At 40.5% G+C, this 72,089-nt stretch overlaps 4 protein-coding genes across 5 annotated transcripts in view; all 4 read left to right on the top strand.

The window, feature by feature from the left end:
• The window catches only part of hmgb1a (high mobility group box 1a), a 4,049-nt gene extending 2,803 nt beyond the window's left edge, over window positions 1-1,246 (top strand). The window contains exons 3-5 of the mRNA XM_086226310.1: window positions 1-125; window positions 270-444; window positions 546-1,246. The exon at window positions 1-125 is cut by the window's left edge and continues 21 nt beyond it. Of these exons, the coding sequence (XP_086082436.1) occupies window positions 1-125; window positions 270-444; window positions 546-698 (453 nt within the window). The 3' untranslated portion in view covers window positions 699-1,246. The remainder of the gene's footprint in view (window positions 126-269; window positions 445-545) is intronic.
• Window positions 1,247-19,081: 17,835 nt separating this feature from the next.
• On the top strand, window positions 19,082-55,557 carry ubl3a (ubiquitin-like 3a). Of its 2 annotated transcripts, XM_086226941.1 has the most exons (5): window positions 19,086-19,767; window positions 47,019-47,127; window positions 50,669-50,755; window positions 52,370-52,447; window positions 53,731-55,557. In XM_086226941.1, the coding sequence occupies exons 1-5, from the start codon at window positions 19,741-19,743 to the stop codon at window positions 53,781-53,783; spliced, it is 354 nt and encodes a 117-aa protein (XP_086083067.1). In that variant the 5' UTR covers window positions 19,086-19,740; the 3' UTR covers window positions 53,784-55,557. The 2 variants fall into 2 exon arrangements, with proteins under 2 accessions (XP_086083066.1, XP_086083067.1); XM_086226940.1 differs by lacking the exons at window positions 50,669-50,755; window positions 52,370-52,447; window positions 53,731-55,557 and adding an exon at window positions 49,775-50,651 and having other exon boundaries at window positions 19,082-19,767.
• A 10,966-nt stretch (window positions 55,558-66,523) lies between these two features.
• On the top strand, window positions 66,524-67,522 carry LOC147248634 (olfactory receptor 1-like). Its single transcript, XM_086179100.1, has one exon. It carries the CDS (start codon window positions 66,524-66,526, stop codon window positions 67,520-67,522), a length of 999 nt encoding a protein of 332 aa, XP_086035226.1.
• Window positions 67,523-69,135: 1,613 nt separating this feature from the next.
• On the top strand, window positions 69,136-70,101 carry LOC147248633 (olfactory receptor 6C4-like). The gene has a single exon (XM_086179099.1). It carries the CDS (start codon window positions 69,136-69,138, stop codon window positions 70,099-70,101), a length of 966 nt encoding a protein of 321 aa, XP_086035225.1.
• The last annotated feature ends 1,988 nt before the right edge of the window (window positions 70,102-72,089 follow it).

Raw genomic sequence — 72,089 nt, 5'->3', positions numbered from 1 at the left:
GGTAAGTTTGAGGACTTGGCAAGACAGGACAAGGCTCGCTACGAAAGGGAGATGATGAGCTACGTCCCAGCCAGGGGGGGAAAGAAGAAGAGGTTCAAGGACCCCAATGCCCCCAAGAGACCCCCGTAAGTTAGCTTCATATGGTTTCATGGCTTTTGGTAAGAAGAGTCTTTCTGAAAAACAAAAGTGGTAATTTGTTGCAGAATTTTGAAAACTCACCATGTAGCACATCCATGTTGCTTAAATGATGAGCTGATTCCTTTTTCCAGATCTGCCTTCTTCATCTTCTGCGGAGAGTACCGCCCGAAGGTCAAAGGTGAGAGCCCTGGTCTGTCCATTGGTGATGTTGCCAAGAGGCTGGGCGAAATGTGGAATAGCACCTCCGCAGAGGACAAGCAGCCCTATGAGAAGAAAGCTGCTAAACTGAAGGAGAAGTACGAGAAGGTAAAGAGAATCTACTAAAGAGGAAACATTTCCATGTCATTGATGTACAGCCGTGAAATGTACTTTATTATTGACAGTAATCCTTCATTCCTTCATCACAGGACGTTGCAGCATATCGTGCTAAGGGAAAAACCGGCGGCAGTGCACCAGCCAAAGCCCCCGCCAAGGTAGAGAAGAAGGATGATGATGATGACGATGATGATGATGACGACGAGGAGGAGGAGGAAGACGACGATGAGGATGATGACGAGTAGTTGGCGATAGACATGGCGGTCATTTTCTTGTTTATAAAGCATTTAACCCCCTTGTACACACTTCACTTACTGAAAGAAAATACATTAGTATCCAAGGGGTAAAAAAAACAACAAAAAGGCTGTGTATATCAGTTGTTTTTATGCTGTACAGTTTTTTTCTCCTTTTTGTATAGTTAACACTACACAAGTATCGTGTCTGTGTCTTTCTGCCAGTCTTATTTTTCCAGTGGTAGTTCCTAGACCACTATCCTGCCTGGTACAGTGTAAAGGGGTGGGCTTACAGTATTTACCCTAGCTAGAGGTGCACAGCACATAAAAAAAAAAACCCTTCTGAGTTAGATCTGAGTGTCCTTTTTTTCCTTTTTTTTTTTTGGTGTGTTTTTTTTATTATTATTATTATTTTGAAGTACATGTTATCAAAATTGACGTATCACAGTTGTTTTACTGATCTTCATGTACCACTGTAATAGCAAAAATAAGAAAAAAATGCCTTGTTTATTGTTGAAATTTAAATTGCTTCTGATGTCAATAAACATTTTTTTTTTTAATGCATGTGTTTTGTATTGCGTATAGAAGAAGTTCCACTAACAATGTTAAATGGAGCACACATGTTTTTGGGTAAGACCATAGAACAGGATACCTGATCATCCGAGCTATATAAGAGGACTCTATGGAAGAGCAGTTGAGAGACATGACGTATGACAACTGGCTGTCCTGTCTGGAAATAATCTGCTCTGAATTAATGTTAAAATCAGTGTCAAGACAATAGATGAATAAATGCAGCAGTGCTTGGAAACAAACATCTGGGACTGAGACTTGCAGAGTAAATGTTAAAAACCTAAGAGTCATTAAGTTTTATCTCTTGAGGTGAGTTGTGTATGCTGGGTTGCATCGTTGTCTACTCCTTAAAGTAAATTAGAGCTGACATTATAGGCCCTGCACACAATTTGAGCAGAAAATGCATCTAACGGCTATGCATCAATAAGCTGCTTCTGTGTGGAATGACTCATCACCACAACTGTTTATGTGTCCCGTGTTTTTCTTGGCCCACTGTGGTTGTATGCAAACACGCTGTGTATCAAGGCTTTGCCCTAGTGGAGGTGAGGTATACTAAAAGTTGCAGCATTACTGTCTGCTCTGCATGCCAACATGCATCACTGACTCTTCCTGTTTTATTTAGATACAGCTGCTTCATCTCTCACGTACTCTCTTGGTCCCATCTAGGATCAAAAAAATAAAAACAACAACAACAACACACATTTATATAAGAAGGATTACGTGCTTTGCAGTGACATAAGAATATGGCTGGTGTGTACAAATCACTACGGTCTGACTCTAAAAGGCACACACACACACATACTGTACATTGTGGTCTTCATGACACAGTTTCCCATGGGAGTAAGCTTATTCCATCCGGGGTCATCATCACTCGGCCACAGCTTACAGCCAGTATTCATAGAAATGAGCAGAGCAGCACAAACATGTCCGTGATTTGTGGTGTAAATTACAAGGATCTTGCTGTTCCTGTAGACATATCTTCTCCGTACGTGCACTAACATCAGCCTTGGCCTCTTGAATGAGCCTTGATATCAAGCATGTTAGAGGACAGGCAGACACGAGGGCAGCAGGTGACCCCTGCACTACAATGATAAAGCCAGCCTGTCCCCGGAGGTGACATAGCAAATGCCTAAACCTTGAGTCAAATCATCCTTGTGGCATCCACTTCTGTCATTATTGTGTAGAGCTAACCATTATCATGTACCCTGCGTGCAATAGCTCTTGCTTGCATATTTTGAAGCGGTGGAAATGGTGAGTGTTTAATCTGTCTTGTCCAACAAGACAGTCCAACTGCAGTGGATCATGCTGAAACAGTTGCAGTGCCTGGTGGCTGCAGTCAGCTGTTGATCAGTGTCTGTATGGGCCTGTACAGGCCAGAAGTGCGCATACAGTGTAGCAGGTTTAGCTACACAGCGCCACTGACGGCTCTAAAGCCTGTTAATCCCAACCACCTGGTGTCCGCTGTGCACGCTCAGCTCAATCAGTGGTCTCCGGGCGACACCTAGTGGCTTTAATTGCGACTGCATCAAAAGGTGCATCAGCAGTTGCTGGTCCTTTGGCTTTCAATGCATATTACCTTAATAATTCAGTTAGGTATGGTCAGTGGCGGAAGTGGTATTGACATTTCATTTAAAGACCACTCAGTGGTTCGTTTTCTTCTTCAGGTGATATTCTGTGTCACACTGTGAGCAGACCGATGTACTGAATGCGCAGAGTTTGATAATGAGGACTCGTGTCAAGTATGAATTGTTGACATTGTTGTGATTCCTTTTTTTTAAAACTTAATTTGAATTAATCCTCCAAAATTAAAGAAAAACTTACCAAAAAAAGAGACAAATGAATGAAAGAAAGAAAAGGCTGCCAAATATATATTCAGAATATCACAATTTTAGATATAATTTGGGATGTAGAATAGTTCTGATTTCTGAAAGAACTGAATTATTTGTGTTGTGTTAATGTATCAGCAGCCTTTATGTACACTCCTGGCTACTACAATATAAGGTATGCTTCTCATTAAGAAAATCTTCATATTAATTAGTGAGTCCGGCTATTAAAGAGTTAACAGAAATGGAGTAATAGAAGATTGTCAAGTTTGTATCCTATGATACAAATACTCATACGAGTGTGAGTAAATGCGATTGACAAAATCTGTTTAATTGATATAAACGGGCATATTTAAATCACTAACACTGAGAAAATTGAGCATAGCTATGTCACAGATCATAACTGGGAGCACTTATGATGCATCTGTGCATTATATTTTGTTTTTGTTTTTTTGTCACCATCTGGAGGTCAATATGAACAATTGATGCAAAGCGGTTGAGCAGATTCTGTCCTTAATCTCCTCATATCCTCATGTTACCTTCTCATCCACCAGCAACAACATTACCCACCACCAGATTAAAAGATTCGACTGTTTGAATCAGCAATAATGCAAATGATGTTGTGGTTCAGTACAGATGAAACTACAGTTTGATAAAGAAAATGTTGTGAGGCATTCAATATTTTTTTTAATTTACTGAAAATTAGTGCTACACTTACGTTTGATGTATTTTCCACAATGCTCTCAACTAGTCTGGTCTTCATCAGAAATCACGAGTGAGCTGTTCATTCTGTTATGAATTGTCATCTGGTGATTGGAGCTTCCAGAAAAATATCGTATATTACAACCAACAATTAGAGATGAATCATTTTTCCATATCCTACAAATCAACATGGATTTAAAAGTAGGAAATCATTTAGAGACCAGACATCAGGTATCCACAGTTGAGTATGTACCAGGTAATGGGTGTAACAGTGGCTCTTGCTCCCAGGGAATTACATCAGCACATATGGCAGATTGGAAAAATGATACTGCAGATCTATTATAGTGCTGCTGTAAATCCTGGAGCTTCCAGAGATTGTAATCTTTGGTAATTTCAGCAGATGTGTATCCCTCGGTTTGAGAGGTTGTCCCCTGAAAGAGTAAACTACAATTTTGGAACATTGGAAAGTGCTTGTTCCTGGTGTGATTGCTCACAAAGTTTGAATATGAATCTTGTCTTTATTCAAAAACTAATTTGTCCTCCAGGGCGGCGCCAGACTGGAAAAGAATTTGTTTCATAAAAAGAATGCAAGAAATTCAACAAAGGAGGAGAAAAAAGTCCTAAATTATTCAAAATTTCACCTGCACAGGTAGACATTCCCAGATGAATCTGGACTATAATGATGCAATTTATCTTGATGCCCGACTGGTGGTAACATTTATGTGATAAACCTTCCTACAGTACTTCATTTTGTCCCAGACAACATTGATTACGAATGTTTGGAGGACTCAGAGCTTCCACTAACATATATTTATAGCTATGACATATTACGATTTCATTTAAATGCATGAGACATAACCTTTACACCAATCCATCCATCCATCCATCCATCCATCCATCCATCCATTTTCTAGCCCTGGAGCCTATCCCAGCTGACATTAGGTGAGAGGCGGGGTTCACCCTGGACAGGTTGCCAGTCCATCGCAAGGCCACCTTTACACCAAAGAAGTGTATAATGTATTTATAATGTAGTTTAGTTTAACAGCCAAGGACTGCCATGCTTGTAAATGTATTTTTTTCAATGGATTATCTCAAGATAATTGTATGATTTGGATAACGCAACTAATTTTCTCATGATAATGAGTTAAATTATTTTGTTGTCCTGAAAGCAGAGATAACAAGCTAATGAACTTGTTATCTTTGGCGTTTGTTTCCTCAAAATAACGAGATAAATGGACATCTTATTATGCGAAAACAAGCTTAGTTATCTTGAGATAACACAATAAGTAATTTGCCTTGATATATTGGGATAATATGAAAATAATTAGAAGCATGGCAGTTTCTGCTTCCTCGAGGTTAGTGAGTTTATTAAAGTTTTTTATTTTGCCTCTGTCATTAGAGGATGTTAGGTATCTTAAAGAAAGCTGGGGGGGGGGGGGTCTGATAATAACAATTATTATTGACTCTTTAAAAACCTTTGGGTGTTGGTCCTCAAATATTGAACCAAAAAGTAATATTCATTTTGACTTATTAATATAAATGTGTTGTAAAAATCTAGAGTTTTACCCTTTGGTGGCTCTCAGGTTCTTCCTTCTCACCAAAAAATCTGTCTGTGGGACTGACATCAATACTGGGGTCTGATTTTTGTAAATAAAAACAACCAAAACATAGGTGGAATAAACACACATGTAGATAATAAAAGAATGGGTTCATCGCATTTTAATTTAATTCTGTTGAACAAAGCAGAACTAAAAAAAAGTTATCGAGCGCCACTGATCACATATGCAAAGTCATGCACTTTGCTTCTGATGGACCAATCAGGTGCATCATCTCAGTCTCAGCCCACCTCTGAACCAATCATGTGAGAGCAAGCAGAGAGATACTGTTACTGTAATTTGTCGTAGCCATGCAGCTCTTCATGAGACATACATGCTGAGATGCTCTGAGGACCTTTTTTTTGTTTTTTTTGTTTTTGTTGTTTCTCATCTAAATTCAGAAACTTTGATTCCCACTAGGTGGCGCTACTGTGACGCACAAGGTCATTCTTACTTGACAACTCAGGGATTTGTCCTCCTTCTGTTTGAGGAAAGAGGAGAGATTATTGTCTCTCACATTTTCCCCCAAAATTACATGAAAAATATGTTATGACAAAAACAAGACAAGAGCCAGCAAATAGCAGCAGGTGAAGGGAAAGTAAAAGTAACCGAAAGAGAACCTAAATACTTTCATTTCAATTCTGCTTGGTACCAAGTTATGTCTGTGTTACTGGTTAGTTTTCACTCAATATTCATGATTAAACAAAGATCCGTTCTATAGTTTTCAGTGGAGGAAATATCCACCATTACAGTTGTATCCATGATTTAGAAAGAGTGTATTTCCATGGGACTGTGTTATTTCATTAAAACTGCCTGAACAGGAACCTTTAATAAACAACTGTGGATGCTCTGTATGGGAATGTCAGGAACAGAATGTGTTTTTGCATGCGATCGTGTTTTTAACAGTTGCAACTGCCTGAGTAGGCAGCAGCACAAATGTTGAGTTCTTGTGAAAGATTTGTCATCGTGCAGGCACAGTTGTATCTCATGAGTCATCTTCTGCCTCTTTATGTCATATTAGTGTAAGGAAGTACTGGAGTTTTGAATTGAGATACGCTTATGTGCTATTCATGTGACTTGAATACCTTACAGTACATCAGAGGTGGCCGTGCAGGAACTGTCCATGCTGGTTTAAAATGCGCTCATCATATGGTAAATGGACTCAATTTTATATAGCACTTTTCTACCTTAGCGGCACTCAAAGCGCTTTACAGTGTCATCTCATTCACCCATTCACACACTGAGGCTGCCATGCAAGGTGCCAACCTACTCATCAGGAGCAATTATGGGTTCAGTATCTTGCTCAAGGACACTTCGACATGGTCACTGGGATCGAGGATCGAACCAGCGACCCTTTGGTTGCTAGACGGCCACTCTACCCCTGAGCCCCCTCTGCTCATTATACAGTAGTTCAGAGTGAATCCAACCCAAAACAGAGCAGAAACATAATGAAAAATGATGTCAATACCTTATCAAAGATACTGCATTTAATATCAGGCCAGGCTGACAGAACTTCCCAGTGTTAATAAATCAGATTGAAGTTGAGAAGTTCCCACCCAGTGACTCTTAGTTTGATGTGAACAGACCCTTTGAATAACCCTTTCAGTACACAAGACAGCAAGAATTAGAGAAAGAAAATAAATATCCTTTTCTGCAAATGTAAAGCAGTTAAAAAATTGTCCTCTCCTTTGAAGAGCCTTTCATTTTGAGAATGAGCAGTGATATGGAGTGATTTGAGAACGTGACGGGACAGTTTGTTGATTTTGGAAGCGTTGGCTAAAGATTAATGACAGGGAAGTTCTTTTCAGTTAAAGGTACAATCTGGAAGCGGAAAACAATGTCCTCGCTACATTTTCATACCATTGTTTTTTTCCCTCTATAGGTGACAGTGCACCTTTAAGAGTACACAACACAGCTTCAGTTTCTCTGGAGCCCACCCAGCTGGGATGTCATGGTTTTGGAGAGGCTATGGCAGCACCTGTCACTCTCCAAAGCTCCTTAGCAGGCAGCAGAAGAAGGATTGAGACTATAAACCAGGAAGCGCGAGGAGGAAACTAATTTTTTTAGTCAATAAACAAAGCTTGTGATCATCAGCTGGCGGAGAGTTTACCTGAAGCTAATGCTAAATGAATTAGCATTTCCTTGTTTCTAACCAGAGAGGTGGATGCCATAACTTTCTAGTCACGTGCTGCCCCCTGCTGTTTTCTGAGAGTGTGGATATGAAGTACTATCTTAAAGGGATAGTTTACCATTGTCATCTACTCACCGTCGTGCCAGAAGAATGTCAAGTGAAATTTTGTGTCCACAATACACCGTTGGAAGAGTTGCAGTAAACAAACAACAAAAGTAAATGGTGGCCAACTTTTGAACATGACAAAAAACCCAAACATAATAAAGGCATAAAATTCCTTCATGTTGCTCATCTGAAGTAATCCAAGTGTCCTGAAATTTTGACAAGCCAAGAAAAAAACCTCATCGTCAGTGTGTTTTTAGTAAGGCTAAATACATCACAAACTCCAAACAACGACAGGAGGATTGTAACAGGGTTAAACATGGATTCACTGATCTGAATTGACCAAATAAATGTGTGCTATTCCATTGATAGTAGGTCTGTAGGTGAATTTAAAGGTAATGCTGAATATTGAGAGAAAACCAATGAAAACTGACTTTAACAGAACTACATCCATCCATCCATCCATCCATCCATCCATTCATCAATTTTCTGTGCCGCTTATCTGTTAAGGGACGCAGGAGGCTGGAGTCCGTCCCAGCTGACACTGGGCGAGAGGTGGGGTTCACTCTGGATGGGTCACCAGTCCGTCGCAGGGCCATCAGGAGCAATTAGGGGTTCAGTTTCTTGCTCAAGGACACTTCGACATGGTCACGGGGGAATTGAGGATTGAACCAGCAACCCTTTGGTAGCGACAGCCACTCTACCTCTGAGCCATGCCGCCTTCAGAACTCCATCAAAGGAGAAAGTTATTCGGCAGGACATAAAAAAACATGCATGAATGAGGTACATGAGACATAGTTTAAATGAGCAAGCTTTTGAACGCTCTACACACATTTACTGGGCTGTCAGCAGCGTAGTATAGAACCAACAGGGTCCATAAGAAGATACTGTAAAGCTCTGCATAATTAAAATCTTTATACGAACACTAAATTACAACCAACATATGACATGAAAGGATTTGATGCTGTAATGAACCCACAAAGAATCATCCCCCAACTTGCAGCTTAACAAAGTTCTCTTGGACTTTTAGCTCATTATATTGCAGCCCACACTTTTCCTCCCAGACATGTAGTTCATATACCACAAATTAGAAACAGCAACAACAGTATGAAGGAATGCCACCCAGAATGCATGTATTGTCCATAAAATAATGAGGAGACATTGTTAATGTATAAAAATATACAAACATAATTTCATCCCCCCCCCCCCCCACTCTTGCTAAATAATATGTACTTCTAATAACTGAAGCAAGAGGTTTTTGTTTTTTTTTTGCTTGTGTTTTCGCTCACACAGCTTGTCGGAAAATCACAATGAGTCAAAAATGCAAACACTGGCAAAAAAGAAAAATTAAAAACCTCAGCTTCTTATGACAAGAAAGGCAGCACCTCTGTCACTGGGTGAATCTTGCACGTGTGCATAATGCGGGTGGCAATTACATGTCCCATCAAAATTTGACCAGGAAAATAATTGGCAGTGTATGAATGTAGTTATAAGACACTGAGCTGTTTACTGTACAATTCAGCTCATCATTAAATCTGCGCTGATAAACCCGTAGCATGATAATCGCTCCAAACCTGCCAAACAGCTGGCTGATAAAACTGGGGAGAAGCTGATGAAGAAAAATTTAACGCAAGAAGGCGAAAGACACCAAGCTACAGCTGCAAAATGAATGAATGCTTCTCCCTCATTAAGTATTCAGAGGCCATAAATGAATGCTGCTAGATGAGGGATCTTTTCACATTAGCGTTAACAACTTAATAGGCAAGTATTACGAGGTGGCTGTGCATCTATCAGCATCTTTTAAAGGACATTAATCAGTTAATGCTTAACTTCATATCTGTTACGCTGATAAACATGCCGAGCATCACATCTGCATTGCAATAAGACAAAAGGAAGGAAGTCAGCCGGTAAAACTAAGAGTTGAGAGTTTGGTCTCATGATAGAGGATTAGGTCCTTCAGTCGTCCCACAGGGTTGCATTATCAGAATCTCATAGATTAAATTCTTCTGTGTAGGATTATGGGAAACACATTTGGCACATTCATTAATGGAATGGTTCTCAGCTAAAATCATCAAACTGATTAGAATTTACAACCTGACTGAATATTAGCAAAAAGCCACCGTTTCAGCACAGCCGTATTAAAGATGCAGCAGCAATAGTTTCACTGGAGGAGACTCGTTCAGTAACGTGAGTTCTATCATGACGCTATCGCATCTAACAGCATGAGAACTTACTCTTAGAGTTAATGTTTTCTTGCTGGACTTTAATTGCATGGATACAAACAGTCATGTACAATTGCTTGACTGTTCAGGCCAAATTCTGGTCTTTTATGAGTCTTTGTGGTTCCGCCGAGGGCCAAAAGCATTGTGTTTTCTAAGTATCGCCCAGAGGGACATTCCTCATATTTGGCAAAAACATCTGCTTTGACTCAAGGATGAAATAAAACGATTTCGGTGAAAGGTGAAAGGTCATGGTCACGGTCTTCTCATATAAATACGATATCTTGGGAATTCCTTGAGGGAATATCTTCAGATTATGTACATGTGTCCTCTTGGACTCATGGATGAAGTAAAAGAAATTGTGGTGGTCACAGGTCAAGGTCACTGTGACCTCACATCCATCCCATGTTCATGAATGTTGTAATTAAGGAAGGCAGTTTCACCACATCAGACACAAACAACTACTACACATGTCATCATTTCATTCATGGCAGGCACAAATTGTATCAGGTCATGTGAGGTTTTAAAACAAAAATTAAACTGTTGAACACACAATTTAGTATGTTTGAATCACAGTAATGCAACTGTCATAAGGCAAGGGCACACAACCACTATACAGAGTTTAATGTTTAGAGTTCATTTAGTTTATCACGAGGAAGTGTAATTTGGAGCTTGTTCACTAATTTCATTGTGTTGTGTTCTGACAAAAAAACGAAACCACACCAAGTCCTTCTGATACACTCTAAATCACGTGTGTATTTGTGCACATGACAACACATCCTCCCTTGGGCCAGTGGTATTCAGCTGATGGAAAGCCAAGCAGGAAGTGAGGCGCCGACAGCAGAGCGACACCCAACCCCTCCCCCTGGATAATAAGAGTGTATGTGTAAGAGTGTAAAAATGCACTGAAAACAATTTGACGCACTATTATTTCTATCTGGGACTTTCAGATGCATTTTAGACTGCTTCATTCAGTAGTGGTCGACAGGCAAACTGAAAATAAGGCTGAAGAAATACGAATGAATTCAATAAATCAAATGTCTGACATTAATCTGTGTGTGCGTGCGTGCGTGTGTGTGTGTGTGTGTGTGTGTGTGTGTGTGTGTGCGTGTGTGTGTGCGTGTGCGTGTGTGTGTGTGTGTGTGCGAGCTGTCCTGAACTAGGTGTTTGTTGACATACTGGGCTTACCTCGAACAGCCCCACACGTTACACTCTGCTGGTGAGTCAGGCTCAAATATGTTTTAGCACTTGTTTCTTTTTCTTTTCTTTTTTTTTTTTCCCAGTCTGTGTTTTTCTTTTCAGCTCTGCAAACACTTGCTGTTGACGCATCGGTTGACTCAAAGGGACGTCCTGGAACAAACACCAATGAAGTGACCACCTAAAAACAAAGGCCACTTGAAGATTTAATCCAGAAAAAAACTAACGTTCATCAGATGACCTAATTAAACTGAGAAAGTAACATCACTCAGTAGTTTCTAGCAGGTTTCTCAGGTTTGTTTCCACCTCAGAAAGGAAAATACAGCTCATCTAATCACAGATATTCCTCACTGACTGTTCAACATTCCCATAGTAGCAACATTTCTCACTACCCAACCTCATCTTCTACTTTCCACCTGCTCCGTCACCACGGGTGAGGGGAGGGACGGAAAGAAGAAAGGATGAGGGAGAATGGAACAAAGTTAAGGCTGACTCAGGTATGCGGAGGGTGCTGCTGCCTGTGGTTTACTCGAACAACACAGCTGTGTGTCCACACCCTGGAAGAACATTACAGTGGGTGCGCGCCCATGTGTGTGCTTGAGTGTGTGCCAATAAAATGTGACTCCAGCTACTGGGGTGAAAAGCCAGGGAAGGTTTTTGTGAGAGTTAATGATGAGCAGTGTTTTAAATTGCATAGTTCACTTAAAACTGAATTCTAGACTGTATAAAAGAAACAAAAATGAAGCCAGTGCAGATGTGGTTGTGTTTTTTAATGGCCAGCAGACGGCGAGTCCACAGGCTGCAAAACAGACTTTTGTATGGAAGTCTATGAGAAAATGGCTGTATTTCTTGATTTATAATCTCTGTGAACATTTTATAGACTTTATAGTTCATAGTCTTGATAACTGGTGTCTTCTTCAACACAGTTTGATTTTAAATGATGGCCCTGTTTGGAGTAACTTGTAAGCTCTGGAGGTCTCAGCTTTCTGCCTTTTCATACTCGGAGCAGGTCAGTGTTGATTTTGGTTAAATCCTTCATTTCATTGATCCAACAGGAGTAAAGTGTTTTGTTTCATTTCAGTCTGGTAAGTTTTTAGGCCTCATTTGAGAGCACCGTTACACCCACACGCCAGGTGTCCTCACCTCATTAGCAAAACCATATTCAGTGTAATCTGGATTATATTTATGTACAACGTTTATATTTTACAGTGAAATAGTGACGCTACGGCCTAATATTACCAGCTAGTTTACCAAATTGAGTTTCAAGTCGTTCCACCATGGCTTCAACCTCTTGTTGAAAAAAGTTGTCAAAAGCTGAAATATCAAACTTACGGCTTCAAAACAGGAATCCGCAAACCAAAGGGTGCATGACACAAGTTAACTCCACTCTTTTGGTGTGCCGTGAACCAAAAATACCAACATGTAGGTAGGGACGGATCATCACAGTGTTAGGAGTTACCGATCCAGCCAGAGGCCCGTGTATTTCACCGGACTGGTAAAATTGTGACTTGCTGGTGGCACCAGAGGGAACATCAAGGAATCAACAGTGAAACAAAAATCATTCCAGTAGCTGCTGAGAATATCACAGCCTTCCCTTGTTACACATTATTCTTGTTGCCGGTTGAAGAACTTACTGAAAAAATGGTGTCATGACCAAATACCCGGCCCAAATCATCAGACATTCAACAAATGTCGTTCAGTGAGATATACAAGTGAGTGAATCACCTCTCTGTCAGCTCATTCCATACGCGTTCTAGTCCTGATACGTATCAGGTATTTTAAACCTGTTGAACTGCTGCATGACCTGACGTGCTTCTAGGGAGACGAACAGCACTGTGCTGCTGGATGCTGTGGACAAGCACGATTGACAGGTTGAACAAAACCTCTCTGGACATGCTGTTCCTGTACAAACAGAGAGAGGACTAATAAAATGCAAAATAACTCCCACTCACAGGTAACAGAGAGAGAACTGAACATCTACACTCCCAGAGTCAGATGTACACAGAGCACCGAGCACGCATTTCAGTCCCCGTCTGTGGCAGACAGATGGCAGAATCGTGAAATGATGACAAATTGTTTTCACAGCCGATGGTAGGAGGCTTTTAATGATGAGTGTGTAATAACTGCCTCTTCTAGTATACCGGCTGACTGAAAACACCAGCACATAAACTCACAATCGCCGAGACAACTTGTGTCTCGCAGTTAGCCTCCAGCAACGGGTCTATCGGGGGGATCTCAGGATAAATCCTTGGGTATATTTACTGCTCAGCATGTTTGACAGGTGGGCAGATTAGAAAAGCCTCCGCCTTCTCCTGATCCTTACAACAACAGTTTGTTATAGATAAGCTCTCTGTGCTGGCTGAGCCAAATCCAACTCAGGTTTAGACGATGGCTTTTGTGAGAGATCTGATCCTGAGTAATGAAGGATTGGTAACATTATACCGGAGCTGTCAGTCAAACACAAGAAGGTCTAAAAACAGCCTCGTACATCAGTGAAGTAGATCCATCAAGTTTATCTTGTTCGCTTTCTTAGGGGAAGTTTAACAATTGTGATTAGAGGTTTGTCAAATGAGGGTGATCACTGGTTCATCCTCAGCCCAGCCCTCCTCACTCCTGACTGCACCTGACATTCATTACCACAAAGCTACAATACCACTCATCCCACAGAGAGGAGGTTCAACATCTGGCTGAGTCCTGAACGACGCCCCCAATAATGTCTACGCACTAGTTGCACAATAAAACCCCACAATATGGACAGAATGCTTCAGTCTTTGCACGTCAATGCCGATGCTACGCCCACGCCTCTGTGTTAACTCGTCATTTTTTTAACGTTAACCTGAGGATGAAGGATTGTTGATTCCTGATTTTATCTTTTGTTTGATTCGGTGTCATGCCATCATCCATGGGGTGAATTATTGCTGGAATGTCTGCACAACTCCAACCTGAATTCAAAGAAATGATCGTGAAAATGGCCTAGACCTCTCGACACCACGACCGTGGCATGTCACAGTCAACACATTAAATCCAGAAGTCTGGCTGCAGTTATGTTGTTTAATAGTTAAAAAGCTTAATTTATTGAATAGTACATTGAAAACTTATTGAAATTCCACTCACTGTGGAAAAAAAAAAAGTTTTACGATGGATTCATGAAAGTCTACTTAAGTTAAAGCACAAAAAGAAAACACCTGCCGAAGTTCAGGAAAAGATTGAAACCAAAGAAACCGACTAATGTGACCAAGACAAAAATAATCCTAATTGATTTTAAGGGATATTGTTTTTCATGACACTAGCATGTAATTCTAATTCATGGTCACCTGACCTTGATCCATCCTGTAGTTGGAACATTTCAGTGTGAAGATCAGGAGTGGGATCAGGGTTCATCATGTGGTTTCCATGGAAGAAGAAAAGCTAACACTGTTGGTAGATTTCTTCATTTTTCAGCTGATATGTCAAAACTTGCTGGATAAATAGTGAGGTGGTGACCGCATAGACCAGTCCTTCAGGGTCTGATGGGTGCGAGGCGACGACGGCGTGACGACAGCTGTGAAGGGGAAATAACTGCACCCTCCACCTCACTCAGCAGAATGGTGCTTTTAGTCAGGTGGTGTGAAGCATCCTACTGGGTTCCAGCACGCACCAGCATTTCCTCCAGCCTCGGCTTTTCAGAATAGCTGATGACACACGGTGTGTGTTAATAATCGGAGGAGAACATAGGGTAGTCAAGCCGTGGGATGTTTGATTCCTGCTGGGCAGAGTGTCAGTGTTTATATATGGAGCAGTAGCAACCACCAAGTGCGTGTGTGTGTGTGTGTGTGTGTGTGTGTGTGTGTGTGTGTCGCCCTTTGAAGCCAAAAAAACAACAACTGTTTAGTAGTGACACTAGAAACTAAAATAGATCAAAGTTGATCCTTGATTCTGATATTGTGCAAAGTATATAACTTATGCTGGTTAATAGACATTTAAATCACAAAAAGTAGTGTCTTTGGTATTATAACTGTGTGTGTGTGTGTGTGTGTGTGTGTGTGTGTGTGTGTGTGTGTGTGTGCGCGCGCGCGTGCGTACGTGTGTGTGTGTATCATGTGCCGTATGTGTTTGGTCTGGTCTGTGTGTGGTCTGAGCGGGACAGCAGGTGCTCAGCTGAAAATGAGAGCACGGTCAAGAGGCTTAGGGAATTACAGACGTGCGTTGTCTTTAGACAAAAATGAAGCATTTATATTTGATCAGCAGACCTTAGAGAGAGAAAGTCAGCGAGTGTAAAGGTGACCTGGAGCTTCACATTACACACGGTGTCCAACGAGCTCAGACAACTGCTGAGGATGAAAATACAAGTTAGGATTCACACACACACACACACACACACACACACACACACACACACACACACACACACACACACACACACACACACACACACACACACACATATTAAGGCTATCAGTTTTAATCCAGATATCATTCCGGAGGAAGATATAAAGATCAAATATTCACAAACATGAACTGCTGAATCACTGCATAGCAATTTCTTTTCCGTGCAGTTTTATGTGTGCAGAGGAAACATCACACTGGTGCTGGTAGTGGTAGAGCAGGTGGAGCTTAACTTCAGCCTTCTTAAACCTCCACCACATCACCCCAGTGTTAATTTAGTAGCCATTTTTAATTTAGTCTGGTCTTAGTCAGACAAAATCATAGCTATTTCAGTCTAGATTTAGTTGATGAGAAATTGACCTGAATTGGTTCATTGAGAGCTTTGACGTGTCTTCACGGGGTTTTTTTTTTTGGACAGCTGATCAAGATTATGGTTTAATCTCACCCTGCTGACTGAAATGCATAATAGTTTTACTCACATTTCAGTCATTTTGTCACTGTTTCTTTAGTCCAGTTTTGCTCTAGTCGATGAGGTCTCTACAATTGTAGGTCTCCTTTTAGTCAGTTTGACAACTGTTAGTTTTAATCGGCACAATCTGGAAAAAAAGCACATTCAATGGACCTTTTTAGTCGAGTTTTCCTCTGACAAAATTAACATTTTATCTGTCTTTTTTTTTCCTGAATTAAAACATATGCTTCTTTCTAGATAATGAGACCCTTGAGATGAAGTTAAGAATGAGGCTCTGACATTGTGGGATTGAGTTTTATAAAATAGTATACAAGTTTCAAAATCAGAAAAAAACTCTGAATCTCTGAGGGCCATAACAGTTCCACATTTGCCTAAATATATATTTACATAAATACATGAATTGTTTTCAATTGTTCTGCCATTTTTTTCTCATTCAGGGACCAAATAATCAAGATGAACTGTTAACAAATTGATTGAGAGTGAGTGACCCGCTTGACTCACGGCTAAAAACGTGCACTGACCTTAATTTTGAAAACACAGCCAACAAAAACATAGTCACACCTCTCTACAGGCATGCTTACGCTTTTGTGTGCGTGTGCATGCGTGTGTGTGTGTGTGTGTCAGACTCACTACCCCTTTTCACTCTCCCTTTATGATGAAGAGATTAGGTTGTTAATCCTGTAGATCTCAGAGAAAAAGCCACTCCTGATGCCTCAATGGATTTCAGTCACCAGTCCACTAAAGAGGGGGACAGACCCCTGACGTTAACACCCCCCCCCCCCCCACAAACACACTAAACAGACCACTTTGCCAAGGACAGGATATTGTATTACATATGTATTAGATGTAGCCTATAAATAACTGGACAGCAACTAGATTGAGCTGATATCATCAACCAGGAATATTCATGACAATATCTATCTATCTATCTATCTATCTATCTATCTATCTATCTATCTATCTATCTATCTATCTATCTATCTATCTGTCTATCTATCTATCTGTCTATCTATCTATCTGTCTGTCTATCTATCTATCTATCTATCTATCTATCTATCTATCTATCTATCTATCTATCTATCTATCTGTCTATCTATCTGTCTATCTATTTATCTGTCTGTCTATCTATCTATCTATCCATCCATCTATCTATCCATCCGTCTGTCTATCTATCTATCTATCTATCTATCTATCTATCTATCTATCTATCTATCTATCTATCCATCCGTCTGTCTGTCTATCTATCTATCTATCTATCTATCTATCTATCTGTCTGTCTGTCTGTCTATCTGTGTGTGTGTGTACAGCTTCAAAGGATTCTATGGTTTCAGACATGTTTCTCTCCTTGTGTCAGCAGGACTGAACGGCCCAGGACGCTGATTGGCAGTTAAATCAGTTCACTGGTTCAACACTTGTCTTCTCCTCTACGCCACAGGTCGTTCCTAATTTGACTAATACAAGATAAAATAGATAATAACAAGTTATCTATTAACAATCACCTTGATTGCCACAATCTAATCACTTTATAGTGAGGTGAAGAATATTCACATCTGTAAAAATGATTTATTGTTCACAAGAACCCCCCCCCCCCATTTAAAGGTAAATGTTCCTCCCTGCATCTCAGCAGGTGAGTGCAGTCTTTCCTCCGCCAAGCTGCAGACTCTCCCTATCAAGCTGCCACTACTTTCAGCACTCTCACCCCCCCCCCCCCACCTCCCCCAAATTGATGACTGCCGCCATGTTCTTAAAGGGGCTGAGTCAAGCTGCACACCGACAAACATCACACCCGGACATAGAGTAGTTTGACTTCAAAATAAAACACAGTTTTAAAGATTACAAAGACTATCTCAGCATAAGAACAATTTATTGTAACATTTGATATCTATAATTTTTGATTGCATTTTCAGGTTATCGCGTTTTTTTTTTTTTTTAAAAAAGATTGTATTCTCTTACAAACACAGTTTCTAACAAAAAAATCACCAGAAGAGAGACAAAGTAAAGTTTTAACATAAATATTAGCACCTCCACATTTACGACTGTCCTTAAATACATTCTAAAAGGAAAAAGTACAAAAAAAAAACCCAAACAAAATAATGTGCATTTTTTTCTAAAATAATTTCGGGCTAGAAATGATAACTTTTTTAGAACTTGCCAGTGAGCATTTAACTCAGATTAATGTGCCAGTATTCTTTACACAAACTAAAACTCCAGCAACATTTGTAGGAGACCAACCACACAGTGAGACTAACAATAACACAAAAAGAAAACTGAGGACAACCAGCTTGTGTCCAAACATAGTCGGTTCAAAGACCTTTTGCATGGAGGAAATCTTTGAAACACATCAGCCAGAAAAGTGTGATTGATAAAGATTCATGATAGTTGGACCTCACTTATCCATCCATCCATCCATCCATTTGGAGCCTATTCCAGCGGCTTTCGGGCGAGAGGCGGGGTTCACCCTGGACAGGTCACAAAAGGGTATAATGCATTAATAATGTAGTTTAGTTTAAGAGCCAAGAACTGCCATGCTTCTAAATGTATTTTTTCCAATGGATTATCTCAAGATAATTGTATGATTTGGATAACGAAGCTAATTTTCTCATGAAATATAGACAGACAACCATTCACACTCACAGTCATACCTACGTTCAATTTAGAGTTAATAATAGTTCGATACTTTAATAACAGTGCGTGAATATTTTGAATGGCGGGATTGTTCTTGAAATTAATATTAATTTTGAATTGGATATTCTTGCTATTTTGACTCAAGTAAAAGATCTGAACACTTATGTCTGGCTGGGTAGATGAAAGTAAAGTATTCCTTTTTAGCGTCTGGCAGACTCTTAATGTGTTAACAGGGTTTCATGATCTTATGACACTGGTGTTATGTGATGATTTCTGAGGGCTGGGTAGTCTCAAATATGTCCCTTTTAAGAATAAAAAAAACTTTTGAGAGAACATAGATCAATATTGTAATTTTCATTCTTTCTTAATGTTTGTATTTTTTCTTTTTTTTTACATCTGGCAGGCAAAATCCAAAATATGGTGGGCGACACTGCCATTAATATTTATGTTCTCATTTATTAAGGTTTTTCCTTTTGATTTGTTAATCAAATTTAAAAATAAATGAGACAAGAACAGTAATGTGGGTTTCTACGGGCCAGGTTGAGTTTATTTTGGAAAAAAAAAACCAAACCGGATGCGGTACGTTTTCTTCCTCGTGGGGCTTAACGTCAGTCTCGAGGAGGCAGTAGGATGACAGCTGAACTGGTCGTAAAAGCACTACGGCAGCGGCGTCCGCAACATTAACAACAATCATTACAAAGTCCCGTTTGAAAGAGAAGGACCGGCACATTTCACCGCGATACGCCCCTGGAACCGAGCGACACGAGTGTTTTGAGTTATCCGAGGACGGTAACCATTAACCTTGCGGATATTTTTTTTCTTGTTCGTCAAGAGAGAAAAAGAGCTGCGTGCGGATGTGCTAGCAGTGTTGGGGTTTTCTCGCATGGCGTAGGCACCTTTTCTAAAGCAGGATATTCTTCATGTGTAGGGGGTCGCAGGAGGCCCTCGGGTCGACAGCTTATCCCACTAACATTACCTTCACCGGCCAGTTGACCGATTTGACAGAGGAATGGTGGCGGTGCAGTAGAGAGCAGGACGCGGTGAATACATCCTGACTACCTCCGTGTCACCGGGAATAAATTGTGTTTTTTTTTGTTGAATTTTTGTTGTTGTTTCCGGCTGAAAACTCATCTACGTTCTTCACACCTTGTGTGAGTTGTTGCTAGAAAGAGAGTGAGAGTGAAGGAAGAGAAGTGGGAATATTTGTACCAGGTGTGTGTGTGTGAGTGTGTGAGGACCCCTGGAAAACCTCCACGATGACGGGCAGCACCCCAGCAGACATGGTGAGAAGATTTAATGTCACATTTCCACTCTTATTAAGCATGTACAATTAGTTTACGACAAACCACATTATGATTTCCACACTACTGTTAAAGAGCTCGGGTATGCCGAGGACAAGAGTGGCTACACTTCCCTGTAAAGTTCTACTTGATGGCAACAATGCGGAACAGTTAATCATCGGGAGCAGTGATACGGTCCGTGTCGGTGCTTCTGGTGATTTTTTTTTTCAGGTATTTTTAGTGCAGTTCTTTTCCTTTTTGTTCCAATTAACTTTTGTGTGGTATTAAATGTTCACATTCACTGGTTAAATTCTACGTCGTGTGTCAAAACAAGTTTGGAAGGTTGGAAACTACATGCAGACTTTGTTTCTACTTATTACTCAGTCAATTAAGGAGGTGCGTAATCTAATTAGCAGCGAGACCAACAGTTGTGTAAGGACTTGCTGCTGGTCTCAGTTTTAGGGCCATAGAACAGCTGCAGTAGGTATTTGCTGTTGACTCCTCAACCGTAGCAGCAAGAAAAGGGTTCAACTGAATCGATAGTTTAATTTAAATGAATTAAAAGCAAACTGCCATGAAAGCACAGAGCAAATTTAGGTTCGATCAGTGGTGAGACACACGTATGGTAGAGTTTGTTAAAAGTCTGACCGATAAAGTGGTTGAATTTAACTTTTTCCTCAGGAAGGATTTTTAAAAGGTCATTAAAATGATCTACAGTTGACGCTGAAAAAGAAATGTATTGCAATAGATTGATATATCTTTAAGTTTCTCTACCTTTTGATTTTTGGTTATTGGTTGCCTCATAAAAGACGTGTTAAATGTCCAAATGAGCCTTTAGAACTGGTAAGGATATTTTAAATAGAGGCTAAAATATATGATTAGCTGTGATGATGGGTAAAGGTGACATTGGGGAGCTAAAACAAGTATATGATCCTACCGCAAGAGATGAACATGATATTTTTACACTGACATCATCTTCATCTTAAGCTTCCTCCAAATCACATCGTTTGTCTTGACTGTATATTTGATGTTTGGCAGCAGGCAAGGAGGTGGGGCTTTTTTCCTGGGTTTGAGTGCAGAAGGAATGATAATTGCTTTGCCACTACAACCTCATTATGTCATAGGCGTTGCTGTAGAGGTACATTAAAGCGAGGTGAAACTATGACCTGTAGTCCGTGATCGTCATCAGGTGACCTTCTGCTTTCCTCCACCCACCCAAGACAATATTCTCTCAAATCATGGGATGTATATTCACTTGGTTAATGTTACACATCATATTCATATCATGAGTTATGCTTATGGCTCTCCTCTGTTGCCTTTTACCAGCAGAAACTAAAAGGCATATAAAATGCATCTAGTTGAATTTACGCCATCTTGGGCCAAGCATCTGTGCTGCAAGTGTGTGGAGTTGTTGTCTCTTACCTTTTCAGAAGGCCAGATATCGCCTTCATTTTGTCAGAATGAAACAATTATAGGAGTTAATTTATTTTTAGTCAAATCCTTCTTCCAAATTCTTGTTACAACTTTAAGAACTTCTGGTAAGTATAAAATGCACAGCAACCTTTTTTTAAGGATAAAGTTCACATTTGGCCATATCAAAGCCTTCTTTCGTTAATCAAATCCAAACTCCATTCAGAAAACAAGCATTTTAACATCGTTTGCTTGGTGCCTTGTGGACAGATGTAACAAAGCAGGAATTCACACTTTGCTTGAATTGGCATGATGATTTACTGAATTCAGTATTGTTTTGATCTTTCTACCACAGTTAAATCAAATTGCTGTACAAGATGGAAGTGTCAGTCAGACAGACGCCATCCCTGGATGGTGTCATTTTTTATGTCAAGTTCCATCGTCATCCCAGACATGACTGTGTCTAGTTTTCGGAAGGGAATTCCACTGGTACAGGGCAGCAACATGGTTATTTTGGTCATGTTTGACTGTAACAGCAGAGAGAAGAAACTACAGCACATGGTGGAGCTTTAGACTTGATGCACTTCTAGTTTTGAAGATCTACCAAAAGTATTTCAAAGATTGACCAGTCAATCGTGATAGAGAGGCTGGTGACCCCTGGCGCAGAGGCTCTAAGAATACTCCCAGCCCTATGTATAGAAGGATAAACTGTCTAATGCACCCCTCCATGCAGAGATCAGCTATCCCAGCTGTGCCTGCACATCCAAGTTCAGCTGATCCCCTGAACAGCAGCTCCATTATCATGTTAGAATTAGAAAATAGATTCAGAATGGTAGAATAACACTGTTGGGAATAGCGACGTGTGTGTATATATATATGTGTGTGTGTGTGTGTATATATATATATATATGTATATATATGGTGTCCGTTCCAAGCTCAGGCGTATAAATATAGCACATCAAAAGGAATTTGAAAGGATTATAGACATAATCATGAGCCGAATATTCCATTTTCTGACCAGCTGCAGCTAAATCCATCCGCAGTGGGAATCCTCATTGATGTTCATCGAAGATCTTGTCACTGTCTGTGAGGATGTGTGAGACTTCATGAACTCGGGTTGCGGTGGAGAATGTTTTCTTGTGCATTTGAGCAGTAGCGTATGATTATCTTTCAGCCAGTGAACTTTGGTTCAAGCTGTCAGCCGTGCTGCCGGAGTGTCCTTCAGCAACACCCTGAATCCCTGCCAGCTGGTTAGTAGCTCAGCCTGATTTGTGCTCATGAGAGTTTCACTCGGGGGAAGTGTCATGTTATTATTGCATCATTTATCGCAAGTGTCTGGAGTAAAGTTCTCCTCTCCAACAAAGTCATAATATTATTTTAGAAGGGTGTATGTGTGTGTGTGTTTGTGTGTGCGCGCTGCCAACTCTCAAACATCACTTTATTTAAATGGGTTTATTCATGCCAGGGCTTCTGTCTTCAGGCTCATGCTATTTCCTTGCCTGCAATGGAGACATAAAGGTCAAATTCTGCACATAAGGAAGTTGTTTTCAGATTTCTGCAACTTAAATTCATTAGAACAATTGATTCCCTTTGTGGCTAAGCCCTGACTAGCTCCTTGCTTTCCCCCCGAGGAAATAACTCTTCCTGTGTGGTTGAAATCAGCAGCAGATGCACATTCTCTGTCTTTTCCCCACCCTTTAGTACACCCCCCCCACCCCCACCCCCACCCCATCTCTCAGTCTATGGAAGGAGCTGGTGAGCATGTATGCACACACACTTATAAAGGCTGTATAGAGTGGGAGAGAGAGTAGGAGGGGAGGAGATTGTTTGCGCCAAACATTGTGGGTGAATGAATCTGAGAGCGAGAATAGGAGGAGGAATAGTCTTGCCTCTTGAGAATGGAGAGTTTTTCTTCTTCGTTTTCTTGGAAGGAGAAAAAGAGGACGGAAAGGAAGAGTGAAGCAAGGGGAGGTGTGTTCAGAGAGGGCAAACTGCCTCGCTCCAGGCAGACCTCAGATGTGCTGACAGGGTTGAAATGGTCTCCATGGCAACAGTGGGACGCTTGGATCCGAGATCTGAATGCCAGTGTGTGAGACTGTATGAGTGTGGAGAGGGGGTAGGGTGGGGTTGCAGGTGTGTGTTTTTGTCTTTTAAGAAGGAGCAGAGTTCAAGCAAAAATATAAAGGACCTGAATTCCGATACTTTATTTCAAATGACAAGATACCCCAGGACACCAGCCCCAGTTACTTACGAATAAAAGTTTTCGGGTTTATCAGTCATGCTTTTGTAAATTATTCCTCATACTTTATAGGTCATATAAAAGCCAACATTTGTCCTTGCTTTTGCCCCCATTTGCATTTTTCTTCCTGTGTCTCAGAACAGTCTCATGGTTATTTGGGAAATAAACAATCAGACATTTGACATTTCCTGGGAAGAAATATCCCAAAAATTGGCGAATATTTGGCAGTATGCAACTCTCTGAGGTGCATTTTTCTGTGATTACAATCATGGAGTTTACAGCAACCACTACTTCATCTGCGTTTATAAAAAAAAAAATTGCATAATTTGTTGTGATCCAAAAACCTAGTTACGCAGGAGTTGTTTTTTTTAACTGATCTTAATGTTCATAAAAAAATATTTGTCACAAATTATGAAAACAAAAAATGAAAGAGTAGTACCAACCTGACCTTCTGCCTGGTCAGATATGGTTAGTGAAAGCGCTGAGGAACATGTTCGATTCTGCGATGTTGTCAAGGCATTAACACTTTTCTCACACAGACGCACACACTCAGTCAGCAGTATTCAGACACTGTCATTTGTGCAGTGGCGAGTACATGCTAATTTGTGTTGGAGGTGGCGATCCACAGCTCTTATTCAGCCAGACCAGGAGGCTTTGTGGAACATGTCAACCCTTGAGGAACTAGGTGAAACTCCTCATCTGTTTTATAGGTCTATATTGGTTAAATTTCACTATATGTGCAAAAGTTTTGCAATTCACAAATCATTGGGAGAATCACAAACTTTAAATTTAAGACTCAGTGAATCTCAGACACTTGCCCTGTCTTAATCAGCAGTGTGTGGATTATTATACCTTCACCAGGTAAATGACTGATTTAGTCAAACAGCACCACATGAACCTTGAGCTCAATAATGAATCTGTGCTGACGTCTTTTGGAATTAAGGTCCACGCTGGAACATTCACACACTTAATGTCTCTAAATATATGTATCTATGAAAATGTTGTTCAGTATTTGCCTAAATGCTAGCAACTTCTGCTCCTGTGCGTGTGGCCGCTTGTACATTTTAGTGCTTTGAAAGCAGTTTATCGTTTATTCCCTCATTGTTGGATTCCCCTCAGGACACAGAAAAAATAGACACATACCCACAAAAACCCACACAAATGAGTCAAAGGTTGGGTTCAAAGGTCAGTGTCGCGTTGGTCGCGTATGAAAGGACAATGGGAGGGGAATCCTTGCTGCTGAAAACAGAGCTCCCTGTCCGTCTTCCCACCGGAGCTTAGCTCAGCACTTATTTCACCCAGCAGCCGGAGACGGGGCAAAATCCGCAGGCGTTCTTTAGCCTCAGGCATGAGCCACTAACAGAGCTTTGATTGACACGTTCAGAGGGAGAGAGAGAGAGAGAGAGAGAGAGAGACCACTGTTGAAGCCTGACTGTGCCAGTTAGATGAGGCATGTCTGTGAATATGTGTGTTTTACCAATGCCATGTGTTGCTCGTCTGAGTCACAGGCAGGATTACATCATCCTGCCTGGGTGCAGGACTTGATGTATTGACTGTGACATTGTCACATGTAGGCCTTGGAGCGCCATGGAATGTTCTGACAGCCGTTCTGTCAGTGCTGGAGCTGAGCTTGATTCACTTTAATTTCAAGCATTTTAAGAAAAATGATGAAACACTATTGAATAAGTTGATAAAAGATTCCATGGTGGTTCTATTGGTAACAGAGGAGTTGTTTTTTTTTCGTTTTATAAGTCAAAATTTTATTCTTCTTTTTTTTTGGATTGGAAATGGAACTGAAGATATCTGTGAATATTTGTGATGTTGCCAGATGGTGTGTGAGACTGCACTCCCTGTCTCTTTGAAAAATTGTGTTATCTTCTGTACGTGTATTGATAGTTGCTGGTATAAGCAGAGCTTCTGTCAATGGCTATGGCCATTGGTCTTCTGTGATTGTGTACAGTTAATTCAATTGTATTGACGTGCATCTCCAGCAACAACAGGAAGTGCGATTGAGAAGCTCTTGTCTATTGATCGCTTATGTAACTGTTGTTTTGCTCATGTTTGTCTGCGTTCTACCATGTAACGTGTCTGTCTGTGTGCTTCCTTGAATAATGACATCCTGCTGTACACACGACACAGATGTGGTCCTTCACACCTGTCAGCACTTCTGCTTTCCTTGACTTCTTCTTTCATATCCACACCAGTGCTTTTACATGTCCAAAACATAAAACATTCAGGAGCTATGTGTCGGCTATGAAATTTTAATTCGCTAAACCCTGAGTTGTATTTGCGGACAGCTTAACAGTGATTCCTGTTGTGTACGTGTAACAGAATGCTAGTTAAAAGTGAGGTTGGTAAAGAAAGAGTGGCATTGGTTCAAGTCGTTGCTGACAGACATCTCACTGCTGTCATATTACACATCATGCCCCAGATAGTTGCACATGCAGGTTTGAAAATACTGAATGCAAACACAAGTAAACAGGGGCACCTACGAAGTTTTCTACTTCTATAGATAGCTCAATCATATTGTCACTATAATTTGGATGCTGGGTGTGTGTATTCAGATTAAAACTACAGTTTAGGGATTTTTATTGATGCCAGTCTTCATGATGAGGTTGACTACAGAACAATTTCACCAAGCAAACTTGAATAACATTGATGAGTTAAAACCTCAGGACAGATTCACCCACCAAGATTGAAAATGTGGCCCCATCCGATTAACACATCTAGAAGACTGAACATTTCTGTGAGCAACCCAACCCTCTCTAAGAAACCTAAGACAAAAAGTCTGTGTGTGTGTGTGTGTGTGTGTGTGTGTGTGTGTGTGTGTGTGTGTGTGTGTGTGTTGGGAGGAAGGCTTATTCTTCTGGAAAATCCCTCTGTCAATGTTGGCAGGTATGGCTTTGCTCAGGAGAAAGAATGTGCAACTTCTTCCCCATTTTGGCGGTTCCCATGGTCCCAGTAATAGCGGAAACTTTTGGTTTTATTGATTCTGGTCCTGATCAATCTTGACAGTTAAGTCACTTGACGTGTGCGGCATGTCCATCTGTCCTTAAACATCAGTATGATAGGAGCAGTGATTTGGAGAGAGTTTACTCCAGTAGTCCCTTTTGTAAATGCTGGACAACAGCTTTTATACTTAAAGCACTGTAGAGACACGAATGAGTCGGTATGAACAGACCCACCAGGCCTGCTGGTTCACTCATGTATTTATACTGGCACAATTTGCATAAAGATACCAGCTGACGAGTGTGACGTGTTTGCTGTCAGCAGAGTAACACCCACTCCTGCTCATGTTTGCTACAGTGATCAGCAAAAACTACAGCAGCGTCTGAAGGCCACTGTTTGCACACTGTGGTGTGCCATTTGGTCTACTGTATTTAAGCGTTAGCATAAACAAATATTCAAAAATATCAAGCTGTAGGGCTGTCAGAGTTTGAATATACATTTGAATTGTGGTAAGAATCATACAGTCAGATGTGAGCAATTAATATTTGAGGGTTGGGGGAGGCACACAACTAATGTTTGACAGTGCCAGCCACCAAACAACTCTAATGAAGGAGAGGATGATTAATTGTAGGTCAAGGGATGGAGAGTTCCCAACTGAAGTTGCCAGACTTGTTTGTAGCAGCTGCAGAGGGCAGTATCTTTTGGAATACTTTTGATTTTAGCCTGCAAATGATACAAGGAAGTGTCAACAAGAGAGCAGTATCAGCTTATGAAACAGTTGTGTCCTTAGAATGCAGGTATTTGTGGTGTTTGAATGCTAAGTAGTGGTCCAAAGATAACATTTTAAGTGTGTAGAATATTAGTGTATTTTGTTGTGTGAAGGGTAAGATTGTGTATATAGGTACATATTCCTATGAAAGACATTATGTAAAATAAATCCTCCATCACGTCACCTAAAGGTTTGACATAATGTGCAAAAACAGGCATTAGTATAGGTTCAAACGTCAGTTAAAAATAGTGAAAATAGTGAGATGTAATTTTTCGAAGTTAAACGCCCTATAAAGTTGTGACCCCTGTATTATTAATGGTAGCAATGGTATAGACTGTAAAGTTGACATGTTGAACAGTTTTGTTCCAAAAAACAAAAACACCTACATGTTCCTGCAGGCTTGCTGAGTTGTGAAACTAAGAGGAGGAAGAGAGACTTGAGTTGAGAAAGTATCACAAATTGACACACAGTTTGACGAGCAGCCAGCTCATCTCACTAAAGTAGCTAGACTCCATCAATTTCTCTGATCAGCTGAAGTGGACATTTACTGTGACATTTTAGTCGTTTGTAATCAGTAATGTGAGGATATGTGAATCATTAATGTAAACAAGGAGGGGCTGCTTATATTCTCCTATGTCAAATACACAATCCATTTTAATGCTGTAGTCACTACGAGTGCTTTGTTTATATACTGCACTGATGTCACTTTAACACCAGCTATTAATTGCATTGATAGGAAAAGTAGTTTCTGTTTCTTGACATCATGATCAAAACTCTCCATGAAGCTGTAAATGTCAGACATGTTACGTAAATAGATGTAAAACAAAAGCACTCAAGTGAAAAACACTGATGTAAATGTTGAGTTGAAAGAAATGGGGCATGGGGGGCGGGGGTTTGACTGACTCAATTAAAGGAGCTTTCAGCTGCGACAGAAACAGTTTCCAGCTGAGGAGACATTTATATTAAAGCTCTGCCTGGCCAGCATGGACTGTATTGTATTGTATGTGTGTGTATGTTTGTGCGTGTGACAGTGTGTTTGTGTGTCATTGCAAGCGAGAAGCAACTGTCCATGAAACATTTTGGGATATGCTATTATTTTTAAATTTGTGTGCCAAATGAGGGAATTACAGAGTCACTGCAGAGACTCTGGATCCTAGAAAGGGCAGACATGAGCTATAGAGAAGTCATCCAGAGGTCATTCCTCATTGACTGGATGTTCCAACAGGATCAAGCTGGCCTCTAGTCTTCACAAAAAGGAACATCCAGACACACACACACACACACACACACAGACATGCATGCACGCGTGCACCTTTGGATTTGCTCTGGTGCAGATGCAAAGTAGTGAAATGGTCTTACCAAACTTTAATTAAACACAAGTTGGCAAGGACAGGGAGCATGTGTCTTCATGGTACCCTAGCGACAAAGTATGTTTGCTGCAGCTACCGATCATTACACTAATCATGTGTTTTTACATATTATTGCATGAATTAATCAAGTAAAAACACACTTTTGCCTGATCAATACAAAAAAAGTCTGGTCTCTTAAAATGTCTGAATAATGTTACCTTTGAAATACCGTATTTTCTGCACTATGAGGCGCATCGGATTATAAGGCGCACCCTCAATGAATGGCCTATTTTAAAACTTTTTTCATATATAGGGCGCACCACATTATAAGGCGCATAGAATCTAAACGACTGTAGTGGCTGGGGTTGCGTTATGCATCCACTAGATGGAGCTGCGCTAAAGGGAACGTCAACAAAACAGTCAGATAAGTCAGTCGGTCAAACTTTATTCGTAGAATACAAACCAACGTTCTGACAACTCCGTTCACTCCCAAAACAAGATAGTGCATTCACAAACGGGGGGGGGAACTTTTCCCTGATTCAGTAAACACGCAAAAGAAACAGTCAGTAAATCAAACGCTAGTGCAATCACAATATAGTAACCCTCGAAATAGTGCAAATAACAATATCTAAATAACTCGACGTTGTCCAAACATTAATGTCCATACTCACAATATCTCCCAAGCCTTGTTCAGTTGTAAACACGTGAAGGAAACACGTAAAGCTCACTCTTTCAGTTCATTCCTCATCCACGAATCCAGCGAATTCTTCCTCTTCAGTGTCCGAGTTGAACAGTTGGGCGAGTATGGCATCCAACGTGCCCGGTTCCGTCTCGTCAAAGTCGTCATTATCCGAGTCAGTGTTGCCGTTGTTGTCTGGCAGTTCAGTGACAATACTGTTTTTACCGCCGTTACTTCGGCGACGCCCCCTGACTACGGTAGCCATAATGAACCAATATTGATCCACACATAAGGCGCATCGGATTATAAGGCGCACTGTCGGTTTTTGAGAAAATTCAAGGTTTTTGGGTGCGCCTTATAGTGCGGAAAATACGGTATATTGCATTTATATTGCTTGAGTTGCAGATAATTATAATAATCAGTCACTTAAGCAATTTATTTTTTCATGTGTTTTTATTGAGTATAATAGCTAATTTTATACTCACTCAAACCTTCAGACATCTTGAGTTTGTCTTTAATGTGAAAGGCTGTCGTCAGCTTTCATTCACAGGAAAATGACTCTGCAGTAGTTGTGGATATTTATAGCTTCAGGTGTGACAAGCTGTAGTGGAAGGATGACAGACAAGTGGACCCCAGGGACGCACCAATTGCCCAGCCAGGGACCGGAATCGTTCATTTCTGAGAGTGACCAGCCTGACCTGTAACTGGCTGAGCAGATCAAGCCAGACAGGAAATCTTCACATGAGGGGCTGAGTATAGCTGGTAAATTTTCCCCATGTGTAGGGTCAGACAGAGACATGTTAAAACCACGTACTTTACGTGCCTGTGAAAGAAACACATAAAGTAAGACAACGACCAAATCAGCAGAATCTGAGCAAGTTATCGGCTATCTGCCAGCCATGAGCTGAGCTGAGCTTGTGGCTGTAGATTGTATTTGAACAGGGAAGCTGTGAAGCTGAGCTCAACAGCTGTTTGATGCTTGATTAACATCTGAAATGACACAACAAAATAATCAGAGTGTCTGTTGATTTACTTGTAAGTTAATTAACCACTCCTATAGCAGAGCAACCATTGCTAGGCAGCTATCTCAGACTTGATCCTCTGGAAACTTTTGTGTCATATTTACATTTTCCTGAGTAAACTAAAGTCTTAATCCACAGCTGATTAACTGAGACAACCTCAGTATTGAGGATTTTGTGGTTTACCACTGTGTGAACAGTCTGTGTAGTTATATAATCCTACTTATTTTTAGTATTGCTCTATTTGAACTTTTTTGTTTATAGTGTCTTATCCAGATCCCGTACCTCAGTGCAAATACACTACTTTGTGTGTCCTTGCAGCAAACCTACAAATTTGCAGCTGAAAAAAAAAAATCCATTTATGTTGAATGCTTCAGTGATAAAATGCTTCATTTATATAATGGCTTCTCTACCACTGTGCTACAGTGTTGCCTTGTTCACCTACTGAGACATATTCATACACTGATGCTTCCACACAAGCAATTAAGGGCATAGTGTGTTGCTCAAGGACACATGGGCACTGTCTATAGAGAGCCTGGGATCCTGCTGTTAAACAGGATTCAAAACTGTATTGTTTGTGAGATTATGGTGATGTTAGAAGAAGCAGAAATATGGAGTTATATGGGGGGGAAGAAGCAAGACTGTCTTCCCTGATTCCATGGATTCTTCCCACAGTCAGAGACAGAGAGAGAGGGAGAGAGAGAGAGAGAGAGAGAGAGAGCGATGTTGGTGGGAAACCATCGGTGAGAAATAAAGAGGCTGAGGTCACAGAGGAGTTAAAGATAGAGCTCAATTAGGAGACAGCCAGAGACTGGAGGGAGGAGTGTGTGTCTCAATGTGGGTTTGAATGTTAGAAAGAGGGCGCATGAAGGGAGGGTATATGTGGTCCTCATGCTTTCTTGCACATGTTTGTCAATGAATGTTAGATGCTATGGACCACTCTGAATGTCTTGTAATCCCAGCAGGGTGTGTGTGTGTGTGTGTGTGTGTGTGTGTGTGTGTGTGTGTGTGTGTGCGCGCACGCGCGCGCATTTCATGAGTGTATGTGTGCTTCTCTGTGATTGCTTATCTGAATGAGCTAGCAGCAAAGAAGCACTGGACCTTGGACTAGACCATCGAGGGCTTTTCATCTAGTTTTTGCTTGAAATGGAAATTGAGGAAGCATCGGGTTTATCTATGAGGAAGCAGCAGCAGAAGCTCAAATTATTCAGAGGACACCAGCTGCAGATACTGACCTACTGTTTAACTTAAATGCATATTTTTGTGAAGTGGCTCCTTTGTGCCACAAATCATTTCCTAAATGGCAAAGCAGCAGTGCTGACTGACTGCTAAATCTGTATTCTAGGCTAGTGGGTTGGAAGCCCAGATGTTTGTGGGTGAGTTAGGCTGGCGTGTTTTAGCTAAGTGTAGTTGACGTCCACTTTGCTCGGCACAGAGTGGCTCAGTCAGCTGATCCTGGTACAGCTACAGTTCAGTAGTACAGTTATAGTAGAGTGTGGTTTATGGCTGGGACAGTATTTCTGTTCAATTTTTAATTTGGAAGTGTTGAATCAGGCCAAAGTGTGTGCATTCTCAAAGTGGTCTAAACCTTTGCACTTCCTCTGCATTCACATATTTGTGTACTTCTCAGTTAAATATGCAAGAAGCAAAGTCATCACTATATTATATCATTTTAGAATGAGACATCTTAATTATGGTGATATAAAAAGAAATATAACCACAAAAATGCATCCCTTTAGTGCTTTTACCATTCGTGTCCCTATATTGTCTGCTTTGGCATGGAGCAGTGTTGATCTTGAATAGGTCCCTTAGTGGTCTATCGTGCAATCCCCCTGAAAGAATGTAGCATGTATCAGTGTTGCATATTGTATTATATAGACTAAATGCTCAGGACACTTACATTGTGAGGGACTGGCAACCAAATTTGGCAGCAAAAGTAATTTTTGGTGGCTCAAATGAAAGTCCAGGGAAAAGGAATGAGCTGGAATTTGATATATATAGAATAGTTTGCTACGTGGAATAAATCAATCATTTTCTCATGCATTCCATTTTCCATTTTGTCGATTTGTCTCTTTTCACGTGAAAAGTGTGCCACTTTGCACCACAAAAGTTGCTCACTTTTCCCATGAATTTTGATGTGATGCTTTCCTGAAGGCACAGTTTCTTGATGAAAAATGAGCTCAGTTAGTTGAGGAAAATGTTGGCACTCTCCATACTACATTACTTCCTTAGAAGTGTCATATTCTAGACACTTAATACCCTGCTTCCATTCACACCTAACATTCCACTGCTATTTTGCATTGTCATTCATTTTGTAGGTTTAGTTAACCAATTCAGGCAAAGCTACAGCAGGCTGTCAACAAGCGCCAACAGTGATATGTCATAGTGTTTACTCTTTGTATTGAACTCAAATAATTCAAGCTGTTTGTGGGAATATGGAGGCTGCAGGGGGCCACCTGCATGAATTATTTGGTGGGCACAGTTAAGCCTTTGGCAATGGTTAATGTTGAGCAAGGGAGTGGAATTTGAATCAGGCTAGAAGTGTAAATGTGTGTGTGGTAGTAATAGTCCTGGTTGTTTCTGTCCAGTGCCATCTGGTAAATTCCAACACAGGGTGTTGTAGCTTGCCAGCAGTCTGTGTGCCTTTCTTCCTCGCGCGCGCGCACACACACACACACACACACACACACACACACACACACACACACACACACACACACGTTCTCACTCACTCACATGTGACACACTCTCCTCTATGCACACATGGTATCACGTGAGCCGTGACTGCAGGGCAGTACTCTTCTGAGGGAGGAAAGAAAATGCAGTGTTGTGGATGTAACTACTGTCTTCCAGCCGTTCCTCCTCTCTACTCTGATGTTGTATCTTGCATCTCTCACATGTTACATGAGTTCCCCTGTGAATGTCTGCTAAATCTTTGTTCTGCCTGAGGAAATGGGCCATGATGGTAATAGAAAGGACCCAAATACATGGTACATTAATTAGGTTGACAACATCTACAAAAAACATCAACTTGGTAGCAATTGACAAGATAATTTGATTTTCCAGGCAGTGATGCCTGGATTTGTATACAACTGACATTAAAGTTATTAACAGACAATATTCACTGGGAGAGTACTAACGTCACATACTCACCAAAACATGTTTTTTGTTGTTCAGTTTTGAAGAACAGGATCAGTACAGATGATGTGATTGTGCCGTTATCCCACCTAGCTGTGCCATTTAAAATCATGAACACGGAATGGGTGCTGTTGCTCTGTCATTAAGCTGGAAAGAAATGGACACAGAGCCGATTGATGTGTGTTTAAAGGGAGAGCCGGCACACACTGGGGCAGCTTTGTGATGGCTTTTTTTGTTGTTGTTGTTAATTGTAAATGCGCAAAGCTGGTCGAACCCCCCCCCATGGGGGTCTACCTGGTGGCAGTATTTCAGGATTTGTCTGTCTTCGGCAAAACTTGTTCATACATGAATGTATTAACAAAGAGGCAACACATCGCTTATCAGTGTGTCTGATCAAATTAATATGACTGAAAACACGCATTCTGCCACAGTAGCTCATATTAGAGATTCAGGAACAAGTGAGGGAGCAGTTGTTCATAGCAACTATGAATTACCTGGACCGCCCCTGTCCTGACTGGGTACATCATATGGACTTAGGATCCCCTGACTTAGTGGCTGCTTGTGAAGCAGCTGCTTATTGTGATTGCGACGTCATGTGAGAAGCTATCTTGTCAGGCTGAGAGGAAGTGTGTTTGAACTGCAGTCGTATTTGATCCTTTGAGGAGATATGGCTGTGGTTTAGGTGTGAAAAGAGCTCAGCCTTGATGATTCTTTAGCATCAGTTATATCAGAACTGCTGAGTATTTGAGTGACACTGAAGGCTTTTCTTAATGGAAAAGACACTAAAATGAAGTCATGACAGAGGTTGATGGACAGATGGGTCCTTCAGTCCTCTGAGTGGTCACCCTTTTCCTAACAGTTTTTTTGGACAACTTCTTAGATGGAAACAAACCTGATTCGTATGGTTGATATCAATGGTACACATTGAAATAGCTTGACACTGAGGTGTTAAGTGCTAAATGTGGCTATTTCCATATAATACCATAATATATACCATATCTTTCTCAACATGTGTGTTAAGAAGAAGAGTATTTTATTATTAATAATCATGCACACGCTAACAAGCAGGTGAAAGCTTGTGCTTGGAAATGGCAGTTTAAAAGGTTACAGTCGAGCTAATAGTGACTGCAGGGCATCAACTCCAAGACTCACCGCTGCAGAGACCACCTAGGAAAGAAGAAGGGGGAGCGGGGTCGCAAAGAGCAGGGGGAATAAAGGGGGGGAGACAGGGAAAGGCAAAGGTCACCCCATAGAGTATGTTGCCCTCTTGGGAGTTTATGGGGGGGGGGGCAGCATGAGGATGCTTTACTTGACTGGAGGGCTGTCACATAGCAGGGGTCGGGAAAACACAGGGGAGGAAGTCACATTGGTTTGACACGCTGAGATGGAATTGAAGCATAGCGAGAGGATGAGTGAGGAGACGGGGCTGCTGCATGGGAAATGGTAGGATGAAGGAGGTTAAGGACAGGGGGTCCTCTCCTCAAAGCCGCTATTATCATCATCATCATCATCAGGGGTCATCAGCTGTCTGTGTGGTCCCCTCACACCAGCCGTCTGCTGGCATGTTGGCCTTTCAGCTGTTGGCTTTTTTTCCTTCATGTTCCTGAACTGATTACAACTTAGCAAAATCTGTCCATTTGAGGAAAATAGAACTGAAAAATGCACATCGCTGTTATTTATCAATAGACAGCAAACAACTTATTGAGATTCTACAGCTTTCAGTTCTTGAAAATATCATGTGTATTTATGTTTCCTTTGAAACACAAAGAAGTTGCTAGTACTGTACTTAATAGAACTACTATTAGTTTTACTAATAAATAAAGTGTAAAGCAAGAAGAAGAAATTAATATATAGCTCATGAGCTTGTGGTTTTAAATGTTCATATTTTTATCAGGTGTCTGTAACAACAAAGATGTTTTTAACCTTGATATCTTTTGGAGGGTTTGTGGGCCTTTAACTTGAAAACATATTGAGTGTTTTATAGGTCATTTGTCTTGGTTTTTTTAAAATACATTTTCCAATTTATTTCTGCTTGTTAACTAAAAGAGTCTAATTTAAGCTCTCTTTGTTTCATCCATGGAAACAAACAAGGTCAAACTTAGAGATGGACCAATTCTACATTTTAAAGTTTAGTACACAGGAGAAAAGCAACCAACAACCCAAAATGTTTGAGTGTATTTGTCTTTTCAGATATTTTGTGCTTCCTGTTACGTAAGTTGAATCCCATGTATTACCCAGTGTCCTATGGTGTCCCCTTTGGTAGCTGATACAGCCTCCAGGCTACTGAGCAAAATAACAGTGACCAGCCTTGCAGAATATCAATATTGAATTTATGATATTTTTAATATTTTAAACTAGTAAAACCCTAATTCACTGTATAGTAGCAGACATAGCAGAAAACAGACATGATACTTAAATCCCTGTGACATGATAATTAAAACCACCTCTGTTGAGAAGGAGGTGAGTGCTAATTCCCCAGTCTGAGTAAAAGTTCTGACTCTTTGGTACACTAGAAACAATCCTCATTATGTTGCTTCCTTTAGCTCGACTGCTCGTTTCCTAAAACGTAGAAGGAGGTTTCATTCAGTGTCTCATCTGCTGCCTTGTTTCTCTGGGAGAGAAGGACACTCAGTCTAGACGCTGACAGAGCGATGAGAGGAGAATCGATTGAAGCATACAAGAGCAATTTCATGTCCTGGCCCACAGCCTCAAATGCAGAGTCTGAGCAACCCCCACCAGTGGGCATTTTGAGTGGGCTTGCAAATGTTTGTGTGTACCTGTGTGTGCAAATGTGTATGAATTTATTCGATGATTTGACACCATAAGAATTTATGGACAGCGTAAAGAACTGAGTGTATTTTCTGTTCACCTTCATGCTCTCTCTGTTCTCTCTCACACATTTTCAATTTCTCTTTGGGTCTCTTGGGCTTGCCTCCAGAAACATCAGTGTTTCCTCTTTCCTTCTATAGCTTCAGATCTTGTCATCACTATCAAGGCATCTGTACAGTATCAGCACCTGTTGGTTGTGTCTGACACAGGGCTGCAGAGCACCCCTCTTTTTCTCTCCTGTATGTTACATCTCTCTTTTTGTGGCTTATTACAACAGTTTCAGTTTGCTTAATGACTTTGTTTTTTATTTGGTGTTGTCATCTGACTTCTTCCTCGCTGCAATTCTGTTGTCATGTCTCACCCTCCCAAACTATGCACTGGAGATTAGGAGAAGGGAGCCTCGCCCTGCTGAGGTAAATGATGAAGCGATGGAGTTGTCTTCAGTCTTAAACTGTAACAGATGCTTGCAGACCAGACAGAAACGTCTCTAGAACACCAATATCCCTTTCACAACAGATAAAACCCCCACTAACACGTGGCTTTAGTCTGCAGTGGGAAAGCGCAGGCTACAATTTTCTTTTATTCGCTGAACAAAAGATGCCGCAAGTTCAAACAGGTTTTTGTCGTAAACATGTCACTCGGGGAGACATGCTAACAGTGATCACCTGCAGCTGTTAACAAAAAACACTGAGATGACAACTTATTTTTAGGAATTCCACAAGCCACATGCATCACAGCGCGAGTGTGCTAACAATGCATGGTGGCAAGCCACTAGCAGGACTGAGAGGACAGGAATGGTGGGCTGCACTCAGGGATGCAGAACTGCCTTAAAATAAGTTTTGTAAATAGACGATTATCAACCAGTGTCAAAAGTAAAACTGCTGTCCCTTGGCGTCCTCTCTCTCACATGCTTCCACTTTCTCTCATTTATTCTGTTCATTTATAACAAGTCCTGACTCTCTGTGCTGCCTCTGTACATACAGCACAGATGTTCATCATATGGAAAAACTGCTGCAAAGGTGCTGACAGACTCTGGTCGTAATCTGTCTGACAGTCGGTGTTACACTGGTTTCCAAGAACAGGCCAATTCATGTATGTCCCATGAGTTCTTGGAGCAGGAAGCTAATAAGTCAAAGGAAATTAAATTTATTATGGTCAGAACGTGGCAGTTCTTTAGTAATGATACCTGGCAGCACGGATGTATATGTATGTGTGTTTTTTTTTTAAATGCTGAATTGTATCCTCACACTTGTGGATACTTCAAGTCTTTTCAGACATATTGTACCATTAACCAACTGCCCGCCTTTTTACACATACCTCCTTTAAAAAAGATTCAGAGACAATTACTGTGAAAACCTCATTCTATCACGAGGTTATGTGTCATATGTTGTCACTGCAAGGTTGAGTAGCAAACACACTGAACAATCATATTAGTAATAGTAATAATATAAATTCAGATGTAATCGTGTATAGATATTCATTCACTCTTCTGTCCTAGAGCAGTTACAAAAGCATGAAGATGGTGTAATGTGGGAAATGACCTCAAATGTCAGTGCAGTAAAATTAATCAGATGTTCATGCCTTCAGTCATCCATCCAAGTCTGTCCTCTTTGTCTGCTGGCTCCATTAGTCTCCCACCACTGACCTCAGACTTTAAATCCATAATTGGGGTAAATTAATTTACCCCTACAAACATTTATAACAATTAACATTCTGTTCTCCACAGTCAGTTGGAGATTTAGTTTGTGTGTTGGTTGAGCCACTGATACTGTTTGAGAAATCCATCTGTTTCATGTTAAATTATGTCATTTTGGCCCTTATTCTCTTTCAGGTCGTGCAATCAAACTGATTCCATTGTCATAAATGCAAATAAGAGGTGACAGACTGCAGCTATTAAGTTTATCGTAGCCTAAAGACTGTTAAAGCAGAAACGGCCTCAACAACTCTTCCAAGTACAAAGGCATACAACTACCAACAGTTACAAACTGATGGAGATATCATTTGTTGTTATGCTAAGCAAACTGCCTCCTCAACAGCTATAATCATTCAACACTTTCTCCTTGTTCCTGAAGCTGATTTTAACCCTGTGAAACACACACACACACACACACACACACACACACACACACACACACACACACACACACAAACGTGTGCATATTCAAAGACTACGGTTGCAGCTGTCATACTGACATGTCATTATTATTCTGTTTGCTGCCTATGAAGTAACTCTGTGCATTTATCTCCCCCATTACAGTCTGTCTTTTTGCTGACGTTATCAAAATTCACAAACGAAAAGCAAAGGAAGTCTGTTGAGTGCCAGCCTCTTCTAAGGCCAAAGTAGTTTTTCCACTCATTTAAGCAGATCCACCCCCTAAATTGGTTCCACTCACTTCAGGTGGTTTCTGCCTTTTTCTTCAGAATGAAAATTGGAGAAGATGGGAAGGTATTTTGCAAATACGTTAGGATGTACTAAACATTCAACTTGTGTTATGTATAATTAAAAAAAAAACACTTGCAAGGACATGAAGAGATGCAAAAAAGTGTCTGTTCAAAGAAATATCTGAAGTGAATAAAAGCAGTAACTTAAACTCATCCTTGAGAAACAGATGAACATTCATTCAGATTCTGAGAAGTCGTGACAGACCAGTTCCTTATATTTGCGTAACGCCAATGCAACATTTACATTCTCTTGCTGATTTTTCTTAAAATTTGTAAAACATATGAGTGGGAAACTCGACTACAGGTAACTTTTTGAATGAAGAGTTTTGATTTTACATAGGTGACTGTTTATTTGTCATGATCAAGGCTTTGAGAACATTATTTTCAAGTCCCTTAAACAAGCTTTACAAGAATTTTACCCTGAAAAAAGCTGCACAAATCCTGAAAATAACATGATTATTGAAAGCCATTGTGTGTCAAGTGGTTGTTATGTTGCTGGCATGATTTGCTCGTCTTTGAGGCCGAATGGCTGCAATGTGAGCGAGCTAACATTGCAGCCTTTTGTTGGCTCTACCAGCTCCTTGCACACCATTCATGCTTTGTAAAGTCACCCAGTAATGTTGCATAAAGATACCTTTGATCCCTTGGCTTCCACACACTTTGTCCCATCAGTGTGTGCATTGCCAGTGGGCACTGGTATTAGCTGAGTTCACTTTTGGCCTTGCTCATATTTAGCATGTTAATTTATTTGGCCCAGGGGTGTCGAACAGTCAATTTGAAGTGAGAAGAAGAGAGACAGACAGTCAGAGAGAGGCAGGAGGCAGCGATGTGAGGTATACCTGCGTCAACTTCTCATGACGGCTCTGATCACAGAGAGGAAGGAAAGGTAGAGTGTCTGATCAAAGGCATCTACCTGGCATCTGTCAGGAGAGAGGAGGAACACAGCCCTGGGCATATATGCATGTGTGTACACACGTGTGTGAGAGGAAGTTGAGTGAGGTTGGGTTTTAGAGGGAAAAAAGTGACAGAATGAATGTTTCTGGAGAGAGGAGAGGCAGCTGATGGATTAAAGGGTTATCTGCTTGTAAATGTGAAGGAGGAAGTGCAGGAGAGGGCAGAGTTGCAGGTAGCTGATCATGTTTGTGACAGAGGGAGACGGATGCAAATAAGGAACAGAGTGAAATCCAGACGTGATGAGGACGTCAGCATATCAAAGGATAGCACACGCTGAATGACAGTATAAAAGCCTGAATGGTGAGGGCAGATATAAGGTTTGACGGAGCAATTAAGTAATGAAACTAATGAGTGACAGCAGTGAAGGCATCATGGTGGAGGCGGGACTTAAACCGCTGCCATCAGATAATGAGGTTCACATTAGCATTGCAGCATAACTACTGTTTCCAGTCCTGTCCATGAGGACCCCGTTGTCTTCACATGCTGAGATGAATACTCCAGACTCAAACGTCCAATCAGCCCTCACTTTAATGTCAGCTACACGGTAGTAAAGTTAAAAGGGGAGACACTGTCGTGGTGACGACCTGACCACGGACAGACAGGCTTAAGTACCGAAGCCTGCCTCTGTGGTAGTTTCCGCTGCAGGTGGTATCTCCTGCACCACGTTGGTCCATGATGACCAGTGTTGGAAACGATAACAAGACATGGTCAAAAAAAATTATCCAACATGGTTGCCTGCTATGCAAAGAGAGCGACAGCACCAAAACACAAACGGGTTGTAGCAGAAGATATGTTGAAAACATGGATCATATTAATATGGTGAAATGACTCTGAAGTTGGTGGCAACAGAGGCAAAAACTGAAATACAACGGTGAAATTACTTTTTTACAACTATAACACATGCACCTCACATGAAACCAAATTTGAGCCCTTCAGTTGTGCTTAATGTGATATTTACTTTTTGAGAGGAGTAAGTAATTACATTCCTGCTAAAGTCGTTAAAAACTTTAAGTATGAAGCCCATTGAACCTCATAATAATGATGATGACGCATGCTAGATGAGTCAGTCACTCTTGGTTATCACACATTGCAGAGTTGGTCTCAAACTGGGATGTATGGTGAAGTAAAGAAACTCTACTTTAACAGCACTAACTGTAAAGTAGCCATTAGCTGCCTTCACTGCAGGAAGTGAATCAGCTAAAGGTCTGTGGCGTTGGCTCCTTCAGTCTCTCTTACAGTGAAACCTGTCTTTAATCATTAATAGAGTCCAACAGGAAGAAGGCAAATCTTTTATGTCCACCGAGCAGCCTGCTCTTTTATGTAGAAACATGGACACTGTAGAGATAAAAGGAAGGTCACACGGCCTCAAACTCTTTCAGGGCTGTTCATGGTCTGTGAAACTGTTCAACCCCCCCCCCCCCCAACACCATTTATAGGAAGAATCAACTAGAACGTGACTGTTTGAGAGATATGTTTAACAACAAAAGTACAGTCTGTGATGCTTTTGATGAGTATTTTTAATCTGATTTTTAGAAATGAAAATTACAAATTTGAATCACTCCATGCTTTCTCAAAAAGATAAGAAGAGGATGGCGCAAGTGGTTGTCGGATCATTGCTGGTGTTTCAAGAAGCAGAATTAATAGAAATTTGGCTAATATAAAATAAGGACAGCAGTTCTTTTCCATTCAATTCACCAGATGAGACACCTTGACATCCTCAAGCTTTGAGTCTCCAAGGACGTCAGGAGAAAATACATATTTCAGTCTGACATTATAAAATACTCGTCTTTGAAAGTGTTATGCTTATGTCTTGTCTGCTGGTGCTAAATTACTGTGATTGGATTGACACTGAAAATGCCTGCAATCATACTAATGACCAGCCCGTGTGATTAGATGACGGCACGTCACAATTTGGGGCACGTTGGAGCGGTAATAAAAAGAAAAAGAACACATAAACTAACTCACCCCTTAGTTACAGGAAGTGTTGTCACGGCAACCGGCAGAGCTAGACTCTAGGCAAGATCAGCTCGATTCTAACGTGCGTGCGCGCGCACACACACACAAGGAATGGGACAACGCATCAGGGACAATATCAGGGCACATCATAGCACATCTCTGTCTGGCTGGAGCTGATGGAGTGTGACGCTGTGAGTTGGCGTGCTTGCTTAATTCCATGTGCTGTATCACATTAGTGCAAGTAGCAGACTCTGTCCTGACAGCACCTGTTGGTACCTGCTGGGGTTCACTATCCACTTGACAACTCCTGAATATAACACACAGTCTACATGCAAATTGCTCATCTTTACTTTGGGGAAGTTGTAAAGTTACTGCTCAGTAACATGTTCTTCTGCTCATGAAGTAGTAAGTCGTTTCACTTTAGGAGCCCAATGTTGCTTTCTGCACCCAGTCTGGTGTCCTCAGCTCTTAGTGTTTGTCATTTAAGTTCAATTGAATTCTGTTTCATTTTCTCCTTTCATCTCTTCCTCCATTCACTTATTTGTTCTGTCCTAAAATCAAGCCACCACAATTAAAGAAAAGAAAATATCTGTAACCAACATATCAAAGTTGAGGAATTACCTTCAACTCATTGCGTACAGTAAGTAGAGAAAAGTAATTCTCTGTTGACGACTGTGAATATGGAACACCTAAACACACAAATGCACAAGCACTCATAGACACTGAGAAGTCTGAGCCTCTGGCCCTGTTACTCCAATCACAGGCAGCAGCTGCTATGTAACCTCTCGCGCCGTGCGTACAAAGAAATACACTCCATAGATTGTATTGTATCTCAATGAGACCGTTTGCTCATGTTTTGTGAGCTCACTCGCTACCGTCACATCTGAAGAAGTGAGCCCAATTTATTCAGCCGGCAGTGAATTCTTAGAATGCCCTGTTTTAATTTAAAAACCACCGTCTTTCCTCGATAAACGTTGTGTGCTAATGAGGGCTAATTATTATAACAACTCTTTCTGTGAGTCACATCACTAAAAGCTCGGAAAGCTGCTTTATTACCTCTGCCAAGGCAACGTTTATCAGGCTGTTAGAGGGTTTATGCAAAAACACCAATTTTCACAAAACTGGGTGGCAGATTATCACATGGCCAATGGAAAAATTAACTAAATATGTGGATTTGCTAATGAAGTTTAGATCTGTTTAGAGGGGCATTTTTATACAAGGATTTTCACAGTTTTTAATTCTCTACCTCCAGTTGTACTGTAAGCAATTTTGACTAATTTACAGAAAAGATGAATGTTTCAGGCTTTTTCTTTTTCATCTGAGCATAATTTTTTCCCCCCGGATATTATTTATCAAATCTCATCAAGTCCATCCATCTGGCTTACTGTGTGGCACAAAGCAGAGTGAGATAGTAAAGTGCTTTCACCCAAACTATCAAGAAATTTACAGTATACACGCAGAGTTCCATTTTCTCTAGATTTATTGTACAAATCAAAGAGTGCCGGCTGCTGAACCCAGCTGGCTTGCTGTAAACCAAACCAGGGCCTCCTCGCTAATCACCCACCTCCTCTCTTCAGTTCATTCATATAGGCAGGAATCCATGCTGACAGCAGTGGCTAACCTTTCTGGGTAGACTACATATGAGGCTGCTCTAATATATTCCCACAGGAAGACTTTCCACTCTATAATTTGTTGACTGCTGCAAAGGGTCTAAAAAGCAGCAATACTCTTTAATGCACTTATAAACACACACACACTTGTACACACACACACACAAACAGTTGCCTTGAGAAAGATTTGAGAGTGGTATTCAGGGAGGAATAATTATAGATGGCATTGAATTTCCTGCCCTTCACCGGGCGCAAACAGTGTTTAGCCAGGAGACTTTGCTTACTTCACATGTTTACACCACGACCGGCACTACTTGGCTGCTGGGTTATATTATTGTAATTCAGAGTGTGTTTGAGTTGCTGGTCGACAGTGCAGGCTTGATGAGCAGGAGTTACATGAAGAAGTAGTCTTTTTTTTTTTTTTTTTTTTTACATAGCTCTGAATAGAAGCTGCTGCACCAGGATGTTTCAGCATTTTGAAAATGATGACTGGTAAAAGAGAAATACTCAGCATCTCCCAGTTCTCTGAAAGCTCTGCAAACCAGTGACATCATGAGCCCTGTGTGGGACTGGTTATAGGCTTGGACAGGTTGTTAGTATGCATGAGTAAGCTACTGCTGCCTGCAGAAGTGTGCAAGTACTATGTTTTTATGTTTATGCATGAATCCTTGAAGAACAGCACCACCACACCTGAAAATGTTGTATTTGTCCCAGAGAATATATTGTAATTGAATACACTTTTCCCAAGCTGCCACTGAAACATCATTACCTGTGTTTGTACGAAAGACAGCCCAGGGAGCAGCGTGACCCCCCCTGGAGAGAGAAAGAGGAAAACAAGCGTTCATGATAGAGGACAAATTGGTAAACCCAAAGTGCTCACACGTGGTCTTCAGTCTTAAAGTAGAATGTTCCCCCACTAGCAGCTAGCAGGTCTCTGAGACTCTACTGACTGGATGGAGGTTTATTCTGCCGTATTGTTTTGGAGGCGGCTAAGTAACAGTACGTGTTCAGAAGGGTGAAGATCTGGTGACTGTGAAGGTCATTCTGGAGCATATGATTCCCATCATTTTGATTAAGCCAAATCAAATTAGCCTGGCTATTTCTTACCCTTTATGAAAATGTCTGCTTTTACTATCTTTCTTTCCTGTGCATGTTTCTGTTTTTGTGATTTATCTGTTGTCAGAAAATGGAGAGAATAGCCATGAGAAGGAAGTGACCTGTAACGGTTGAGAAAGCAAAGGAGGAGATGTAGAAATGGAAAGTTGTGCTGGGTGATAAGAGTGGATTTACCATGTTTAATTGAAACTAGCTTGGTGCTTCTTGTTATTCTGTCCTTGTACATTCCTTCACTGTACTCTGTGGAGCAGAGTGCCAGATAGACGGAGTGAATGGACAGAGCGAGGGAGGGGATGGAGATTGCTGCCAGGAATGGAAGACAATATGATATGACACAGTGGAAAATGGGCAGGGGGTAGGGAGATGGGGTATGCTGTCTTGTAGGTGTTATCAGGTTAAGCCACCCACCACTGGCTGTCACCATGGTGACTCCATGGTAACGACCAGGTGTTCTACCAGGAAGGAGTCGCCATTGTGCGAAGTGGCTTCTGTTGTCATTATTTTGGCGATAAATGTGATTTTTCTGACACGGTGTATGTTTACAAACATCTGCTGCATCACTACACATGTGACTGGCGCTGATGTCACAGCCATTTAGACGCTAACATTCTGTAGATTCCTGCCTCAAGATCAGTATCTCATCTGTGTTGTCAGTCCCTTGTGAAAGGCAGCAGGAAGCAGCAGCACTTTGCAGCATCTGTTTGCATACAGTGAGTTTTCATATCCATAAAACAAAAACCGAAAACAGGATCTCTGAATTACCATCTGATCTCTGTGGAGCAGCTTTCCCCGTGAGCTGTAGGTTTGTGAGGTCAGCGTTGCAGTCAAATAGGACTTTTCACGTGCTTACCACCGTATGTTGATGTGAGGTTTTGTGTATGTAATTGTGTGTGTGTGTGTGTGTGTGTGTGTGTGTCTGTGGGTCTCCTTCATGCTTAAACCTATAAGCTGATTTGATAACATGCTTACAGAGATCTCTGTTTCAATCCACTGGTGTTAGCTGGGTTACATCACTGTAACTGGCTCTGTGTGTAGGATGTGTGTCACTCAGCAGGTTGAGTTGGGTTGGGGGTGGCGCAGGGGGCTAACAGACGCTCGGCACATGGGAACTCACTAGGAACAATGACAAACACGTGCTTGTGACATGAGCGCCAGGCACTGACTGCATGCCAGACACACACATACAGTAAGCAAATGTACACATACACACACACACGCACACAAACACACACCCTGCTTGTGCTCTTGAAGGCGTGCTGTTAAACACACATAATGCTAGATAAATGTAGACTCAGTAATGATGCTGATCGCCAAAGCAACAACTCGGACCCCTGACTAAAAGGTTAAGTGTATCAATAATATTATTGCTAGAAACTGTAACAGTAAATTGTACTCTGCAGTCTGTGCTACATGGACAACTGTTTGCTTTAGGACCATAAAGCAATGCAAGAGAAAATAATATAGCAAGTCAAAAGTCCAAAAGAGCAGCACTCTGATATACAAATAGACATTTAAAGACTCCATGTTGCAGCAGTACTGTACAATAGGGTGTAAACTTATATGGTTTGGACACCAGAATGACCTTCTTTATGACATCAGCAGTGCAGTTTGTAGCCTAGTTTGATAAAATAATGAATGCTGCAGTGGAGCCTGTTAACTAAAACCAATACCTTCATTGAAATATATTTCTTTTCTTAGTTATTGCACCTATTGAATGTCTAGTTGTTGGACTGTGAAGAGATATTTACGTGTGGAAAAAGTGCGGTGTGTTGTGAGAATAATTATTTTACAATCCATTTCATCATGTTTCAACACAGAGCTGCAACTCACTTCCACAAAGATCATTTACCTCCAGCATCTTTGTTAAATCATTGATGTGATTTATTTTTGTTTTGTTTTCTGTCTCCTGAGCTCAAATTCTCTGTTTTAAGACAAAAGGTGTGTGTGTGTTTGTGTGTGTGTGCGTGTGTGTGGGCACGCTACCGGAAATAATAAGTAATTCTGAGTTATCTCATGTCGGTAGGTTTTTATAAGCCTCAACATTTCAAGTTTATTCCTGTGATCTTTTAAAGAATCAACTAGAAACATGAAGTGTCCTGAGGCAAATCTCTGTAACCTAGAGACTCAACCCTTCCTGTTCTTCAGGGTTATTCGCAGTTCCCAACAGCCTTTAATTTAACAACTAATCCTTCATGTTTTGTTGGCAGTTATAGAACAGGAAGCAAATATGCAATTGAATGATTCTCTCATTTATGAATAAGAAAGCAACTTAAATTGTTCTGCAAGCTGGGAGAGATGAATACTCATGCCCAGGAAATGAAGCCAAAAATAAAAACAATGCATACTGCTTAAGGTCTTCTGAGTGTATACGGAGAAAAACAGGTTGTGTCTCAAGTCCCATGCGAAACGTTAGATAATAAAGTAGAATGTTCAAACAAGTGCACACATGGTTTCCTCTGCCCTCCAAGGAACGAGGCAAAGCAAAGACAACTGGCATGTGAGTGTCAGTATAGGTGACAGAAGTGGAAACTAAAGACAGACAGAGGGAGAGCAAGAGGGAGAGAGCCGGGATGATGAGAGACATGTGAGGAGGAAGTTGGGGAGACAGATGGGAGTTGATGGTGCAGGAGGACACTCCTGAGGCTTCTCCAGTTCTCTTCCCCCTGTTTCTGATTAAACTGCGGAACTTGAACCGCCGTGTTTGCTGATTTGACTGTTTAATGTTCCATACTTGTTTGTATGAGATGTGTCCATTAGACATACTAACATTCTTCTGATGTTTTTGTCTGTTGCAGATAAACCTGCGGCTCATTTTAGTCAGCGGCAAGACGAAAGAATTCTTTTTTTCTCCCAACGACTCCGCAGCAGACATCGCCAAACATGTTTATGACAACTGGCCAATGGGTGAGTAGCTGCATTGGGACACCTCAGTGATTGTTAATGGCCTCCAGTTACATCTGTGTGCTGTACTTCCAGCACTCAGACACTTTTCCCTCTGTAAATTCACACTTACTGCATCTCACAGGTCTGTTGCTGGGCGCTACAAATTCATTGTCACACTGTTTGAACAGCCCAGAGAAAAGTAACAAACCATCAAGTGACTTTAAAACTCAATGTCATAGTCCAGTGTGAAATGTGTTGTAATACTGTGATGAACCCATAGAAATACAAGTCCACCCGCTCTGCTGCTCTATGGAGCCATTCAGCTGGCGTGGCTGGTTCCAGAGCCGATACCGCTGGCCCACAATAACCACAAAGATCTCTTCAGCATTACTGAAACCACACACAAAAAAAGAATAACGTAATTAGTATTTTGAATAGTACAAGACAAATGTTGCAGAAATGGCTTCATTTTTGTCCGTACGTCCCACACTGGTTAGCACAATAACTGGTTCAAACACCCACTGGGAGTCAAGGATGACCTGAAACATTTTGATGGTCAAAGGTCTATTTCTGTAATGAAATAAAACATTGTCATTTTGAAAAATAGAACTACGCAAATGTTTGTTTTTATATTCTTGTTATGCTGATTTGACTTTTTAAGTTTGCGTTGAGAAACACACATTTCAAAATTATCAATAATTTTTGCATTTTTCTTGATAATCAAAAAATGAACTTAATATAATTTGTGCATTACATTACAATATTGTATACAATAATCACAATATGACTTTTCAGCAACTTGACTTACACTAACAGATTATTGTACAGTTAGTAATTGGATATGATTAGTTGAATGATAATAGATTTTAAATACTTCTAACAATTGTCATTTTTACAGAAAATGTCAGTGTTTAATATGTGCAGAGATACATTAGTGTGACAAACTCATGTACAGCTGAACATGAGGGTAGAGGGGTCATGGGTCACTCCATCACCAGCATGGTGAGGAATATACTCGTGTCCCCAGGAACGAGTATATTCGACATACAGGAGAGATGGTGACGACGGCTGCTGCCTCCAGATGAACCTCCAAATCGGGAAACTGATGTGACTGATTTGATATCTTCCTCGGGGTTTTAGTGTTTGGATGGGATCGGATTAACATGCTAATTTTACTTCCCACACTCGAGACCTGTGGCTGCTATCAGTAACCAGTGTTGTTATTGATACCATCAGCCTCAGTAATGAAGCTCAGACCCTGAAACCTTTCCAGAGTGATAGTCGCCATCGCCACAGAGGTGGTGGTGTGTTTTAGCCTCATATCTAAAAAAGCTGATGGAGTTTGTTGAAATGACTTGGATCTGAGAGCTGTCCCAGATCAAGTGGTAGGTCTTGACCCACTGGCAGGATATCGCTTTTAGCAGTACTACTCTGGTCATGTCATAGGCGAATTTCAAGGCCACATCTGTTCATTAGTGGAGTTCAATATTAAGCTGCAGGAGACGGAACTGCAGTGATCTAGAGACCTGGTTTTGAAATTGGGAAGAGACTTCTGGTGGTGTTTGTTCATTCCCATGTAGCCTCCTCCTCACACACAAAACTACATTAAAACAAATTCAAGTACTACTTGGTAATTAATGTAGTTGACATTAGGATTGAGTGTATTCACAGTTGGTAATGTGGAAATGTGACACAAATGTTCCAGAATTTCGGTGTTGCAGTGCTGTGGGGCCCTGATGGACTGGACTGAGTCAAAGCCTCAGAAAGCCGGATCCTGCCCTCATAGATCGGGAGTGGGGTTAGATTGAAGTTTCAACTGGTTGCTTCTCAACTTGAATGGTGCTTATAGAAATATTAGGGCTTGGTCTACCACAAATACCAAGATGAATATTCGTGGATATATCAGCGTTTGATACTATGAGAGGTGAACTATGGAGAGCGCCCCCCCCCCCCCCCCAAAAAAAAATCATTATCAAGTCTTGCCTTCACCTTGATTACTTTACTCTTGCACCATCTGCGCATACAGCTAAGTGTAAGTACACACACACACACACACTCACTCACTCACTCACTCACTCACTCACTCACTCACTCATTCACTCACTCACTCACTCACTCACTCACTCACTCACTCACTCTCTCTCTCTCTCTCTCTCTCTCTCTCTCTCTCTCTCTCTCTCTCAGGTTTGTTTGTGTAAGTGCATGTTTCAAGCTCTGTTTTGTGTGTAAACAACCAGCTACAGATGATGTCACACTAGTTGGCAGTATTTTGTCTAGCTGAGGAGCAGAGAGGTGAGATCACATTCATGCCTGCCGCTAATTACTTACAGGTAGAGCAGAGTGCACATCTCTGGTGCACTCCTCCTGATTATCACTGCATACAGGAATGTGGGATCACAGAACAGCCACCTCCTCTCTGTAACGCGCCCACTCCCTCCTGACGACCGCTGCATCCATGTTAGAAATCATGTTCTACCGCTAACCCAACACCACCTTAAATCTGACTCGACTGTAGCTTTTTCCCACGATGCTGTTGATGTTAAATACCCTGAACAACAATTAAAAGAAGGTTTCAGATGAGAAGTGCATGAATGATCAGATGATGAACTTTGCTGCAAGAGTAGCTTGCATTTGGGGTCAGTCATCCTGTCCCCTGTGTTCCTGCCAGACGGTGAGTGTGAACCCTGTGAGACCCGGAGGAAGCCCTCAGGCAGCACCAACACCCTCTGCATAGCTGGAGACAAACATCTGGTGGCCAGACTCTGCTGCTGCTGCTGCTGTGCAGTTTCCTCCGTTCTTTCCTCTCCTTTAATGCCTTCACTTTTGTCTTTGGCTCTTTTCAGGCCACACCTCATGTTCTTCTCTTGCTTTTTAGTCTTTCTCACATTCTGTTGTGCATCCCACAAAGGCCACATATGACACACTCCACATAATTATCTAAAATAAAGGCCTTAAACGTTTTAAAATATCTCCAGTGTGGTTGTTGATGGGGATTTTTTTCCCCCACCATGGGATGACTCCTTCACTGTATAGGGGAGAGTGAAGCTCAACTGGGTAGTAGGGAAGAATTCTCAGCTTTTCATCATATTTGCTTTGGTGAACTTCATTCACAACTATTCCTTCATCTCTTCAGAATTCCTAATTTAGACTCCAGGAGCACTCATTAGATATGATCAATTAGAAATTTACTTTTGTCATTAAAAGTTGAACTGCAAACCAAAGATACTCAGTTTACTGACATCTGTTTCTACAGAAACCAGAAAATATTCACATTAAGGAAGCCTGAATTAAAGAATTGCAGCCTTTTTTCTCTAAAAATGTGTCACATCAAAAATCAATTGTCAAAACTGATTAATTTCATAGTTGACATCTCATGGAATAATTGTTGCAGCTCTAATTCAAAGCAATAAAAATGTGCGTAACTGTGGACGGATTCTGCAGTTCTGACGGTGACTTTACAGGAGAGAATTTAATTAACATAAATTGAGATAAAAGGAGTGATCGAAACATAGACACAAAAGTCTTTAATGCTCTCTTTTCATGTCTTTTTTTTCTCTCTCAGACTGGGAGGAAGAGCAGGTCAGCAGCCCCAACATCCTGCGGCTGATCTACCAGGGACGTTTTCTACACGGCAACGTAACACTAGGAGGTGAAAAAACAGAAAACTCACTCACATGCACAAGAGAAAGTACACCTTTGAAAAAACAGAGGGAGAGAGAGAGAGAGAGAGAGAGGCGTGTGCTCATAGACATGCAAACAGAATCACAGCAGTGTGTCGCTGGAAAGTTCTTTGCTGTTCTCATCTTTTTCCTGAGCAGCAGAACAGAGGTACCTCAGTGCTCGGGACAAGCCTGCTTTGACAGAGAGAGGAAATACAGAAAAAGAGAGGAAAGAGAGCGGTCAGGAAAGGGGCAGGACTGGCGTTGGAGTAGACCTCAAGCAGCACAAAGAAGAGCGCGAGAAGTGGGGGGGGGGGGGGGGTGAGAAAATTAATGCCATGAGAGATGAGAGAAAGGATGTCTTCTTTGAGGCAGTCCACTTCCCTTCTGCTGCCTTTTAGACTCTGTACTCCACTTAACCCAATTTTGATTGGACTTCAGTGGTTTTGTGTGTGTGTGTGCGTGTGCGTGTGTGTTGGGGGGGGGTTATGGTATTCCCTGACCCATTTACACTCATCCAATTACTGCCATCCATCTGATAATTCCCTTATCTTTGGTTTAACATGTTTGCCTGTGACACCGAATCCTCTTAGAGCCCTCAGCCAAAACTCCCAGTGGTTTGGAAATGCAAAGACGCACACACGCACATCACGTATAGTAACACAGAAGCACATATTACAGCCAAACTAAATTTAATGTGTCAGCATTGTTAGAATCAAGCAAAGTTTTGTGCATTTTTGGATGCAAAGGATCATCTTCAAATACTAATATATTCTGTCATGCTACAGAGGATTGTTACTTTGGAACGAGAACGCCTCTGTTGTTCAAATCAACATCTTTCCATTGGTTTGATCTAAACTTTGGTTCCGCTTGGTAAATCGTGACCTGCCCTGATGTAGTTGTGTATTTACCAAACTATGCACTATACCTCAATGGTCATTTGCTCTCATTATTCACTGTAGCTGCTTCATTATTTCTCTTTTGTTGTTGTTGTTGTTGTTGTTGTTTTTGTCACATTAGCTGTAAAGAGTGTAACTTTTAAGTCTCACGTTTGTCAGGACAGCAGTATGAAAAAGCATTTGTTCAACCAACAAACACGTTCACTTCCTTAAAGTAAGTAGTGCATACTGTGACATTTCTGCTGCAGTTGTCAGACTTTGAGAATCTCACGCTGTTGCAACTCTACTCTTGTTGCAATTATAAGTGAAGAAGTCTGAGTGAAGAAACTTTTAGGAGCAGCCACCTTTGCCTGTCTAAAATTAGTGATCTTTCTCCTCGCCTGCAGTAGATGATTACTTTACTGTCCTTTCAATCGTGTGCTTTGACACACTTCATTATGATTTAATGAAGGAGCTCAATAGTAGTTGTAGTTTTTCTTCTCTTTTGTACTTATGATGCGGCAGCATAACCCTTTTCAGTGTAGCATAATAGACGTGCATCTATTATGCATCAGTGAAAAGAGCAACCCAGTTATCTAGCATGCCAGACAGCAGTGGAACAGACAGATGATAGTGATGTTGAATGAAGAGAAAAAGCTTTGCATCTCTAACTCTCGGTCACTCTCTCCCCCCAACCCTGCACCCCCTCTCCCTCACCCCCTCCAGCTCTCAAACTGCCCCTGGGGAAGACCACAGTGATGCATTTAGTTGCCAGAGAGACTTTGCCTGAGCCAAATTCCCAAGGTAACCAGCTCTGTGTGTCCCTTCTTTCCTTTCAGAGTTTCTTTCACACGTTGAAGAACTTGAAGCGTTCTGCTCCCAGCCTTTATTTATGTCTACACATGGCTTGTGTTTTAGGAACGGCTACTGGTGCAAATAATTGGCCTCCTCCTGTATAACCCTGAGATACAGCATGTTGTGAAGAATATACAGCTAAGAGAAATCACATGATGTGACTGCATTGTATAAGACTTCATAAACTTTGATTAGAGACATGCGGGGGCAAATTAAGGTCATGGCAAATAAATAATTACCTCTGTTTACTGGGTAGAAAAGCGGTTACTCATGGAAGAGTAATTACAGGGCAAAGTTCAGTTGTAAGGCAGGAAATGGATACTGGCTTCTCTTTTTTCTGTCCAAAACATTAACACGGCATGAACATGGTGAGTCTGTCTGACAGTGGGCCTCAATCATGAAATGTTCTTATGAATAAATGTGCTGTTACACACTTCACGATTTATTTGTTTACTCTTACAGACAAGAAGCAAAGCCTGATGAGTATTTGTAACTACTTGCTCCTGACACCTATTGTCTTTACAACCTTGGGTGATGGACCGAAGACGTACACAACTGATGTCAGGAGCAAGGAGTTACAATTACCCATCAGGCTTTGCTTCCTGTCTGTAAGACTAAACGGAGGGCTTCAACAACTCCTGTAGTGTGTGAGAACATTTCATGAATGAGGCCCATTGTTAGCTGTTGTAGTTATAGGTGGTGAGAAGGAAACGGCTCTCAGATTATGTGAGGATGAAATGGTACAATATTTTAGTGTTGAAGCACTTAGTCAGGTAGACTTTCACATCTTCCTCAATTGGTCCAGATTTTCTGACTCTCAAGTTTGATCCAAACCAAGATTAGTTGTGTACGAAACATCTTAGTGCTCCAGTGTTCTTTGTCAAACCAATAATCAACCATGTCCAGGTGGATCACAGTTGATTTCACTACAGCTATGAACAGCAGCAGAATCCTGATCATAAATTGTGCCAAAAAGTTCTGATAATAGAGCTGTTAATTCTGGAGCTACTCAATGATTCCATCTTAAATTATTCCAATCTCTACTATGCTTAGTTTAATTCTGGTACTGTAATCTAGTGTAGTAGCTGAGCTCGCTAAAATTGTTGGTGTGTCAATGTGATTTTAGCCTTTAAAACGCATCTTGACTAGTATCATCAGGTGATTGTTGTGTATTAATGAGCAGTGACAATCCTGATAACAATTACGACGTTGATGTGTGTTTGCGTTTTCAGGTCAGAGGAACAGAGAGAAGACCGGGGAGAGTAACTGCTGTGTCATTCTGTAAATACACACCTCCTCCTCCTCTCCTGTTGGCCCTCCATCCCTCTTATCCATTCTCGCATTAACGTCCAGGACCTGACGAGCTTGTCCCCTGTCCTGGAGCCTATCTACACACACATACGCTCTTCTGTTTCTCTTTTACAGACACACACACACACACACACACACACACACACACACACACACACACACACACACACACACACACACACACTGATCCAGGACACAGAGCTGGGAGCAGGAAATTGATGAGTTGATTCCGTTGTTTTACTTGATTAATTGTCAGAGGTGATAATTAGAAGAATTAGGTGGATTTGCATGTATTGTTTTTCTCTTCCTTACTCTACACAAACACACAAAAACACACACATCTGTAAACCTTCTGCGCATACACACTCACACACACACGCGTGCGCGCGCTCACACACTCAAACAGTTGACACATCGTCTAGCCATCCTCAGTCGGCCTGTCAAAAGTCTAACTGGCTCCCCATTTTAGCTGGTTGCCATAGTAATGCTGTGCCCAAGTTTGTGTGTGTGTGTGTGGCCTTTTTTCTTTTTTAAAGAGACCGCTGACTATTTTAACCACTAACAACTTGCCAATACACACACAGACACTATGTGACCCTGACACCTTCAACCATATGTGCTTGTGTGATCTCCCTCTGCAGCAGACAAAGCTTAAGACGTGCCTGACTAGAGAACACACACACACACACACACACACACACACACACACACACACACCTGCGTAAGCGTGCACACACATACATTGCTTCCCTTTTTCCTGCCCTCCTCTGCATGTGCCAATATGGAGCACAGTAGAGAAACTATTCCTTCCTGTCTGCAGAGCGCTGTAGAGACCAAACATGTCATATTTTCGCCAAACAAAGCCTGATAAACACACAAATAGACAAACAACCAGTGTTGTTTTGCTTATTTGTTTGTCCGTGACATATGTGACTGTGTTTTGACAGTCCGTGCATTTTACTGACCGACCAGTGTTGTGATTAAAAAACAATCCCCGTTGTTATTGCTGATGCTCCGCCCCCTTTTTTCAAACAGGAAGACGAGAATGATGCTCCTTTTTTAAAACAGTGTTGTGAAGGATTGCTGTCCAAGCAGGGAAATTGACTGGGATAGAAATCGTTCCTTATTTGTCTTAATTTGCATCGTATTCTCTCCTTAATTCTCGCTCTGCATTAATAATTAAATTTTGCACAACTGAAGCATGTGCTCCATCATATTAATAAAAGAAATGTATAAAAGTTTTGTTTTATTTTATATTTTTCCAAGGGAAGTAATGTTCCAAACTGAGGTAACGTGTAGAATATATTTAATATGAATCTTCTATAGACCATGATGACTCTAGATCTTGTCGATATACAGTATATTGGTGTTTAGTCTATGATTGTGTATACGGTTAGCTTCTAGCCAGTTCACAGTCACTCGCTGACAATGTCTTGTGCTTAACAGCAGCAGAACCTCAATAATCATCCACAGACTATTTTTACTTTCTTCTGTGCTCTATTATTTTTTCATTTTGTGTATAATTTAATATAATCATGTCTCTTTTTTCCGCTTTTAAGAATCGCTTTGTAACAGCACTAGGTCTTAAAAAAATATTGTTTATATTGATCAGGGTTCAAATCTGTACAGAAATAAATGTTTTCAAACCAATTGTAAATAGCACTAACGCTCCCCCGCCCCTCCAAAATGTCCAAATGGAATACATCTGTAAACTAAATAAAGGTAATTGAAGCGCACTGCCTCATGTTATGACTGACTGCATGTTGAAGCTGAAGCCTGTTGGGTCTTGAGTTGAAGCAACTAGGAAGTGTTACTTGGAAACAGATTGTGAAGTTCTTCTGCTGAAATCTTTTGGGAAATTAAGATTGAGAAAGGCCTGAGTTACAGCAAGTATCCAACTACATGTGACTCATGACCTTTAACCTTCCATAGGAGTGGTTGAATCATTCAAGTCTGCACATACACATCCATCCAAAGATGCTACTACTATTAACATTTAGAAGTAAAATGTCCGTTTGAAATTGTTTTCATTTCTAGAAATTGTCTGTTTTCTTCAGATTAACACAATTTTTGATGAATATTAATTGGATCAGGAAGATCAGTAACTTAGCTATGGTGGTTGTGTGGGCGAAGGTAAATATTCACCAGTCTGGACAGTTCAGGAAATTACCTCACTTCTAACATATATGATATGACGTCTCATATCAAAATATTCAAATACTGATTTCTGGTATGTAGTTATATCCATACCATAGTTAAACGTGGTTTTCATTTTTGACGATTTAAAGGACAGCTCAGCAAAACCTCGCTGTGTTCCTGCAGGCTGGAACACAGCGAGGTTGTGTTGCCTCCCTCTGTGGCAACTCTGTGACGTGTCTACTTTGTGCAACAGTCACAAGGCTAAAGTGCATCAGGAAGAGTTGAGTCTGGTTTAACCTGAAACCTGAGAGGCCACACACGATATACAAGATAATCAGTCCAGTATTGGGGCACTTTTGATTTACTTAACGCTAAAGATGCTAAGTACACTTTCACATGTACATTATTTACAAAGGGACAATGTATATTAATGAATATTTATATAATAAGTATGAACATGTCAGAAATAGCCAAAGGGCTAATTTTTATCAGGTGTCCTCTGGCAGATTGGTGTGAATGGCAAAAGGAGTAAAAGTCACCAACATAAGTTAATTCATTGCTCAAGAAAAAAACGGAAACTTGGTACAGATAACACAAGCCAATGTGACTTACAGCACATTACTTTTACACAATCAAACCAAACCACTTTTTCCAAATAGAACTAAATAATCTCTGGAGCCCCCCCTAGTGGACCCTTTGAGTATTTCTTAATAAATTTCTCTATAAGAGGAGGGGCAAGACCATGGTGGACTTTGTATAGATTTGATCGTGTTTTCCCATCTCAGCAGATCTAAGATGGATTTTTTTTTCCATTCCAAAGTCCAACCAGTCATACAGTAATTCATGTACCATAATCATTATATTTGAATATAATTTGGATGAATTGATTATTGTGAGTTATTTCCAACCTGTCTAAAATTAGATGTACTAAATTCTATTCATAATTCTTTGTGGTTTAATTCTTGGCTGTAATGTTTCCTTGATGTGTAAACTAGTTCTCTGTTGTTTTTCTGTCATGCTGTCTAATGAAAGCCAGATACTTGAATACAACCACTCCTCTGTTTCATTCATTCTCTCTTGCTGTTGTGCTCTCTCTCTCTCTCTCGCTCTCTCTCTCTCTCTCTCTCTCTCTCTCTCACACACACACACACACACACACACACACACACACACACACACACACACACACACAGACAGAGTCAGCTACAGTAGCTAGTGGAGTGGCTGTCTGGCCTTTAAAGCTCTACATCATCATCCTCATGCAAACATACCTGACACATCCATGTGTGTATCAGCTGCATCTCGACGTGACTCAAACTGCTGAATCATGTACAGCCGAGATTACGTAGTGGGACAGTGAGCATGAGTGGGGAACCCTTGTAACACACACACCTAAACTAGCCCACTCATGTTTGGACAGACGAGACATACCAGGAATTATGGAAAGCCATGAAAGGAGTAAGTCTGCATGTAAAGTGTGACACTACCGCCATCTTGTGGATAATAGATTTACAACAACACTACAAATATCTGCAGGCCCGTCCATTGCATCGAATGATTGATTTATGTACAGTTACCTAAAGTTCACAGTATCCTCATCAAAATACACCAGATGAATCAACTAACAATAATAATGCGAAGCAACAATCAGACACTGGATTCTCAATTATTGTTCAGTTTAATCCCATTTCACTTTGTGCTCTGTCTGCTTTCGTTCCAATGAGAGCTCTGGGTGAGTCATTCTAGCATTTGATCAGATCATTACCTCTTTGGTTTTTTTTGCTCTTTATGTGTCTGTGAAAAGGCGGCACGGTGGTGCAGTGGTCAGCACTGTCACCTCACAGGAAGGAAGTTCGGGGTTTGGTGCCCCTGCTTCAGCACAGGATCTTTCAGTGTGGAGTCTCCATGTTCTCCCTGTTCCTGTGTGGGTTCTCTCTGGTACTCCAGCTTCCTCCCACAGTCCAAAGACATCAAGAGGGGACGAGGCTGATTGATACTCTAAATTGACTGTAGGTGTGACTGTGAGTGTGAATGGTTGTCTGTCTCTATGTGTTGGCCCTGGGATGAACCAGGGTGAACCCTGCCTCTTGTCTGACAGCTGCTGGGATAGGCTCCAGCCCCCCCGTGACCCTGAACAGGATAAGAGGTAGAAAATGGATGGATGGATGACTGTGAAAATATTTTGAGGCGGGGACTTAACTAAGCCTTGCTCTGTGTAATGTTATTTTGATTGGTTTTATTTTTTGAACCGTACAAACTAAAATTAAATCAATTTAAGGACAAATCACTGAGTCAAATTGTAGCATTTCAAATATATCTTTCACTTTTAAGTAATGAAAAAAATATATACTTATATATCTTATTTTTTAATTAGCTCTGTTTTTCATGCTATGCCGGGGTTCAACTTCTGTCACAAGCAATAGAATTTGGATTAATTTCATAAGCAAAATGTGAATGAATGCACATCCCCCTTTTAATGAGTTTACGTGTCATCTATAAGTTCCTAAGTGTAATTAGCACAAACTTGCTGCAATAATGAATGCAATCAAACTTCAGGATTTAGACGTTTAAATCCTCTCAGAAATCCAACTACCCTGTGGATTCTGTCATAATATAATTCCCTTCAGTACATTAAGTCACTATTTGAAGTTTAAAAGACATAAATATCATGCTATATTATAGTACATTATGGAGCATGTTTAGGTTGAGATAAAAGTTTCATTTTCATTGTCTTGTTTATTTTTTTGCTCTTTTTTTGTACTTTGCTGTTTTCTGTCATGGATTTCAGTTTTATGCCCTTTAATTTTGTTTTTTCGTGGATTTTCATGGATTCAGTATTTTTTATTTAGGAAATGTACCTTTATTTCATTTCTTGCTATTTCATGTGCAAAAAGCTCCAGCTCCAGAGGCCAATGAGGGTGAAGTAGGATCCGCCTACCTGAGTTCAGGAGGAAGTCATTCTGAAGGATCATTTATCATTTACAAGAGCATAGATGGCATCAGTACTCTTCCTCCCTCCAGACTCCTCAGCGCTGTCATACCTGGATTAGCACGAATATCAAAGACTTAGAACCTCATTGTTTGATGATGGATGACGAAACACGCGTCTACAGCCTTTCTCTATCATGAATTAATTCAACTTTAAAGGGAGTTTGAGTTCCACGGTGGATTTCAAAGAATTTAAAGACCTTTAATCACACAATTGAGTGAAAACACAAGCTTCAACACAACTATGATACTTGATCATTCATTTGAGTCAATTGAGTACTTTTCTTGAAAAATACTCCTCATTCACTATTATTATCAACATTATAACCCAAACACGATCATTGGAAAATGTGACAAAATACACAGTGTTTTTGGTTTGGCTTAGCTAGAAATGTGCACAGATGTAGCCAGACGCCTCTCCGCTCCTCTGTGTTACTCATGACTGTAATTCGGTCCAGTTCTATTAGAGTGCTGGTGAGGAACAAGCACAATATGAGGATTCAGATTCTGAAACAAGAAGAAAAAGAAAGAAGTCCTTTAAAAAAAAACCTGTGTGGCCATCATTGGTCCACCAGAGAGCACTGACGAGTCCTATTTTCAGCTGTAGAGCTTCTGATCACAGTAAGAAAAGAAGTGTATTAGTATTAGAAGTACACCATCAGGTGGTAAAAATGCATTAATATATTTACCATTAAGATTTCAGTTTTTATATTAAGTTGTATTGATAAGAATGAAATGAATAATTTACTATAGCTTTCCAACTTTATTAACAGCCATACTGAAAGTTTTAATTGACATCTGTTCAAAGGGGGATCGTGGAAACCTCGCTGCTTTGCTCTTTATGGACTTCAGCACTGCATTTGATACCGTGGAACTTCATTCTATAAAGCAGACTGGAGAACTATCTTGGTCTGTCTGGCTTGGAGTTGAAATTTTTCATATCTTTCTTACAGACCGGAGACTTCTTTGTGGCTATCGGGAACTGTGTGTCTGAGCAAATAAAAATGACTTGTGGCGTTCCCCTGGGATCGATTCTTGGACATCTTATTCAATCTGTATATGTGTCCGCTTTTTCAAATTTTGCAGATGACACAGCTTTACCTTGGTCTGTCAACTAATGAACACAGTCCGCTGGAGTCACTTACTGAGTGCATCGATGAAATCAACGAGTGGATGAGACACGATTTTATTCAGCTAAATTAAGAAACAGAAATGATTGTATTTGGTGCCGAAGAGAAGAGACAGAGACTATGTGCTCACCTTGAATCCCTCAGCTTGAAGACTAAAACCCAGGTCAGAAGTCTATGCATAGTTGTGGTCTACCATCTAACGCCCATGGTCAGATTTAAGGCATAACAGCCGGTTTTTACTACCTCAAAAATATTGCATAAATCAAAGACTTCATGTCAATGCAGGACCTTGAGATGCATTTGTTTTTTTGTTTTTTGCATTTGTTTTTAGCAGACTTGACTACTCTATTAGCACCTTTGCTGACCCAAAAAATACATCTGTTAAAAAACTACAATATATCCCAAATCCTACTCCCCAGGTCCTCATTCGAACTAAGAGGAGGGATTACATCACCGCAGGGCTGAGATTGCTTCCTGCACAGATAATAGACTTTAAAATTCTCTTATTGACAGCTCAAACCCAGAACCTTCTTGCTGTGCGGCGACACTGCTAACCGCTGCACCACCGTGCTGCCCTACCTGATACTCACAAAATTTAATTCAGTTCGTACTTGGAACCAAATTTTGGTACCAAACCCTACCTGTACCTTGAATGTCCACATTTTAAATCAGAAAATGCAGACATTTCTTAGATTATATACAATTCCACAAATAAAACATCATATATATACCTGATATGAGTCCCATTATACATACTGGGTACAGTTCTTGTCACTTCTTTCTAATTTACTCGGATCTTGACAGGTCTGTGGAAAACAAAAGTTAAATCCAAAGCGACCTGGAAAAGGAATATTTTACAAAAAATCTAAAAATTATAAATCATCTCACATTAAGGAGTTGGAAAAAAGTTGTAGATATTTACAGGACTAGAAGAAAGACTGATGAAGAGAGAGTCCTGATTGAGTAATTCAAGTAAAATGATATAAAAACAACATAAAGAGTGTATAAATACCATCTTTTTCCAGGTAAAGGGCTATAAGAGATAAGCTACAAGACAATATTATAATAATAAAATTTACTAACTCGATCAGGGGCCTGAAAAGGGTGTGGAATTATGAAATTATGATGCAGATGATTTTAGACACGCTGACGAGTTTGACAGACATGACATTTTATCTGACAACTCGATTTCCAGTCTTTGAAAAACTTTTCCTCAAAAGTTCAAGAGCTCTGTGGCAAAAAGTTCAACAGAAAGTTGTCTCAAACAATACTACGTTGCAGCATGCGTGTGATGAACAGTTGTGTCATGTTGTGTTGTTAGGGGAAGGTACCCTGTACTCTCGCAGGATCAATTAGTCAGTTTGATCACAACAGGTCTGACTGTTCTCCTGTGAGAAGCCAGCTGATAGAAGGAGAAAAACAGAACAGGGCTCCCCCGAGGACAACTGAGACACTACAGTGACATTGTGGGGAAGTTGTCTGGAGTTGGCCTCCTAGAGGGGTGGGGAGAAAAGTAAAAAGCTAACTTTATAATCTGTTACAATTATAGTATGTATTTACTTTGTGTACTCCTGACCTCAGCCGCTCTCATGCCTTAACTTGTCAAGTGATGCTAACACCTTGCACTACTACCAGTAAATTATGAAGTGCACAGTTCCTTTACTTGAGTAAAAGTCAAAATGCTCAGATAACACTCCGTTAAAAGTAAAAACTCTCCAACAAAGTTCTTCTAAAAGTGATGAGAGTGATATTTGTGTGTTCCTGTGCTCCTGCGGGAGCATTCATCCTGGTATTCCTGACCTCTAAAGGTCATGTTACAATGGTGTTTGATGGAGCTGTGCTGCTCTTGAAGATGTCAGACTTCACATTTGAAAGTATGATGATATGATGATCTTTCCCTTCAAAGTTAACTATTCGCTGATGGTTTCAAATACATGATGCGGTGGAAAAATATTCTTTGAAATGCAGTTTCTAAAAATATAAATACTCAAACAAAGTACAGATACACTGACATTGAACCCAAGTAAAAAACATCAAGTAAAAAATACTTAATTTCCACCACTGACTACTACGACAACGGCTTATCAATATTACTAGTAGCACAACTATCAATGCTACGACTGCTGCTAAAAGTAATACTATATTGTGAGAAATTCATGAATATCATTGACACACTATTGGAGGTATTCATTTTGGCAGCTACTTTTAAATAAGTTTTAGTCCGGCAAATTACCTTGTTAGTTTCAATCATCATTATCGTCATAATTTTGTTTCCATATTGTTTTATAAATTTTGGTGACTTAAAACCTGAGCATTTAGTCTTAAATAGCCAAAGAAAACTGCTACTATTTTTTTTTATCGAGTTTTAGTTGATTTCTTTGTGGTAAACCTGAAGGTGCCTCTTCAGGTTATTATCATTTTTCTTAATTTAACTCTTTTATGCATTTAATTATTGTTTAGCTTAATTGATAAAGCTAACAGTTTAGTCAACACCTTTTTTTAACAACTATGACTCCTTGTTTTGAGTTATTTAGAAAATAAATCATCTCTTTATAAGGCTCTTGAGTGTTTACTGTCAAATTTCCTTTATTGCACGTGGTTGTGTAATCAAATCTATCACTGGATTTGTAAGCATCTCTTCAAGGAAACAGTCAACTGATTTCCTAGCAAATGCTAACTTTGGATGAATATACAGTGTATAATAGCCCTACTGTACATAGCAGGAGGACCGGGTTGCTTTACGCCGTTAAAGTAAATGGAAAGGTGTTTAATTCCCTCCAGAGGCTAATTTGTGAATTTTCTAGCAGAATGTTGAATAACAATGAAATCTCTCACAGGGAAAATCTGAACCTCAATAATACACACGGGAGGCTAACGTCACTAAATTAGAGACAATGCCATAAGATCCCTATGGCCAATACTGTATGTGTGAGTTTGAATTCAGAGGTCTTATGGCCCCTTGGCTCTAATAGTCTCCAGTGTAAACTCAGAATTGGAAATTAAAAAAAATTATGGCTGCTTGTAGCGCAGGAATAGAGGCAGGAGTCTGGGAACGCAACAAACCGTCCATGCGAAAAATGCCTGAAGCTTGGTTGAGTCACCTGCATTGACTGAGACGCTAACTAGCTAAAGTGTGGATCATCTGTGGAGTTTGTAAATAAATATTGGTAAGTTTGGCTGTTGTTAGCTGTCAGAGGCCGTTAGATACTTGAATATACATGGTTGCCTAATAATGCATTTTGGAGTCACAAATAAGGAAAGGAGGCGGGAAAAACAAGTTCCTGAGATCAAAGCACTTAGTTGTGATTACTAGAAAGGCAAAATACACTTCTCAGGTAAAGTATCCATTTAGTCCACTACAATTGCTTATTCCATGTTGTACTCCTGCTTACATAGTTAAGGCCAGCACACAGGCATGTGTCCCCCTCCTGGTAAACGGTGCAATGTGTCTTTATTTCCACCTCTCTGAGCAAAATAAGCATTTTTTCTTTTTTTTGAGGTTTTTGGATTATCAAATCAATTTCAATGTGTTTGACACAAGAAAAGCAACAACATAATCAAAACAAGACAATCCAACTATTCTATAGTTGCTCCCTCACTAAGGTACAAGGTCACAGAAAGTTCATTACAACATGTTGCAATGTAATTCTTGCAGCCTAATCTGCCCCCCCCCCCCCCCCCGATTATCCCAAAAGGTTTGGGACAGTGCTCACAACTCATTAACTGTCTCAGTAGGCAGAGTTGTGTCAGTTTTCATCTCAGGGGTAACTAAGCTTGAACATTCTACTTGTGGGGAATGAAAGAAGAAAACAATCTGGATCTCAGGATGAAAAAAACAACAAGGATTTACTCTGTCACAAAGTGCATTGTATGACCCCTAATCCCCATAGTAAATTCTTATTCTTTGGTAAATAAGAATCCTAAAGTAACAAAGTGAGCAAATATAAGAGGATTATGAATTAAAGTGATGCTTTACCCACAAAGTGTAATTTCAAGTCTCACAAAGACTTTTTAGTGACTCTAGAATGCAGGAAGAGCCAGCTAGTTTTTTGTTTTTGTTTTTTAGCTTTAAGCGAATTAGGCCAATGACCACAAACTACCAAGAACAGGTAAAATTTCTATAGTCATCTGTTTTAAATGTTACAAGCCAATCCTGCAATATAAACCATGTTTTCTTTTTCCATCCACACCTTTAGTAACTCACAAACAGTTTGATTTGACCAACGCTACCCCTTACAGTTTTGTGCTTGCTCACATTTAGTTGAACCAACTTGCTCACACTCACCTGTAATCGTTCATGGCAACATCACACCCTGAAGGGTTATAGTATAGTATCTTTGTATTAAAAATCAAACTGTTTGTGGATGCAAACATACAACTGAATAAAGAAGACCGGAAAATGCATTTGAGTGTTTACAAACTGACATTTTTGGACAGTTTTGCTATTGTTTGTAGATGATGGCAATTGGGCATTATTAGCTTCAAGCTAGATATACCTGGCTTCACAAAGAACTGATACAACAGTGAAAAATCATTTTTGTGCGCTCAGGGCATTTACATATGAACACTTGAAAGCCAATACTCTTTGGGCGAAGGTTTGCCTTTTTATTCATTTATTTCATTTTTTTGATAGGGAGCTCAACAAAGTATGACATCCACTTGTACAAATAAGTTGATCCTAATTTGGCTTTTAGTAAAGAAAAATAGAAAGAGAGAAAAAATACACTGATTCGATGTTGAAAATCATTTGTGACCGCAGAAAGCATATGACTGTTCATGGGTGTGAACGACAGCTGAACAGAAGCTGAGATTCCTGTGTCGATGTGACTCTCTGACTGGACTGCTGCAGATCAAGAGACTAGCCTACATTTACAAGGTGGATGCTTCTACCACGCACCTATTCTCAATAGTTAGTGTCCATCATCAAGGAATGAAAATTTCTGTGAAGGAGAACGAGAGTTGTGTCATCTGCAAACATACCGGTATTCGGAGAAAACAAACATTGGAAACATTAAACAAAACATTAATATAAATAAGAAACACTAAAGGTCCCAGAATGGACACCTGAGGGACCCCATATAGTCTTGCTTTGTTGGAATAACAACCCTTTATAAAGACTAACCTCTATCAGAGAGATAATATTTCAGCCGTTTATACAATAACATGAAACACATTATCAAACTTTTTGGGGGACAAAATATGATCAGAAACCATGGCAACATCTTTTGTAAAGTCTAAAAAAAAATACGACACATCATTATTACCAAATGAAGAGACAATTTGGTCAGTAAGGTGATTACTGAATTCCCTCAAACTTTGCACCACATAGAGTATGTTATGAACTGGCAGTACTTCTACTAAATACTTTTAAGGAAACAAAAGGCTGTTTTACAGTGCACTGCAATATCAAACAACCCAGCAGTCAACTCCAAGTCTTTCTCTGTATCATGCCATGTCCTGATATGTTGCGTAATGCATCAAGTCCAACTGCATGCATGCCACGGCACAGGGCCAAAATATAAGTTTGTCAAGCAGTACTCTACAACATCACTGGTCATGTGGCAGTCAAATAAAATATTAATTTGGGTGTTCAAAAGAACTTTCCCCACATTTAGCAGTTTGAATTTAAGAAACAATGAGTCAAGAATGAAATCCAAAATTTAAATAGATATTGTTATTGTGATTATAATCCAAACCTAAATAACAAACTCTGCGTGGACAACAGCATAATGATTACTTTTTGGCCATCAGCATCATCAAAGTATCTCTCTTAATTAACACGATGACACTGGCAGAGTCCGAGTATTCTCTCTGAATAAGCTGCAGATGTCAATGGTTTGGGAGTTTTTTGGTTAGCTAAAAAATAATAACGGCCCTGTTCGAGATGACGGACAACCAATTGTCAGGGGATGTGGAAAAAAGTCATTTGTGCCGACAACAAACACAAACACATCAAATACAGCAAATCAACTGAAGCTCGAGTGAGGTAAGAGCACATCTGTGAGCAGGGGCGGAATGAATGATTTGAGGGCACTCGCAAAAACTGGCTGACCTTGCCATTTCCCAATTCTCTGACTGGGAATTTTGGTACTGGCAGCCATAGTGCAGAAAGAGAACCATTCTAACCCAAGAAATTATAATCATGGTTTATCACTCTCGTGCTTAGTTACCACTTACTTGTTCTCCCTAAAAATATGTTGAAGGTGCATTGTAGAATTATGCTGATATGGTCAAATAATTGCATTCTGAAAGGCAGGAAGGAAGGTTTTGTTTGTTTTTTCTGATGACAAAGAGCTGACTCAGGGGATTTGACCTGCTCTTATGGCACCTCCTGTTGAAACCGTGAAACCAGTGTCCTGACAGGCTGACAGAGTACCTCAATCTACATAAAAAGACCATGATGACAGCACTAATGCTGATGAGGAGATATTTTTCTCTGCACTGAGGCAATTTTGCTATGGAGCTGTTCAATCCACCTTTTGGGAGAAACGCCACTTTTATTCATCCTGCTTATTTCATGATAACTGGTTTATCTGGCATCCCAAATATAAAATATTACTATGTCTTCCTCTTCTTTGTGTATATTGTTTCAGTGGTAGGGAATACAATTGTGATGGCTGTGATATACTTGGATCATAATCTGAGAACTCCTAAATATATTGCAGTTTTTAATCTAGCGTTCGTGGACCTGTTTGGTAACTCTGCTTTGGTGCCAAAGCTCCTTGACATCTTTCTGTTGAACCACCACTACATTCCCTTCAACAACTGCATGGCATTTCTCTTTTTCTGCTATACCTGTCTGTCCATGCAGTCTTTTAATCTGGTTGCTCTTGCCTATGACAGACTGATTGCGATCATCTTCCCTCTGCATTATCAAGTGAAGGTGACACACAAATTCATGCTTTCTCTGATTGTCTCTTTCTGGGTCTTTGTTATTATTCTTGTACTCATCGCAGTTGGACTTATTACAAGACTTTCCTTCTGTAAATCGGTGGTCATTAATAGCTATTTCTGCGACCATGGCCAGATATACAGACTTGCATGCAACAGCCATTTTCCTAATTATGTTGTGAGCTGTTTGTTCCCAGTTCTTATATTTTGGATTCCGCTAGCATTTATCTTGATAAGTTATTTATATATTGGCTTTACTTTGGCTAACGTGGCCACCGTACACGAAACCCTCAAAGCCTTTAAAACCTGCATAGCTCATCTTTCATTAGTGGCTATCTATTTCATCCCTCTGTTGATTACATTTACCCTGATGGAAAATATACATCCAAATGCCAGGATCATAAATCTGTCTCTGACATCTGTCTTCCCTCCCATGTTGAACCCCATCATTTATGTCCTGCAAACACAAGAAATCAAAGAATCTGTAAAAAAGTTGTTAAAAATCAGAGGGAAATCAAAAACTGCAAAGAAAAAATTTACTATACTTTGTCCATTTGTTGATTGACTGTAATTTTCCTTTAACTTCATTGCTCATCATAAAATATGAGCAAAGAATTGTAATTAACATCAAGCACATATTTATAAATTGAGTGTAAACTGTACACAATAAGAAGTGCAATTAGATGTTTTTACTGAAAGGTGTAAATATGTGACATTGGTTGGGGTTGATGTTACAGAAATATCTACATCAGAAAGCTGTAAAAGTAATAATAATAAAAGAAAATGAAGGACAGCAAGGAAACATGAAAATGCTGTGAATGCATTATTTCTTTGTCTTTGTTTGTGATGCAAATGTCAATGTAAACATGCTAACATATTCACGGCCTGATAATCAACATCAAACATACTAAATATTTTGCTAAATTATCCTGTCTACTTACCTGGAACTTTATTATGCTATCTATTTATTGTTCATTTATTAGTTATTTAATTGTTAGCAGTTTTGTATTTGATAGCGAGGAACTGCTGTTTTCGATAGGACATTTTTGTCAGTGAAAAGCGTCATGTCTTTTTTCCATAAGCGCTGACTGATATTATTCCCAAAGAATCAAAACTGCATTCACTCTGTCATGAAGACAGGACTGTGTGTGCGTTGTGACGCCTTGTTCGTCTGCCTCAGCTGTTGCCTAACTTCAAAAAAATTGCAGCGGGACTTCTGATGAATACTAAACCCACCTTTCAACAGCCCAGTCATTCTTTGAAATGTCAATTTGAAAATTGAACTTGACTTAAAAGCTTCAGCATGGCATGACAGAATGACTTCGAACAAACTGTTGCCTGGATGAAATCTGCTAATTTAGGGCTGCTAGCTCTTTCCTTGTTCACATAGCCTCTCCCAGGACAGGTAACTCGGGTTTGCAGTTAGTTTTCAGACTGCTGACTCTGGGATTTAACTCCTGAGCCACACGTACCTCTATTGAAATGAAAATACAGAGAGGGAATGAGAATAATAGCCACACCAACGCAGTTTTGGAAGTGGCACAGTTAGAACTTCATAACCATTCCATTTCCATGTACTGTCTGCTTAAAAATTTCAATGAACATATGCACTCAAAATACAAAAATGAAAACACAAAACAAAACAGTGAAGCACAACTAAACAGTGTTGCGAAAATAAAATGTTGCAGAGATCTGAACCTATGGTGGAGCTAAAAATGCAGTGATAATTATCTTGTGGTGGACATGTTCAAATACATTCTAGTGCATTCACGTAGCGGGAAAAGGTGAAATTCCTTTTTTAAGGATCTCGTATTCCGTGATGGTTTAGCAGATGTTGTTCTCCCACTCAAGACGTCAGAACTTTTCAACTTCCCAGTTGGTCATTAACACACTACTCCTCTGTTTTTCAAACGAACTAATTAACTTCTTTAATGCTTCATCGGTATTGGCTGTGTCATCTCCGGCAGGGTCATTCAGGGCCTAACTGTCTTGGGAGTCAAAAGGGAACTTGAGCGTGCTAGATTTTAAGTTATGACCAACTCCTCTAACAGTTAAAGCTCTGTCACAGAGAGCTAGAGGCAGATGAGGTGGCCTCTGCCTCCACAAGACATTGCACAGCTGATATTACGAGGTCTTCTTTCTCTCTGTAAGGCAATTTGAAAACCGACAAATCTTCAAATGGAGTTGTTCAACTCTGCTCTCGGGAGAAACATCACATTTGTGCGTCCTGCGTATTTCATAGTCGGTGGTTTTGTTGGCGTACCTAATGTTATCTATTACTATGTCTTTCTTTTTATAATATATGTCGTATCTGTGGTGGGAAACTCAATTGTGATGATTGTAATTGTCATGGATCATAACCTGAGAACTCCTAAATATATTGTCGTTTTCAATCTAGCTCTTGCAGATATTTTACATAGCACAGCTTTGTTACCAAAGGTCCTTGACATCTTCCTCTTTAACCATCAGAAAATCTCCTACAATGAGTGCTTGACTTTTATGTTTTTCTGCTTCATGTCCTTTTCTATGCAGGCTCTTAATCTGGTTGCTCTCTCCTACGACAGACTGATAGCCATCATCTACCCTTTGCACTATCAAGTGAAGGTGACCCACAAGTTAATGTTTAGCTTGGTTGGTGCTTTCTGGGCCTTTGTCATTATTCTTGTACTCCATGCAGTCAGCCTCATTACAAGACTTTCCTTCTGTAAATCTGTGCTTATCAACAGCTACTACTGTGACCATGGCCCAGTTTATCGTTTAGCCTGCAATGATGTTACACCCAGCTTTATAATTGCTGTCATATCAATTGCTTCTGTTCTTTGGATTCCACTAATATTTATCTTGGCAAGTTACTGCTGTATTGGCTATGCTTTGACAAAAATCTCCACAGCTCAGGAAAGAATTAAAGCCTGCAAAACCTGCACAGGTCACCTTTCATTAGTGGCGATGAATTTCCTTCCTGTCATATTTGTATATCGCTTTGGAGGGACAATTCATCCGAACGCCAGGATCATCAATCTGTCTCTGACTGCTGTGCTCCCTCCCATGTTGAACCCGATTGTTTATGTTTTACAGACACAGGAAATCAAAGCATCTGTGAAAAAGTTGATGAAAATCAAAAGGCAACCCAAAATTGGGCCGTAGAATTAAAAGATATTTAGTCTGAGTTGAATTATTATTGTTACCAGAAAGATGAAATATTAGATTTGGCATCGGCGGGATAGTCCAGTCTCTCTTAGGCTGTCCTGCCATCTTTTGTTTCCTTGTAAAAAGTACTAGGGTAATTGGACTTGACATTGTCAAGATGAACAGTAAAGCACATCTAGATGCATGATTTCCACATTATGTGTTTGAGCCTGCTTAGTAAACTACAGTATCTGACATTATGAAGATCCTTTTCATGAGAAAACTCATGAGACTGGAAACAGAGCTGGTCCACACTTGAGCAAGGGTTTAGAGTTTACAGTCAACACTGCTCACAATATAATGAATCAATTCAATCACTTTGGAAATTATTTAAACGTATGTATTCATACAAACATGTATATTTTTTAGTTCATATCTGTTCCAAATATTCTCAAGTTAATGCGCAGTGATTTAGTTTCAAATTTTAATTTACGAGAATCAACATTTTTGCAACAAAATAAGCACAACAAATGTACTACAGTTTTCTAGCTGTACAGTTTTCTGGCATTTGGATTTTGGATGAAATGTTTTAGAATAAACTGTCAGGTAAACTTGCAACAATTGATTGATACCAAAAGGTAATCAGCAACAATTTTGCTAATAGGATCGTTATTCCAGTCATTTCCCAAGTAATAATGTCAAACTTATGCTGAAATTAACTTTTCAAATGTGAATACTAAAGGTTTATCTTTGCTGTTTATGATAATGCATACAGTATGAATGAAGCTGGAAACAGTTCACATTTAATTTTGAAATGTACCTGAACAATGACTATAACACCCATATCGTAGCCTGCTGTCAAAACCATGAATGGACAAATCATTGTGTTTCTCTGTCATAATACTCGCTTGATGGCTCACTATGGGATGCACGCCCCGTAGCAGCCCTCAGAAGCATAAATCTCATTACGCCAATCCTGATTGGCTGGTGAACTTTGTCAGTCCGGATCCTGGTAGCCCCACTGACCATGAATACCTCTTGCGCACATCACCACCTCATTCAAACACCTCTTCTCAGTCAGAGCATATCTCTCGTTCTGGGTTAGCTAGCTAAATTGTCCACAGACAGATCTTATTGTGCGTCTGTAGCTGGGCGCTAACCAGCTTGGGGCATCTCTGAGGGACTGACCGCTCCTCTGTCTGCAGTAAGTGGGGAGTGTTTGTAGACTGGTGTCACAGGAATGGCCACATTTCTTTTCAGTGTCCGGTGGGGACAATGTTGTCATTCCTGCAAGACCTGATTGACAAGAGGAAAGCCTTCGCCACAATTAAGTTCTACTTGGTGGCTAGGGCTGCCTGTCATGTGGGGTTTGGGAATCAAACTGTGAGCCTGCACCCGCTGGTTTGCCGTTTTATTAGGGAAGCATGCAGGCTTCTCCTCATTTCCAGACTACTGGTGCTGTCATGGGATCTGGTTGTGGTTCTGGAGGGGCTTAGGGGGAGAGAGTGGACATTGGGGGGAGAGAGTGGACATTAACCACGTGCCTCTCAAGACAGCGTTTTTACTGGCTCTGGCCTTGGCTAAACAAGTCAGTGACATCCATGCGCTTTCAGTGCATCCATCATGCTCTCAGTTCTTCCCAGGGGATGTGAGGATGGTTCTGAGGTCCAATCCGGCATTCGTGCCTAAAGTGGGGGGCTCCTGTTCTCCTATTGATTTTGTGGCCTTTGCTGCCTCACCAGAGGAGCAGTGCCTACAGCTGTTGTGTCCAGTCCGTGCTGTGTGCACTTACATGGATAGGATGATTGGTTTCAGGAGAAGAGACCAGCTGTTCGTCTCCTGGGCTGGTCCTCATGAGGGGAAACCGATCATAAAACACTGGGTAGCAGAGGCGATTGCTTTGGCTTACTTATGTCAGGGTTTGCAGCCTCCTGGAGGCCTGTGACTAGGGGCATGGCCACATCCTGAACCCTGTTCGGGGGGAGGGTTCTTTTTAGGACATTTGT

Source organism: Aulostomus chinensis, chromosome 15, assembly GCF_037954235.1.
Source record: "Aulostomus chinensis isolate RoL2024-O1b breed Wild chromosome 15, RoL_Achi_v1.0, whole genome shotgun sequence".
Lineage (NCBI taxonomy): Eukaryota > Metazoa > Chordata > Actinopteri > Syngnathiformes > Aulostomidae > Aulostomus > Aulostomus chinensis.
The sequence above is the reverse complement of the archived record's forward strand: the minus strand, read 5'-3'. Positions and strand labels throughout refer to the sequence as shown.

What these genes read in the sequence shown, in the direction of transcription:
- ubl3a (XM_086226940.1), top strand. Translation starts at nt 19,741, where the DNA reads ATGACGGGCAGCACCCCAGCAGACATG. An exon ending in GCAGCACCCCAGCAGACATG is followed by an intron (nt 19,768 to 47,018) that starts GTGAGAAGATTT and finishes TGTCTGTTGCAG; the next exon opens with ATAAACCTGCGGCTCATTTT. An exon ending in TTATGACAACTGGCCAATGG is followed by an intron (nt 47,128 to 49,774) that starts GTGAGTAGCTGC and finishes TGTTCCTGCCAG; the next exon opens with ACGGTGAGTGTGAACCCTGT.
- LOC147248634 (XM_086179100.1), top strand. Translation starts at nt 66,524, where the DNA reads ATGGAGCTGTTCAATCCACCTTTTGGGAGAAACGCCACTTTTATTCAT.
- LOC147248633 (XM_086179099.1), top strand. Translation starts at nt 69,136, where the DNA reads ATGGAGTTGTTCAACTCTGCTCTCGGGAGAAACATCACATTTGTGCGT.